This window comes from Cynocephalus volans, chromosome 14 (genome assembly GCF_027409185.1).
Source record: "Cynocephalus volans isolate mCynVol1 chromosome 14, mCynVol1.pri, whole genome shotgun sequence".
NCBI classification, from domain to species: domain Eukaryota; kingdom Metazoa; phylum Chordata; class Mammalia; order Dermoptera; family Cynocephalidae; genus Cynocephalus; species Cynocephalus volans.
The window spans coordinates 91,671,729-91,743,817 of NC_084473.1; the positions used below are offsets into that span (position 1 = coordinate 91,671,729).

Sequence of the window (72,089 nt, forward strand, 5' to 3'; positions counted from 1 at the left end):
TGTAAATTTCCTCCTTCATATCCTCCATTTTCCCCTCATTTCATTATGTTGTCTAACCGAGTCTTCTCACATCTTAAGATTATTGTTCAGAATCCTTTTTCAGTCATTTCAAGGGTTTCCTGCTCTATAAGGTCTGGTATTTGAGAATTACTGTATTTCTTTGGTAATGTCATATTTTCTTAAATTGTCATATTCTAGTATCTCTATGTTGATGTCTGGTAATCTGGTAGAGCAGTTGCTCCTTCTTTTACTATGGAGTGGGTTTTGAGGAGAGAGATATCCTCTTCTTTTTCCAGTCTCCACTGGTGACTCTCCTTGTATCAATGCAGTTGAGTGTCTTGTGGGCTGCCTGCATGGTGACTGTGGCTATTACTGTGGGGTCAAGCTGCTTTTGCAGCAGTCATGGCTGTGGCAGTGGCTGTGGTGGGCCACCTGCATGGAAGTGGTGTTTTCAGCATGCTCCTCGCCTGCTCCTGGGTGGGGAATGCTGCCCTCGCCTCCTGCCTATGACCCCGAGAGGAGGCTGCTCCTTTTAGGTCCCCAGGTGTGTTCCTTGCCTGCTTCCAGGTGGAGGGGGCTGCCCTCGGCACCTGCCTAGGAACCCGGGTAGCAAAAAAAATGTGTGTTTTCCTGTTGGTGGGTGGAATGTTCTATTATTGTCAAGTAGATCTAGAAAAACACCAATTAAGTGGTGATGTTCAGGTTTTCTGTATCCTTGCTAAATTTTTGTTCAACAGTTTTATCAATACCTACCTGAGAGAAGAATATTGAAGTCTCCAACGACAATTGTGAATTTGTCTATTTCTCCTTTCAGTTAAGTCAGTTTTCTCTTCATGTATTTTGAAGCACTGTTGTTAGGTGCATGCACAGTTAAGATTCTTATGTCTTCTTGGCAAATATATTCTTTTATCACAATGTGATATTCATCTTTTCCCCTGGTAACTTTCTTTTCTCTGAAGTCTACTTTAACTGGTGTTAGTATAAGCACTCCAGCTTTCTTTTAATTAATATTTATATATTTATATCTAACCCTTTACTTTTAACCTACCTATGTCATTATATCTGAAGTGTGTTTATTGTAAAGGGATATCTACAATAAAAATAAAGTTGAGTCATTTTAAAAACTCAGATTAATAATCTCTGTCTTTTAATTATTTTGTTTAGACATTTTACATTTAATATAACTCTTAATATGTTTGGATTTATGTCTGCCATTTTATTATTTGATATCTATTTACTTCCTGTTTTTTTGTTCCCCTGTTTTTCTTTTCCCTTCTTTTGGGTTATTTAAACATTTTTTATTATTCCTTTTTTAAAAAAATGTTTTATTGTAATAAGAACACTTAACAAGAGATCTATCCTCTTAACAAATTTTAAGTATAAAATACATTATTCTTGATTATAGGTACAATGCTGTTTGGCAGAGCTTATTCATCTTAAATGATACCATATCTCTGTTGATTAATAACTCCCAATTTTCCCTGTCTTCCAGCCTATTCCTGTACCATCATTCCAGTCTTGATTTTATGAATTTGACTATTTTAGATACCTCACATGAGTGAATCATGTAGTATTTGTTTTTCTGTTTCTGGCTTATTTCACTTAGCATAATGTCCTCAAGGTACATCCATGTTGTGGCATATTGCAGAAATTCCTTCTTTTATAGGCTGAATGGCATTCCATTGTCTATTATATTTTAACAATATTTGTGGTTTTTTTAAAAAGATGACCGGTAAGGGGATCTTAACCCTTGACTTGGTGTTGTCAGCATCACACTCTCTCAAGTGACCTAACTGGCCATCCCTATATAGGGATCTGAACCCATGGCCTTGGTGTTATCAGCACCACACTCTCCCAAGTGAGTCACGGGCTGGCCTTTGTGTTTTTTTATTTGTTTGTTTTAGTGGTTGCCCAATAGATTAAAATATAACATACTCTTACTGTATTTTCGCATTTTATTTAGAATGAATATTTTACCACTTCAACTGGTATGTAGATACCTTAACACCATATAGATTCTCCTACCCTCTTTCCTTTATGTTGTAGTTAACTTACATATTACATCTACCTACATTGAAAATTCTACCAGAAAGTGTCATAACTTTTGCTTTCAACAGATTGTGTTCTGAATTTTTATTTATTTATTTATTTATTTTTTTACACACATATACAGAATTATTATATTTAAATTCATATAGAATATTTACATTTTTAAGTTATACTTTTGAAATAAGAAGTACAGCTTAGGTTTTACAACGAAGAAAAGAATAATATACAAGATAAGAATAGAGTTAACAGTAAAATTACAGCTATCTGTTCTCAATATCTCATGTGGAGACTTTGTCAGAAAGCTACATCTTCTTAATCTGATTGTCCAAATCATTAAAATATGGATGATTCAGTGCCATTTTGCCTGAAATTCGTTTGGCAGGATCATAGACTAACATTTTCGAGAGCAGATCCAAGCCATTTTCATCCAAGTTTTGGACATGGGATGCTAAGCTTCCTGGTTTCCACTTGGGAAATGTATTCTTATAGTCCTGTAAAGATTCCACTTCTGGCCACACTTCATTATGAGGAGTGCCTAAAGCTCTGAAAATCCTGAAGAGCTGATCAATTTCTGAATCCCCATGAAAAAGTGGTTTCTTAGTCGCTAATTCTGCAAATATGGTTCCTATACTCCAAATGTCAACTGGGGTTGAGTAACGAGCTGACCCCAGCAATACTTCTGGAGATCTGTACCACAGTGTTACTACCTCATGTGTATATACTCTTATAGGTATTCCAAAAGCTCTGGCAAGGCCAAAATCAGCCAGTTTAATTATTCCTTTGTCATCAATCAATAAATTTTGAGGTTTTAAGTCTCTGTGAAGAACCCTTCTAGAGTGACAAAACACAATCCCCTGTAGAATTTGGTACAAATAACTCTTAACAAGTGAAGAATCCATGAACTGACCGGGAGGTATAGAATCCAAGTATTTCTTGAGATCCATGGAAAGGAATTCAAAGATGAGATATAACCTGGAATCCTGCATAAGCACATCTTGAAGACTGACTATATTTGGATGACGAAGTTCTTTTAATAGAGAAATTTCCCGAATTGCAGTACGAGGAACCCCTTCCTCCTCACTTTCCAGTCTGATTTTCTTCATGGCTACCACTTGACCTGTAGTTTTGTGTCTACCTTTATACACAACTCCATAAGTACCTTCTCCAATTTTCTCTATTTTGGTATAATCTTCCATAGTTAATCAATAGGTATAGTAGATCCCAGCTTATGAGCCCGCGGCGGCCGCAGTGGCAGCTACCATGTCCGCGCCGCTTCTTCCCTCAACGTCCCAGAGAAGCCCTGCAACTAAGTGCGTGTTCTGAATTTTTAAATATTTTATTATGCAACCCTGAGTCTTATTGAAAGACCCATTCTATGAAGAATGTTATTTTTATTTTAGCAGGCAATTGAACCACTTGGATTAAGGCCCTAAACTTTAACCAGCCTTATGGTTTCAATGTCAGTTCTGTTTCACTGCCTTTCAGTAGTTATATTTGGACTTACCCCATATATACACCTTCTGATGGCCTGTCTGGGAATCAGGAAATGGTCTGTCTTATAGCTCAATTCTCAAGGTTTATGGTATTCTATTAGGGGTCAGATTCAGACATGCACAACTTGGGGACGAGTCCAGGAATATATAAACAACTTTATGGGTTTGCTTTCCTGAGCTCCTTTCTGTCTTCAGTCTCCAAGGTATTTTCTCCTCCTCTTTGCAGTTCCCTAGTTAGAGTTTTGGGACTTTATTTACCCCAGTCTGCAGTGCACTTTCCACAACTGTTTCCACCTCTGCAGGTAAGTGATAAGAGGACATAGAGAGAGAAAAAAATTGATAGAAGTTTGCTTCACCTCTTGGGACCACAGCTCCCTATACCAAAGTGGACAATCCCTCTTCCTTGGAGACGTAGGCTCTTGAGGGCCCCTTCTGTCATGGCATTTGTTGGTGCTACTGCTTCCACCACAAGAGTGCCTAGGGGCTGGGCAGTGAAAGAATATAGAAGGAAAAAAATGTGGGAGTGGCAGGAAGCCCCTTTCCTAGTCTTCAGGCCTGCACCAGCGGCCTTCCTCTGGACTCTTTCTGTATCACTGCTGTCCACTTGTGGGTTTCAGACTGTACTGCGTCTACCTCAGGGGATATTGAGGAAAAAAATCATGCAACTTTAATTCCTATCCTCTCCAATCTGCCTGCTTCTATTTACTTTTCAGAATTCTCGCATTGATTTTCTATGTGTTTTATTCAGTTTGTATAGCTGCAAAAAGAGGGAGAGACAGGGTGGTGTGTGTTTAGTTCATCTTACCTAGAATTACCACATGGAAATAATATAGATGTAAAGTATAGGTTTAAAACCCAAAAGAGACCAGAAAAGCTGTGGAAACTTCCTGAGATGTCATACAGAGTAAGTGAGGATTACTGTACCATATGTGTTAAATGTAGGGTGACCATCATCTACACCAGGACACTTTTTCAGAGTGAGAGAGAAAACTATGAAAATTATACTTGGGAAACAGGTGTAAACTAAGAACATACGGCCACCTCATTTAGAAGGTGTGGTGGGAAAATAATACTCTTTTCTGATCGTATTCCACTGAGTCCAATTGATCACAATCAATCTCCTATACTTAGAAATTCTGTTTTGATTGATTTACATGTAAAAAGTATAAACAAATCTTTGTTCTGAATGCTAATTTGTCATCTTCAGTATACCTACTATCCCTGAAAGAGTGTATTCTGTAACTATTAAAGTTAGATCTCTCTCTTTTTGTGTGTGTACAGACCTGAAGATTGGAGGATCTTTCTGGAAAGCTAAGGACAAAACTCTGGACCTCTGGATAGCTCATTTCTAGAAGTATCTATCCTAGAATAAAACAAACTGAAGGAGGTTTCTGAGTCTTAGATCTCAGAGAGTGACTGAGAGGCAAACCCGGGGATCCTGGCCATCACCAGAGCACAATGGGACAACGACAGGGTGGGTTCCTCCCTGCTGAGACCCTGCAATGCTCCTTCCCACAAGAAACTTCCTCAGGAATAATTTATGCCCTTTAACTCATCTTTAACTTTATTACTGAAATTTTCAAAAAGGATGTTGTTTGGTGCCAATGCCACATTGGTTTTTATGATGTGGGTGATTCTGTGAAGAAAGAGCAGGATAGCATTTCACACAGGCACCAAGGGTGGCCAGATGACAATGACTTTCAGCTTGGATCACGTTCAGGCCAGTGGATGTGACACAGAACATGTGAACAAGTCCACAAGTTGCTTTCCTGTATTGCTCAAATGACGCATTATTCCATTTCTTCAGGGAAGACAGAGCATGAAAATTTACATCTGTATACAACTAGAACATTATTTCAACTGCAGGTTGAACTCTCATGGAGAACAAACTCCTGAGGATGCAATCAGCCTTGCCTGTCAGGAACAGCTACTTGGGCCTCCAGTACATCACCCCGTTACTCAGGAGGACTTGCAGGAGACCACTAGGTCAGCAAGCACACAGGAGTGCCAGCCTCAACAGGCAAATGGCTCAGACTACAGCCTGTTCAAGCTTCATTCTTGCTGCCTTTTAACAAGTGCACGCACTTATTTCCCAGACGCTTAGCTTGACTGCTGACTCTTGTCCCTACCTTTCTACTTTGTACATAACTGCAAGTCTGTTCTTTGTATTCTTGTTGGCCTAATAATTTTGGCCCTGTTGGTCCCTTTCCAGTGGCCCAGGGTAAGGTTGTATAATTTATGACCTGCACAAAGAGCTCTGGCCAAAGGGACAAGGGGGAACTGAAATTAACCCCACTCTTCTCCCCAAGCCTATGTCCCGGCACAGGCTACGTCAGCCCAAAGGAAGGAGCACTTCCCATAAGGACACGGTCCAGACTAACCATAGCCCTGTGCACTCTGTGTCCCACTACCTTGTATACTTACTGTCTGTGCTCCAGAGTTGATGGGTCAACACGGAGTAAGAGCTGTCTTCCTTATAGAAAAGCTTTAAGCAAAGTATAATCACTTGTTTCTAATAAAATAATATTTATTTGATTAAAAATACACATAAAGTCACATGTACAATACATAGTGGACACGGCAGTCCATAACCACAAAGTAGAGGTAGCTGTGTCTGCTGATTTTGCCCAGACCACTAGGAAAATCTCAGGGATGTTGTGTGCTGAATGTGCTCTATGGTTTGGAGAATCCACTCTCCCTCTGTCCAGTCCAGGAAATCAAAGGCTCTAAACCACAGCCTCAGTCTCATTCCAGTGCCTGTCGAGCTGCTCGGGCTGGCAGAAGCATTCATGCTGTGTGTTCTGTCCATCGACACCTCTATCTCAGGGACTGGAGGGGAGGTGGCTCCAGGACCCGTTTCACCAGTCCCTCGGCTGGGAGCTCCTTCCAGTGGTTTCTGTTTTACAGAGTCCTTTTCAGTGAAGAAAAACTTGGGAAAATTCTGAGTTGGTTCCACGTGAATCCTTTAGAGTTTTTCACAGGCATGTGGTAGCGCATTTGGGTCCAGAACCTGGAATCGGGAGGAACTGATTTTAAGCCTCTCCACGTGACTGTGGGCAAAACTCTGAGAGCTTTTTTTCACAGGATAAGTTAGAGACTCTGGCTCTTGGAAGGAACAGTACTGAATTAAAATGAGTTTCAGTGTTTGATCATTCAAGGCAAGATTCACTGCTGCTTGTAGTTCAAAGACACTGGATCCATTGACATAGTTGGGGCTCAAGATAAATATTCCTCTTCTACTTTTCTTAATAATGTTCACAATGTCTTCTGCATACATTGGAAATAAAGGATTTAATTGTAATTGATACTGTTAAACCTTGAATCACAATAACCTTGAATCTCTGAGATCTACTCCAAGGTTCCTTGCAATGGATACTCTACATAAGGAGGAAAGGAGACATGGTTTACTCTATCACTTTAACCATGTCAACTCTACCAACAGTTGAAGATACACTCTAGTGTCTAGTCACTCTCAATTTTACATTCCTTCCTTTGTGTTGTCTCCTCAAATTGTCAATTCCTCTAGGAGCAAAGCTCATTGAAACTAGGTAGGCTGGGATAACAGGGGTTATGGGATGTCCCAGGCTCCATGGTGGGAGTATCCAAGGCAGAGAATGTCAGCAGGACATATGAGGTCTGGAAGTCTCATAGATGGCCAGGGATGGGCCCAGGCCTGAGGAACCTGCTCGACCCAGGGCAGAGGCTTGTGAAGGACAGAGTCCCAGAAAGCAGGGAGGCCACCTGTTTATAATGACAGAGAAAACCTCCTGACACAGAGCCAGGGAAGACATCTTTGTTCTGGAAGGCCTACGTAAGGCCTGATATTATTTTTTTTGAAGATTGATTTTTGCAATGACAAAGCATGTCTCTGAAACACATGTTTTTCTCTGTTGTTGCCCAAGATGTTCTATGCTCATGAAACCTCCACAAGATGTATATCCATCCCCTAACAGAAAGAATGGCAGAAAAGACTCAGAGAGAGCTTGCATGTACCTGCCCTCTGTGCTCCATAGTTTTTCTTGGCATACAAAACTTACCTCTTCCTGGGGCCACATCTCTTTCAAGCAAACACAAGGTATATCTATATTTATTTTCCAAAACTTCAGGAAACAGATTCAGGGCCAAGTGTTCCTTGCTCAGAGATGAAGTGGCCTCATTCTCAAAAGAGCTCCATTTTGCATAGGATATGAAAGCATCAAATTCCTTTTTATCTGAGGAAGAGGAACAATGAAAAAAGTAAGCCATTTGTGTATATTTTTTACGATCATGGTACACATGCATGTGCTTAAAACATGTAGTAAATGCATAAGAAATAAGATTCAGGAGCCTTTCAAAATTGACTTAAAAGACAAAAAGCAGTGGCCACCTCCATTTTAAAGTTACACTGAGTGGCACTGATGATCTGCCCCAAATCGAATTCTAGTTTATGAAACACTCTTGCATTTGCACTGGGGTTAGATCAAACCACTGGGTCTTGGGTGATTAAATCGCAGTCACCAGGAGTTCCTGGAGCTTTCTGTGCATCTGCAGTGTTTGTCTCATTAGCTACACATCAAAGAGGAGTCTGCTCCATCAGAGCATGACACCATCCAGCGAGCAAAGGACTGCTAAGACCCAGCACCTGTGTCCATAGGAGAAAAAATACTCCCTTAGAGAGCTGACAGCCCATATACCTATATTTGAATCCCCACATGAAAAAGGAAGACAACAACTTTCCAGCAGGCTGTTTTAAGGATTGCATGAGATAATGTACGTGTCTGGCTCGTAGCAGGCACAAGATAAATATCCTTTCCCCTCCCTTCTGAGTAGGAAGCTATATTTGTAGACCTTATTTTAGAATATTTTAAAGATCTCATCTACCTCCATTGACTATATTGTTACAAATGCACATTGACTACTGGAACATGCTAAAGAACTAACTGCAACAAATAGAAAATCCCAAAAGTTAACTCACAGGCTTTGAAATGGGACACACCCTCCCCAGCATGTCCCACAATCCCTGTCAAATAGAATTGTCACACAATAGTAAGCAGTCGTGCCGATTGCTGAGGCTATTTGATGCTCTTTACTGTTGCTCAGCGTGGATCTAAAAACAGGCCTCAGTGGAAGGAAGTGCGAGCAACAAAAGGGGAAGGTCCAAGAAGCAATGGAGGAGAAAACCAAAGAGCCAGGGCCCAAGGGGGGCTGATCTCTGAAGCACGCATTGCCCAGGTGGGAAGGAGCGGGCTCCTGGGTGCGCGGCAGGTGAGCGCTGCTGTGCCCTGAAAACTGCAACACACCTTAGCAGCCTCCCTTCCTTTCACACCCATGAGAACCCCCAGCCAACTAGGATCTTTCTATGGTCTGGAAACCGAATTTCTTTTGTAATAAGAGTGAAGTATTAGGTGATTTAGGTCCTCCCACAATTCTAACATTCTAGGTCTTTCTAAAATTTTGAATATTCAGCATTAACTTCAGAGTGATTTTGCTGACAAACATCAGGTTGGCCAGCAGAGGACACTGCATCACCGCGCTTGAAAACTGGTTCTGCCTCTCAGATCTGATTACTACAGTGATTAGATAATTCGCTCCATTCAAAAAAGCTAATATTTAAAAAAAAAAAAAATCTTAAAACCACTCTTGGCGTAAGGATTTCTAGTGATGAAATCTCTAGATGATGAGCCTAAAGACAGGTGTGACTGATGGATTTCTTCACTCGTCCTTTCCCCAGTGATCTGACACCTCTGCATCGAATTCCCGGTGCAGGAAAAGCACTAGAATTTGGAGAGGCCTCCCAGTGGATTCTGCTCTTTCCAAGCAACAAAATCATTCACTAAAACTGCAAACATTCTAACCTTAGAGAATTCCAGGATTAGGAAAAAACAGAAGCAGCTCTTCTAAAGAAGCAGAATCAATGAACATTATTATCCTGTCTCGTGGGAAAATTGACAGGCATTACATTAATAGTAACAGTGCTTACATTTTACAGAACTTCCCATTTTTGGGGACATTTCCATCATTTTAAAGCCCCTCGTTTTACAGATAAGGCTAACGGGATCTCTTAAACCAGACAATTTGTGTCCAAATCCCCAGCTCTAACACCTTCTGGTGGTTCAATTTTTGACACATGACATCATATCAGCCTGGCTCATAGGTTCACTGTGACAGTTAAAGGAGTGACCATGCATGACAGGCACACACTGCAGTCCTTAGGAAGCAGTGACAGCTGGCACGTGCTGAGCGCTTACTATGTGTGAGCACCGTTCTAAATGCTCAGTATGTCTTAACTCAGAGTGCCCACACAGCATCTTTTGGGACTGGGGCTCTTACAATCCCATTTTATAGATGAGGAAACGAAGGCACAGAGATGCTATGTCATTTGTCATAGTGCTCTAGGTTGTTTAACAGAGAGATTGTTTTCAAGTCCAACATGCCCCACGACAATATTGTCTACAAGATTTCTGGTAAGTGTCATGAAAAAAAAAATTATTTCTCCAGCCTTCTCTGGCGTGAGGCCACCAGACCTGGAGGAAGGCCTCGACACCTGCAGGTACCACGATGTTGTCCATTTTCCGAGCTCTTCCCTCATGCTCTGCACTGGCTGGCAGCAGGAATCTGAAATTCTTTCCTCAAATAACTCTGAGGAAACAATGTTGATGGCCAGTGATGGCATTTTCTATTGTCCTGTATTATCACTGTCTATGTCAGTTCTGAGAGGAAGTATCAGCGGGTAGCGTGTTGGGGTGACCTTACCCCCCAGCGTCTCGTCCTTGCTCTGGTAGGTTTGGTACAGCAGCACTATTTCGATCCAGTGCCTGTACAGGAGGGCACCCGCCACCAGCACACCCACCAGGGCCATGATGGTGCCAAGCAGGATGTACACAACAGCACTGGGAAGACATGGCAGCCATGAGCAAACACAGAAGCCGCAATCCTGGACCGGGACCACATGGCACCAGCACCACGAGCCTACCCTGTGCCTTTTCCTGCCCTATTATCTCATCGAAATCACTGCTGCATTTCTTCTGAATCTGGGAACATCTTGAAATCATGTCTTGAGGGAACTATCTTACAGTAACTCTGGAGAACTTGGGGGAACGGGCAGTTCCTGATCAGGGTAGCCTGGAAAACTTATCATAGACATTTTATTTATTTTCCCCCCATAAACTTCCACATAATCCACTTGCATTCCTCTCATTGTATATCGTAAATTATTTGCATGTATTATTGTCCTTACTAAAGTTTCAACTTCTCAGACCAGGAGCCACATCTGGTTTACCCTTGCACCTACCACAAAGGTAGCTAACGTAGGGGTCTCCTACAGACCTGTGCTGAGGGAAGTCACCGTACAGGGCACCCACTGCAGACCAGGAACAAACTTTGTCTTATTTAAGCCTCACACACATTCGAACCTGCTCGTGCTACCATCATCTATTAATTAAATAAATGAATGAATGAATCATAGCAACTTCATCTCCGGGCACCTTCTTTAAGAAATTACCTATAATTTCTAGTTCAGCTTTAAAACAGGTCTGATCTGTGACACACGCATATCATTCTGAACACTGAGCAAGATTACGCATCCTTTCTCCAGCCTTCAGACATGAATGCATTATGTGCTCTGGATTCGGAAGCCAGGAAAGGGAGCTGACTCTTGGCACAGTGTCTGCACATTGGGCACGCCCTGTAGGTATCTGTAGAATGAATGAACGAGCGAGTGAACGAGTGACAGGCTTTGCCAGCACGGCCCCACGCGGGAGTCTCAGTAAGAGGATCAGCTCTGCAGCACTGATGCGCAGCTGCTCGAACACTGCACGGGTTACCATGACCACAGTGCCTAGAACAGCGCCTGTCACCTAGAAAAGGTTAGAGGCTGTCATCGCTGTTACTCTTCTTCAGGAAAATTCCTCCCCTCGCGAGTAAAGGCAGCTGCGAACTTTCAGGGCAGGTTCCGGGCTCACCTCCCTTCTCGGGCCTCAGCTGGACGGACTGGGTGGTGTTCCCGATGGAGTTCTGGGCAAAGCAGACGAACTTCCAGCGCAGATCACTCTGAGTAACCTCTGCCAGCTCTAGGACCCGCTCGATGATTTCATCCTTTAAGGTGGACTTTCCTCTCCTAGGAAAGAGGAGAAATGCCACACCCACTCGGTCACGTGCAGTAACACCTACTGGTGGATCTGGAACTTGTGTGAGCCGCCAGCCGCCGGGTTCTCAGAAAAGCTGTGGACCAGCAGCACAGGAAGACGCAGAAGAGTGTAAACTGCTTAGAGAGGCCTCGTTCTTCGTTAAATCATTGACTCTGCTAAGCATTTACACTAAGATATAATTTACTCGTGGCCTTCATCTGACTTTCTTTACTCTGAAAATTCCCCTTGAGAACAGATAATAATAAATAATAATATAGAAAATGATTAAGTCCTGAGGAGGGCATCTGTGTACCAGGCATGCTGCTGAGCACTGAAAATGTGCTCTCAGATGCCCTCCACTCTGTACCCCACAGGAGCCCCACAAAGTAATGATGCAAACATCCTGACTTGGCCACAACCGGACGAGGTACAGAGCGGGTGGGCAGCTCCAGGTCACTCCGCAGGGAGGTGGCTGCCGGGGTCCTGGGCCTAGGCCATTCTGCCCCATCCAGGAAGGTCTGAGTCTCAGTGTTTACTCATGATCTACATTCTCTAAAGTTGCCGATCTACAAACTGTCTTCACGTTAAGAACTCTTATTTATGGGGGTGATGTGTTAGACTGTGTTGCTGTAAGCCTGCAGCACAGGCTCTTCCTCACTGAGTGCCTCCCACCTGCCACACAGGGTGACCTTGCAAAGTGCACGTGATTATCCATAGACAGCAGATGCATGATGGAGGTGCATGGGGTTAAGGTCACATTTCCACTGGATAGAAAATGGAGATTCAGACCCGAGGGCAGGTGACGTCAAAGCACACTCTTTGCCACACTCCTCTACTTTGACCTTTAATGCAATGTCAGCTTAAAAGGGGATCTAGTAACTTCCCTGAGCTTAGAAATTCTTGCCAGATCTTATTGTTGTACCCAAATCTGTCCTTTATTTTTTGTAATAAAGCATACTTTTCAAAATGACATTACATTTGTTCATTGCAATATTTTGAAAATCAGAACAAAGTACTTAATGCATACATCGACACTTCCTCTGAGCCACATCTTGGAGAAAAGAGCGAATGTGTCCTTTAAGGTGATGTCTGATTGCACATGATCGCATCCGAGCCTTTTGACCCTTCCAGATACTGGACACCAGCTTTTCAAGGTATTGGATAGCTCTGAATCTCTAGAGTTACACTTTCTATTAGCCAAGATCTCTCACCAGTACTCTCTGTCCACTGATCTGGGTTCTGTGCCCCAGAGAGCAACACACTAAGTCTAACTTCTCATAAAACATAGTAGCTCTGAAGAGTCTCCTTTTCCAGGTTAAGTTGTTGCAACTCTCCCTCACTTCACATATTTTTTTTTGTCAGACTCCTTATTATGGCACCATTTTCTCTGGATACTTTCCAGACTGTTAATGACTCTGAAAGTTTGGATCCCTGAACTAACCGCATACTCTGAACGGGTGACCCTCGTGGAAACGGGGTGGGGAGGCAGCATCATCTCCTCGATATTGGACGTGATACATGATATTTCTACTCAAAGAGCCTGCATCCATCTGTCTGCTTGATAGCCTGATTTTTAAAGCAGCTGCATCAAACTGTTGCTACCAATTGAGCTTTAAAACAACTTAAACATTTCATTTTATAGCCCTTTCAGGAACTGCACGCAGCCCCCATGTTTAAAATGATCAGATACTTGCATTTCTGTAATTTTAATTTTCACCACTAGCTGGTGCTAGTGGCTACACCATCAACTTAGCGTGTGTATTTTATATTTTAGAGGTTTCTAAAGGTGAAAGCATCTAGTTTGGGTTGCAAAGAATAGAGTCTGCTAGTTTTCTTCTTACCTTTTCCTCTCAGGTGTTGTGGCTTCCCACTACTGGTCAGAATCTTTGATGTACCATATTTTATCACAGGTTTAAAGTCCCTTTAGAAGCCAAATCGTGCTTTGCATTTTAGAGTTAAAGGCTTTCCTGAAAGTGAAGAGGCCGGAGCAAACAGGAAGGAAGTGCGTAAGAAATCTTTGTCCTCTGTGGGGGAGGAAGACCTGACCAGAAGACAGTTGCTTGATACAGTCAGGTTTGCAGGTAAAACAGGTGTGTCAGAAATAACCAAATGTCTGCAAATCTCTCATTCAGAAACACATAAAACCAGGTATGTTTGTCTCTAACAGTCAATACTCATATCTCAAACATTTAACTCTGTGTTCTTAAAATGAAGATTAGCATAATCGTATCACTAAGGGTGCCAGTGTGGTTTGAGGGAGACGCCAGAAAAATGAGGAATTTCGGCGACCAGCCTGGTCTTCAACATCACAACATACATCAATAAAGAACATTTTTCTAACCAATATTTGCATATTAAATGAAAATCATGAGGTTACTATAGCATGTAGTTTAACAGAGAAATTAGTTAGATATTCAGCTGTTTTTCTGAATAATACACTACGGATGAGCATGCATGTTATTAACTACCCTCTACCTGCTTTCTTCATAATGGATATCCAGATATGCTCTACCTCAGACTTAATATTCAACCATGAAATGATTAGGGACTCCATTTGAAAACTCATCTTTGCTCCTTAATATTTTTCCACCAGTAATAACTTAGAATTCATTAAATATCATAAGTAACTTAACATTTGAGCTAATTGATTTTTTCCACCATTTTTCCTCCTTTCTTCCATTCTGTGATGTCGCCCAACTGCTATTGCTATTTCTATAATCAGGATATGCTGCTACTGCCACCTGGTGATCATAATGTCTACCTTTGTGTTTCTTTCCACAATAATAAATCTCTGATTAGTATTTAAAAGAGCACTTATTTTATTAACACAACCAGAATTTAGTCTTAAACACAGTAATGTTCATTTGGCTGTGTGGAAAGACATAGATTAAAATTAACAAAATGAAAGGAGACCACAAGGAAGTCAATTTCCTTTCTACCCAAAAAAGACACGACTTTGGAATACAAATTGTTTGAGCTGAGGTTGTATTATTCTTTTAAAGGCCTGACCAAACATCATATTTATAAGGTTAATGCTACTCAAGTTGGTAAATTTTTAGCCATAACCGATGGACCTAACCAGTATACATAACCATCTGTTCCTGGTGGGAGTTATGAAGAATCTAAAATCTATTGCTGGTGTCCAATGCACCAGCCACTTAACATACATTGTCCCGTTATTTCTCAGTGCGATCTTGTGAGGTCAGTTTTATGATACCTATTTACAGATTTAAAGGCTGAGGCTTACATGGATTAAGTAACTTGCAAGGCCACAAAACTGGTCAGTGACTGAGTCAAGATTGACACCTGTTCTGTCTGACATGAAAACTCAACGCACTTTTCTTTTTATCCCACTTACACCTGCTCCCAGAAGCACAACGTCATTTTAGGGAGATAATACAGCTCAGCTTACCAAGTTTTACTTCCACTGTGTCCTTGATGGGATCCAGAATATCTGGTTTGAGATTAGTGCCATCCACTAAAAGATGAAAACAGAAAACGATCATTTGTGTTGGGAAATCTGAAGGCCTGCTTGCTGAAGATTTGGGTGCATGGCCACACTTTGATCTAAATGTTTTGGAGCTCCCTCTTCAAATTTTACCCATAATCCGTAAATCTAGGAACTCAGGTTTGCGTGTGAAAAGCTTCCTCTCCAAAATAACTGTGGCATCAGGTTGGTGGTGCTCACAAAACATTAGTCCTTGATTCATCCCTACCTGCCAGTGTGCATTTTCTTCCACACCAGTCCTGCTTGCTCACTGTGGACTGGAGCCCCCATCCCTGTCTCTCCCAAAAGATTTCTGTTTGCTGCCATCTGAATGAGTAACCCAATGGGGGAAAAACCCACCCACAAAACTGTACAAGTCAAGGAGATCTGAGTTCACCCTTTCATCCTTAAAATCATGGTTTGTTTCAAAAGGAAGGAGAATGCAATCCTTAATTAATCATTTTATCCTTCAGCCTCCTGCCGCAAACTTTCAAATATGCCTCCACTGTCACCCTGTCCCATCTCCTGATATAGGGAGATTCACGGCCTTCGCTCTCAGGGCCGTGCACACTTACTTCCCAGCGACCACCTGCCTTCACGGACGCCAATGCCCTCCTGCCTCCTCAGTCTCTCTCAATCTCTCTCTCTCTCTCTCTCTCTCGGCTTCTTCCACTAGCATTTATTCATGCTCAGTCTCTCCATCTTAAAAGAGAGGGAAAAAACCCTCCACCTAACACCCCTGCCTCACTCACTCCCCCTCCTTCCCAGCGGCATTCTTGGAAGAGTTCCATGTGCTCATTCCCTCCATCCACTCACTTCCCGTGGAGTCTGGTTTCTGCCCCCATTGCTCCTCTGAGACTGCTGTGGCCACAGTCACCAGTGACACCCTTGCACCTAAACCCATTGGGCATGGAATTTTCAACCTACTTTACCTCTGGGGCCACCCCTCTTTGAAACCCTGTCTTCCTTTGCTTCTAAGTTCCTGTACTCTCTGCTCACCGTCAACCTCCGCATTTACTTCTCTGTGTCCTTGTGGGAGCCCCTTCCTCTGCGCTGCTCTTGACCATCCGTCCCCTTCCCAGTTCTCTCCTAGTGTCCTTCCACCCCATCTGCTCTCCCTGGGTAGCACAGTTCACTCTGTAGGCCCTTCCCTATGAAAGGACTCAGACCTCAAGCTATCTCTCTCCTCCATCGTCAGCTTCACCTCCTCTGCTGCTCCCCTGTCCACCCTTCCACAGATGCCCACGCTTCCACGGATGCCCATGCTTCCACGGATGCCCACGTTTCCACAGATGCCCACGCTTCCACGGATGCCCACATGTCCACGGATGCCCACGCTTCCACGGGTGCCCACGCTTCCATGGATGCCCACTTGCCGATGTGAGTTCTCACACTCCGGCTCCATCTTCTCTGGGCATCTTCCTCTTGGTCTGCACCTCCTCAAGTGCAGGAATACTCCGGGGCTCAGTTCTGGGCTCTCCTCCCTATGGACCCACCCCTAGGTGGTATCACTCAGTTCCTTGGCTTTAGATGTCATGCAAAGTTGATCATCCTCAGGTTCACACCTCCAGCCCTAACTTCTCCAGGCTGCTTCATCTAAATGCCTACTTGTCCTCATGACTTGGATGAATAAAAGTCCTTTCAAGCCTCATACTTAATTTCCTCCTCAGACCTTGTTCTTCTTTGGTCTTTCCAGCCCCATTAAGTGGTGCTGCCATTTACCAACGAATCCGAACAGAAAACAAGAACATCTTTGATTTCTCTCTTTCTTCTGTCCTCTACCTGAAATCCATCATCGTGTTCTGTTGAGTCACAAATCCAGCTACTTGTCACCACCTGTGCTAAGTCTATGCACGGAGCAACCAGAAGCCCAACCAGACCCTGCTGCCCCCCCTGACAAACTCTGTCGCACATGACGCAAGCCACCTACGTGCCAGCTCCACACCTGGCCCTCACACCTGGCTCCCCCTTGTCCTCTTCCCCATTCCCAGTCACCAAGTCCTTTCAGTCCACCCACGTCTCTCCACCCCCTCTGCCACTCCCTAGTTCGGGTCCCCATGAGCAATCGCCTGCTTGACCTCAGCAGCCTCCTAACTCTTGTCTCTGCTTCTGTTCTTACTCTCCAAAATTCATTTTCTACACAGTAGACAGAGCTGTCTATCTCTAATGCAAATCCAGTCATGACACTGTCCCACTGAAAACCCTCAACAGCTCCCCATTGTTTCGTGAATAAAGCTCCAGACTGTTCTATTCAAACTGAAGAGAACACACCGTCCAAACGATGTCAGCTCGGCTTCCAGACCCTCACCCTCAAGCGACCCTTTTCTTCCTAGAATGCAGTGAGCTCCCTTCCCTCCCTGGGCATCCGCTGTGCTGCGCCCTCTGCTGGAATGGTACCTGCCCCACCTGCCCCACGTGCCCTGGGCTCGTTTGTCCTGTTGCCTCGTTCTCACCTGGACTCGGCTTCCTGGGGTTTGGATCTGCTGTGCTTCCCACACGCCCACTGCTCCTTCTTGCTTCCTATGTCTGCCACGTAAGATGCTAAGTTCTCAGAGCCCAGATAAACAGTCTAGGTCCTCATTCTTACACCCTTAGCTCCAAGCCTGCCACATCTTAGACGCTCAGTACGTATTTGTGTGAGGAAGAATAAAGGCAAGAATGAATGAGCAAGTGAGAAAGATGGGGATAAAGAAAAAGAAGGCTCGAGTTAAACTGCTGCAGGAGATGCTGTAAGGTGTCCCCTGGGCGAGAGAAAAGCAGATCGTGACACTGAGAGTTTGCGTTACTTGGAGGGGAAGGTGGTGCAAGTGGAGCTGTCACCACCCTCAGTGGACAGTATAGCATAAATGGAGCACTGAGAGCTGCACAGGCAGGAGCATTCAACTTGCTCTTAGGGTGCTCCGTGTGGTTTGCATCTTGCAATAAAAGAACAGGAGGTAAAATCGATTAATACCTTTACCAAGAGCTAAGTCAACCACTCGAGCTCTTCAATACAGAGCACGAATGACTGGCTCTGCTCTGTTTTGACTCCACAGGCCACGCTTAAATCAATTACCTCGTACAGTTTATTCATGCTGATACTTGCAGATCTTGTAAGAATGACCCAAGGGAGAGGATGGGACAAAAATAGACAAGTCACAGAAGAAGAAATCCAGAGGGCCAGTAAACAGATGACAAGACGGTCAACCTCATGGGTCATCAGAGGACTGTAAATTGGCAGGAAGCAAAAAAAGAAACCCCACTTGACAACAATCAACAAGTCTGATAACAGCTAATATTATTTGGGAATAAAGGAGTCTGTTCATGGTTGATGGGGCGTATATCGGCAAAACAATACTTTAGCATAAAACCAGGTGTTGATGGCACAAAACACATTTTATGGCACAAAACACATTTTATAACACAAAATAATATTCTATTTGATTAATGGATACACACATATGTAGAAAAGCATTAAAAACATAAACAGAAAGGATATAAACTATAATACTGTAACGACACTGGAGCAGAAAGGGCTTGAGACGAGATGGGGGCATAGACCTTAAGTTGCACCTGCCATGTTTTGTTTTTTTAAAGGAAAAACAAGATTTTAAGCATGTGGAAAAACGTTAACACTTGTTAAAGCTGGTGATAGGTACATGGATGTCACTTAATATTTCTGTGTGTGAAAGATTTAATAATTTAAAATTTTATAATAAAAGCACACCAGGGGCAGTGCACGGACAACCCAACTTGTGACAACTTGAACATGCCAGAGCTTAAACCTCCCTTGGTGGGGGACCTGGGCTAATGGGGAAATAGATGTTTGCCCACATTCAAGATTCATATGACTATCCTTTTTTTTTAATCCCTGAAAAGAAAAGGTTACTAAGCCAAAGGAAGCTAATTTTAATTGGCCAATTGGGGTTCAGATCTCAAACCCTGAGACAAAAATCTCACTTACCAATGGTTTTCATTTGAACAACAGCTCTGACTGTCCATGAACTCACTCTGTCCAACTGCGTGTAATCACATATGTGTGTGCCCTGGTGATAGTCATAGACTTCACCCGCTAGGATTCGGTTGCTCCTTTTCTTAGAGAGGGGTTTTCCATTCTATGCAAAAGATAAGAAAATTAAATAACTTTCCTTAATGACAGAATTTTTATTAAAATTAATCACACCTATAGAAAAATTTCGTGAAATTGAACTGAGGAGGAGGAAGGCCACTCTGAGATAAGGGCATCCCACAAGCTATGAGGACATTGTTTTCAAAAATTAAATTGTAAGATTCTTATTCAATACAAGAGGCATTTTCTAATACAATTACATTATGTGTGGAGATGAGGGAACCTGATCAGCCCACAAAGAGCTATTTAACCTAGTGTTTCCCAGACAGTGATTCAGGCCTTCAAGGGTATTCTAGAAAACTCATAGTGTTTTAAGGGCTGATACCTAAGTTAGTTTTTAAAAATACACATATATGTGTGTATACACATGCACACACATAAATATACATATGTATATATACTTGTGTTTATATATGTATGTGTATATATATATATGTACATATTTCTGAAATTGACAGATTTCCTATGCATACGTGAGGGTAATATATAATGTTATTAAATAATAAATATACAGGTATTCATAAATATTACAAAGAATGACTGAAGACTGAAAAACAATTGTTTAACTCATAGTGAACCCGGAGTCAAATAAGAGCTAAAGTGCAATTATCTACCTGTCTCTCCCTTACTTAGAATCTACTGGTGACTCCCTTTGTCTTTAGGATAAAGTCTAAAATTCTTCACAGTCTGATCTCAGTCTCACTTCCTGCTGCTGCCCCTAAATAACCATGTTCTTTCCTGGCACCTGCATTTGCAGGCGTCTCACCCCTGCACAGGCTCCTGCTCAACCTCCAACTCCGACTCAGGAGGTGGCTCCTGTAGAGACAGTCATCACACGCTCCCCAGCAGACCCGGCCCCTCCATGCATTTCATGCATGATTGTGCATAGCTTGTTTGTAGTAATGATATGTTTAGGTATCTCTAGTTCTTGAGAGCAGCCTTTGTGCCAGGACATTTATCTGGTCCTGGACACACTGAGAGCAATGAACATGGATCCCCTTCCTTCACTCCAGGAAGGCAGGCCCTGAGTAGGAAGCCATTCTAGAGCACCATTCACAGAGTGCCAGGGAGCACTCTGGCGGCCCTGCCCTGCTCGCACGGTGCAGGGATGCTCCCTCAAGTCTAATCAGAGCCTTGGAGGATATGTAGAAATCAGTCAATTGAAGGCAAGTGCCACTTTAGGAACATTTGAAGTCAAGTGTGTACATAGAAAACAAGGCCGAGGAGAAAGGCTGATGAACACAGATGTGTTTGAATTTTATGTCTCCTGTACACAGCAAGTGGGACAGCGATAGGAGGCTCTTTGAAAAGGATGTGTGAATAAATGGACGTACAACCATTTTTCTTGAATAAAATGGATGTACCTTTTTTCTTGAAAAAAGGTTTTCAAGAAGGAGAATCACATGATCAGACACTTTTTGAAAAATGACTGGCAGTTAGGTATGGAAGCTCATGTGAGTTTAAGCAAAGACTGTCATAATCCCCTTTGCATCACCAGGGTCTGGGGCATTGCAGGGACTCAAGAAATGTTCGTTGAATGATTATCACTGCTCCAATAACCCTGTAGCCCCTAGCCTCCATGTATAACACTGTTTCTATGGCACATGGCCTTCCAGTTTCCAACTGAGAGTACCAGGAGCAAATCTCTTACCATTGTAATTGAAAGAAAAGAGATAAACAGCAAAAATAATAAAATGATAAGAATCTGTTGTTGATATAGATTACAAAATTCTTTCTCCTGTATTATCACATATAATAATCCAAAGGATTATCTGACTTTGGGTAGACGATGGAGTTTGGATGTGCTGTCCCCTCCAAAACTCATGTGGAAATTTGATCCCCAATGTGACAGTGTTGGAAACTGATTGAGTCATGGGGGTGGATCCCTCACGAATGGATTAATGCTCTCCCTGGGGGAGGGGGGATTAGTGAGTGAGTTCTTGCTCTATTAGTTCCTGTGAGAGGTCTTTTAAAAAAGACCCTGGCACCTTCTCTCTCTCTCTCTCTCTCTCTCTTGCTTCCTCTTGCCATGTGATCTCCTTGTACCCACTGGCTGCCCTGCCACTTTCCGCCATGAGTAGAAGCAGCCTGAGGCCCATGCCAGATGCAGCTGTCCCAGAATCGTAAGTCTAGTAAACTTCTTTCCTTTATAAATTACCCAGTCTCAGGTATTTCTGTTATAGCAACACAAAACGGACTCAAACAGTAGATTTAACTTCTTCTGTTTTATAAATGAGAAAACAGAGGTCTGGAGTTAAGGTAAGTTGAGAGGACTGAGAATCCACCTAAATTTTTCTGACTCTGAGTTTCACGCTCTGACTGAGGAATTTCCCTTCCACTTTGCCTGCTGACTGGTAGAAGCAGAGAGTCCCCCCCTCCAAGTCTCTGGTGGGGTCCCTGTGGTCCGAGAAGGAATTTCCAGCAGGTTAGCAAGGAGTATAAGAGGAGGGCCAGACTGGTCAGAGTGGCAGCTGCAGGTGGGAAGTAAACAAGACAAAGTGGTGGGACAGACAGGTGACCTGAAAATATCAGGTGATCTCAAAGATTAGAAACCTTTCAAAAGGAAGTTTAAGAGCATGGGGGAGATTCAGAGATAAAACATTAGAGAACACAGTAATATCATATAGAGATCAAAATTTAGAGCAGAGCTCTGTAGTAAATCACATCAGAGAAATGGAGAGAAAATGAAGAGTTGTCACAAAGATCTCAGCTGAGCCACTGGGGAGAGTGTGTGTGTGGGGTAACACCAAAGTAGACCTGATTTATTTTTTCACGAAAAGATAACTATGGCTTAGTACATGATGGAGTTTGGATGTATTGTCCTCCCAGAACTCATGTGGAAATTTGATCCCCAATGTGGCAGTGTTGGAAACTGACTGAATCATGGGGGTGGATCCCTTGTGAATGGATTAATGCTCTCCCTAGGTGGGGGGATTAATGAGTGAGATTTTGCTCTATTAGTTCCAATGAGAGCTGGTTGTTTAAAAGACCCTGGCACCTCCCCTCCCTCCCTCTCTCTTGCTTCCTCTCGCCATGTGACCTGCTTGTCCCCACCGGCTGCCTGCCACTTTCTGCCACAAGTAGAAGCAGCCTGAGGCCTGTGCCAGATGCAGCTGTCGCAGAATCATAAGCCAAATAAACCTCTGTTCTTTATAAATTACCCACTCTCAGGTATTTCTGTTATAGCAACACAAAATGGACGTATACAGTATGTATCATTAAGGCTCTGTGAGATGGAACTCAAAGGAAACATCTAAGAAAAGAAATTAGGGAGAAACAATTTATGCCAAGGATGATGGGAAACTAATACAATTACAAATGATTCCAGAAGGAAAGAGAGAAGCTAATGTAGCTGCACAGGGAACTCTTTGTTTTGCTCAGATGTGAAACAGTCACGAACAAAATATGGAAGGGAGAACACCCACCAATGTGAGTCTGTATGAATAGTGTCAGTAAGTCCTAAAAGGAATGCAAGCATGCAAAAAAAAAAAACCCCTGAAGACACTGAAAGGTACCTTGAAAAGTATGTATGAAGCAAGGAGAAGAACAAAGTTATTCTTCCCACTTGGGCCAGTTGTATTATACCGTATCATCAAACTCTTGTACTACCAGACGGTATAGCTATTCCTGAAAGCAGCACGCACATTGCATTATTCTATGGGAACCCTGCTCCCTGAGCTTGGGCAACACAGTGGGGCTCCTGTGCCTAGTCTGGCACCAGACTCCCACTGCCTAGTCTAGGAGAACGAACTAATACGATGTACGTTTCTATTCCTGTCCTCCCCGATGGACTTCGGGTTCTCATGTCCATTTTAATGTTCCCTACCTTGGTTTCAGACGTGTATACATCACCTCTCTTCCATCCCTAATCAAATTAACTTCTACTTCCTCCAACTTGGTAAATGCTGTGAGTATATTTTGAGCCAGAGACACCCAAAATATTATAGTCATCTCTTGAACACTTCTCAAAGTATTTAATTTTTTTATTACATAAAAAGATCACTGTCCCACCATGCTGAGCTGCTCACCCTTCACTGAATATCTCCTTTGTTTTTCCATTTCTGTTGCCAATTTTCTGTTGCTCTTTGTGATAAATATAGCTGCACAATCTTTTGCCCCAGTCATCAACTAACAACATTCTACTTGTATATAAATTCTGTACTAATATTAATCTTTTAATGGGAAAAGAGCACATTATGGAAACTACTGATGATACGCTTGATGTCAATCCTTAGCTAAATTCTTGAGTGGATTATTAAACAGATGGAAGTGATGGTTTACCACTTCCTTAGAAAAGGAAGTGATCATTAAGAGCAGCCAGGTTGCATTCACAGATGACAATTACATCAAAGTCTTCTCATTTTCCTCTGTGATTGAATGGTTAGTTCAGAGGCTGAGAAGTAAAGCAAGCACATTGCGTCTTCACTCTAGTAAGTAATTGCAAAATACTTTCACAATCTCCCTGTTAAGCAAAAGATACATGTGGGCTGAATGATAGGGCATTTGGGTGCTTCTGTAGTTAATTGAGCAGCAGTACGCCCAAGTGGTAAATTAATGGGCCATACGTGACTAGAAGGATCACTCTGGAGTCCACAGCTGAGAACTCTGTCCTTGGTGCCATCCTGTTTAGTATTTTTACTAGGAACTTCAGTGAGCACATATCACGTATGCTTATCTCATCTACAAGCCTGACAAATCTGGAAGAGATGGCTAATACGTTGTATTTCAAAATCAGAATTCCAATTTCTTGACACATAAGCTAAAACCCACAAATTATAGTTTAACAGGAATAAATATAAAATCATTACAATTTCTAACACAAAACAGAGAGAGAGAGAGTGCTCATAGAACTGTCTGATTGCAGTTCTTGTGAAAAAGACCTGCCTGCCAACTCAGAATGAATCAGCCATACAATGGGACATCCCAAAGCTAAAACAATTGCATGCTGAATCAATATTTTGTTCACAACAGGAAGGAAATAGTTCCACTGTTATCAGCATTCGTTAGACAGCATGTAGATTACTGTATTGAACAGGTGTTAGGAAGCTGTCCAGGATTATGGGAGGTCTGAGATATTCACAGTGACAACAATGGAATGGGCCAGTGTATTGACCTTGGAAACAGTTTTCAAAAACATAATCTAATTTGTCCTTACTTCTTTCCTAGTTAGAAACATATTAACCTTTGAGTATAGCCACCCTCTCCATGTTCACCAGTTCTCTATGGCACTTGGCTCCCAGAATGCCAACAGGTGCCAGTTGCTACAAGAACTAGAACAAAAGGAAATGAGAAGTGGTGTCAGGTCTCTGTGCAAAAATTCCATGGAACACGGGGCTCAGAAATGACCCAGCAGCCACATCAGCATTGTGGCAAGCAAATGTGGCATATGAATTGTCTGAAACCACTGGTGGAAATGTTATTCATGGCACAATTCCTACTGATAGGAGGTCAAAGCAGTGTCACTGAAATCCATATCTTGATGCCCTAGGTCATTCCAGAAGAGACTCTTCCACTGCCATTTGTTATAATTTTGCCTTGTGTCAAAGATTTCCTTAGCTGAAGATCATAAAAATGCTGTCTTTTAAAATGTAATTGTCATTTATTTAAGATGAAGTCTGTTTATATACAGAAAATGTTCTTGGAATAAATAACAAATAAATCATTTTAATTTTTATTTCTCAGTCATTAAATATTTTAATTAAGAGTCTCCAAGCACAATGGCCCAGCCAGGCCCTGATGCTCTTCTTGACCCTTCTTCAGGCCAGAGGCAAGTGCAGGACAGTGATTATCTGTAGAGAGAACAGCTGGCCCCTCCCAACCCCAGTGGCTGAGCATTGACCCAACAAAGCCTCAGTGCTATGATAAATGCTATCCTAGGCTGGGAGGCAAGCTCAAGTTCACACAGATCTGTGGAGCACAGCCTCTGGCCCTGACTACCCTGAGTGGCTGAGCAGCAACCCCAGAGACCTCACCTAGCCTCAGAGCCCAGCACAGGTGGCTCTACCCAACTATGGATTACAAACAACAGTACTGCATGGCCAGAGCAGACAACCTGCAACCCTGCCCAATCAGAGGCAATCATAGAGACCAGCCAGCAGCTTCACCTGATTGCAGAGTCCAGCTAGTAGTCTCAGACCATGGAGCACATCCAGTAATTCCAGTCAACCTCAGAGCACAGGCTGCAGCCCAGCCCAACTAGAAAGCCCAGTACCAAGGTCTGCTTGTCTAGGGTTGCTACCAACTTACCCATCTAGAATTCCAAGCCGGATTAAGTAGTGAAGGTCTATCCCTGCCAAAGAACACCTGCAAGGACCAGAAGAGGTGGTCCTTTCCTCAAATGCACAGTCATCAATGCAAAGACATAAGGATTATGAAAAATTAGGGAAATATGATACCATCAAAATAAACTAATAAAGCTTTGATAATAAACTCTGAAGAAATAAAGATCTTTGAAATGACTTACAAAAAATTCAGAACAATTCTCTTAAAAGAAGTTCAGGGAGCTACAAGAAAATATGAATAGAAAATTAAAGAAAATTTTAAAAACAATTCATGAACAAAATTAGAAGTTTGAAAAAATAGAAATGATAAAAAAATAGGTAGTTAGAGGTAAAGAATATAATGGAATTAAAAATTTCAATGGAAAGCTTCAACAGCAGACTTGGTCAAGCAGAAAAATCAGTGAGCTGAGTAGGACATTTGAAATTATGCAGAAAGAGGAACAAAACAGCAACTACAACAACAAAAGGATGAAAAGAATGCCTACTGGAATTAGGTGACATCATTAAGAGAAGTAACATTTGCATAACAGGAGCTTTGGAAGTAGAAGAAATAGAAAAAGGCCCAGAAAGCATATTAAGGAAATAATGGCTGAAATTCTCCCTATCTGAAGAAAGATAACATTTAGGTACAGAAAACTTAGAAATCTCCAATTAAATTCAACCCAAAGAGTTCATCAAGACACATCATAATCAAGTTATCAAAAATCAAAGACAAAGAAAGAATACTGAAAGTATCAAAAGATAAAAACATCACATTAAAGGGAGTCCTAATATGGTTACCACTGGATTTATCAGCAGAAATCCTGCAATCCAGGAGACAGTGAAATGATATGTTCAAATTGCTGAAGGGAAAAAAAGTTGCCAAGCAAGAATACAGTGCTCAACAAAGCTGTTTTTCAGAAACAAGATAAAAATTAAAACTTTCTCGAACAAACAAAAGCCAAGAAAGTTTGGGCTGGCCCGTGGCTCACTCGGGAGAGTGCGGTGCTGATAACACCAAGGCCCTGGGTTCGGATCCCATATAGGGATGGCCGGTTAGCTCATTGGGTGAGCATGGTGCTGACAACACCAAGTCAGGGGTTAAGATCTCCTTACCGGTCATCTTTAAAAAAAAAAAAAAAAAAAGCCAAGAAAGTTTATCACCACTAGGCCTACTTTCAGGAATTGCTAAAAGGATTTCTTTAAGTTAAAACAGACGTGTTAATTAATAACAAAGAAAAAATCTCTAAGGTATAAGTAAAACTTAATCATGTTCAGAATTCTCTAATATTATTAAGGTGGTGTGTAAAGCAGTTTTATCACTACTATGAGGGTTAAAAGACAAAACCATTTAAAACAACTGTAGCTACAATAAATTAAGGGATACAAATTGCAAAAAATGTAAATAAATTTTAACATTAAAATCAAAAAGGTGGAGGAGAGGGAGTGAAAGTGCAGAAAAAAGGTGTACAGAAAGAAAGGTACAAAAAATACCACCACAGAAAACCATCAAAACACAAAGGCAGACAGCGAAAGAGATAGAAAGAAACAAAAACCTACAAAACCACTAAAAAAAGTACAAAATAGCATTGGCAGGTCCATATCTATCAATAATTACTTTGAATGCAAATGGATTTAATTCTCCAATCAAAAGACATAGAGTTGCTAAATAGATATAAAAACAAGATCCAACCATATGCAGCCAACAAGACACTCACTTTATTAGTAAGAACATATACAGACTGAAAGTAAAGGGATGAAAAAAGATATTCCATGCAAAAGGAAACCCAAAGAGAGTAAGGACAGATATACTCATATCAGACGGAATAGCCTTTAAGTCAAAAACTGTTAAAAGATACAAAAAAAAGGTCATTTTATAATGATAAATGGGTAAATTTGCCAAGAGTAAATAACAATTGTAACAATATATGCACTCAACATTGTAGCACCTAAGTATATAAAGCAATTATTAAATGATCTAAAAGGAGAGATAGACTGCAATACAATAGTAGGGGACCTCAATAGCCCATGCTCAACAGAACAGATCATATAGACAGAAAATAAATAAAAAAATATTGGACTTGAATTATACTTTAGAGCAAATGGGCCTAACAGACACATACAGAACATTGCATCCAACAGCAGCAGAATACACAATCTTCTCAAGCACACATGGAACACTCTCCAGGACAGACCATGTTAGGCCACAAAACAAGTTTTAACAAATTTAAGAAGAGCGAAATCATATCAAGTATCTTTTCAGATCACAATGGCATAAAAATAGACATCAACAACAGAAGAAATCCTGGAAAACACTCAAATATGTGCAAATTAAATAACATGTTCCTAAACAACCAATGAGTCACAAAATTTTTTTTAAAAAAATCAGAAAATACCTTGAGTCAAATGAAAATGAAAACACAACATACCAAAACACAAGCAAAAGCAATCCTAAGAGGGAGATTTATAACAATAAATGCCTATATCAAAAAAGAGGAAAGATCTCAAATAAACAATCAAATATTACACCTCAAGGAACTAGAAAAGAAATAACAAACTAAGCCCAAAGTAAGCATAAGGAAGGAAATAAGAAAGATCAGAGCAGAAATAAATAAAATAGAGTCAAAAAGATAGAAACAATTAGTAAAACTAACAGCTGGGTTTTTTAAAAAAAGATAAAATTGACAAATCTTTAGCTAGACTAACAGTAGAAAAAGAAGTTTCAAATAAATAAAACCAGAAATAAAAGAGAAGACATTACAACTGATACCACAGAAATACAAAGGACCATAAAAAACAGCTCTGAAAAATTATATACCAACAAAATGGATTATCTAGAGGAAATGGATAAATTCCTAGATACATACAATCTACGAAGACTGAATCATAAAGAAGTAGAAAAACTGAACAGACCAGTAATGAGTAAGGAGATTGAATCAACAATAAAAAGTCTCCCATAAAAGAAAAGTCCAGGACCAGATGGCTTCACTGCTGACTTCTACAAAAAATTCCAAGAAAAACTAACACCAATTCTTCTCAAATTCTCCCCCAAAAAATCAAAGTTGGGGGGAAGTCTTCCAAACCCATTTATGAGGTCAGCACTACCCTTGATGCCAAAGCTGGACAAAGACACTATACAAGAAAAGAAAATTACTGGTCAATATCCCTGATGAATATAGATGGAAAAATCTTTAACAAAATATTAGCAAACTGAATTCAACAACACATTAAAAGAATCATTCACTGTGATCAAGTGGGATTTATCCCTGGGATGGAAGATCTACAGATTCAATGCAATCCCTATCAAAATTCCAATGTCACTTTTAACAGAGATAGCAAAAACTTAAATTTCTTAAATTTGTATGGAAACACACAAGATCCCCCAAAAGCCACAACAATCTTGAGCCAAAAGAACAAAGCTAGAGGCATCATACTCCCTGATTTCAAAATATATTTTAAAGTGATTATAATCAAAATAGTGTGGTACTAGCATAAAAGCAGACATATAGGCCAATGGAACAGGATAGAATCCCAGAAATAAGCCTATGCATTTACAGTCAATTGGTTTTCAACAATAGTGCCAAGAAACCTACACATTTACAGTCAACTGATTGTCAGTAAAAGTGCCAAAAACACACAAGGACAGTCCTCTCAATAAATGGTGGTGGAAAAACTGGTTATCCACATGCAGAAGAATGAAATTGTATCCTTATCTTACACCATATACAAAAAATCAACCAAAATGTACTAAAGACTTGAATATAAGACAAGAAACTTTAAAGCTACAGGGAGAAAACATAAGGGGAAAGCTCTACAACATGGATCTGGGCAAAGATTTTTTTTTTTTTGGATATGAACGTGAAAATACAGGCAACAAAACCAAAAATAGACAGTGAGATTGCATCGAACTGAAAAGCTTCTGCACAGTAAAGGAAATAATTAACCAAGTGAAGAGACGGCCCATAGAACGGGAGAAAATATTTGCAAACCATACATCTGATTAGGGGTTAATATCCAAAATATATAAGGAACTCAAGCAACTCAATAGCAAGAAAACAAATAAATAAGTTTAAAAATGGGCAAAGGACCTGAACAGACATTTTTCAAAAGAAGACATATAAACGGCCAACAGGTACATGAAAAAATGCTCAGCGTCACTAATCATTGGAGAAATGCAAATCAAAACCACATTGAGGGGCCGGCCCCGTGGCTCACTAGGGAGAGTGTGGTGCTGGTAGCACCAAGGCCACGGGTTCGGATCCTATAGGGATAGCCGTGCGCTCACTAGTTGAGCGTGGTGCAAAAAACCCAAAAAAACAAAACAAAAGAAAAAAAAAAAAAAACCACACTGAGGTATCACTTCACATCTATTAGAATGGCTTTTATTAAAAAGATGAAAGATAAGTGTTGGCATGGATGCAGAGAAAAGGGAACTCTTGTACATTGTTGGTGGGAACGTAAATTAGTATAGCCATTATGGGAAACAGTGTGAAGTTTCCTCAAAAAATCAAAAATAGAACTACCATACAATTCAGCAATCCTGTTCTGGAAATAAATCCAAAGAATCTGAAATCAGTGTATCAAAGGGATAGCTGCACTCCCATGTTCATTGCAGCACTGTTCACAAAAGCCAAGATGTACAAATATGCAATCAACCCATGTTCAATGACAGATGAACGGATAAATAAAATGTGATACACGCACACACACAGACACGTACACGATGTAATACTATTCAGTCTTAATAAAGAGGGAAATACTGTCATTTACAACAACACAGAGGAACCTGGAGAACATAATGCAAAGTGAAATAAGCCAAGCATAGAAAGACAAATACCACATGATTTCACTTATATGTGGAATCTGAAAAGGTTACACTCATAGAAGCAGGGAGTAGAATGATGGTTACCAGAGGCTGGGGAGCGGGGAATGGGGTGGTGAGAAGGAATTAGAGAGTTATTGGTCAAAGGGTACAAAGTTTCATTTAGACAGAAAGAATAAATTTTGAGATCTACTGCACGGTAGGGTCAATAATAATATATTGTATATTTCAAAATAATGAAGAGAATAAATTTCAAATGTCTTTCCACAAAAAATGATAAATGAGGTGATGAGTATTGTAATTAGCTTGATTTAATCATTCCACACCGTATACATATATCAGAACATCACATTGTGCCCCATAAATGCATATAATTATGATTTGTCAACCAAAAATAATTTTAAAATTAAAAAATAAAATAAAATGTTGAAAAAAAGAATCTCCAAGCCTACATTTTTTGATGTGTTTATTGAAAATATTTTGGAACCCTCCAGAGACTCTAAGCCCGTGGATTTATTTCTGTTGGATACTCTGTGCATCTGGTGGGTGTATCTCTGGTCAGCAGTTTCATTTGAATTCAATAAAGCCATGTTTTCATCATCTCAAGCCAATGTCAGCTTCATCTTGAATCTGTCTTAAGTGTGACCCACCCACCACTTGAGAACCTGGGGTTTAGCATGAAGAAAAGGGCGTCAGTTATAGTGATATACTACTGCCACGAGGTTCGTGACTTCCATGTTACTGTGTGCATGCACATGTGTGCAATTCATGAGACATAACCTGAGCTGGGACCTGTCCAAATCTGTGTCAGAAGGTACAATTTTAATAACAGCCATTGTTCCCCTACCTTTAGGACAGTCGCCTGCCTGTTCACCATTAAACACATGCTGATGTTTGCAGTCAAAGCCCCAGAGAAGTGAAACAAAGCTTCCTTTTGTGAATGTCATATAGCTTTAGGGTTTGGCTTATAGAAGCAATATACAGGAACTACTACGTGGCTTCTGCTCAACTGCAAGTGAAAATAGCTTTCATTTCAGGTATACAGTCATTGAAGATTCAAACGCATTTCCATCTGAAATAACTGGGGCCAGGCTGCTTTACTGGCCTAGGAACAGCCCACCTAGACAGCAAGGTGTCTGTCATCCCAGATTACACATACTTTGAATCAAGAGAAGTATTGTTCTTGAGAGAGAACTGAAAATAATGAACAGAACTATTGGTTTTTCTTACTAACCTCATTTTAGAGTTTATATAATTAAGATGTTTCTTAAATTAGGATTTTATTGAGGCTACCATTCTTTTAACGTTATTTTAAAATACAGATGTGGGACCACAAGCCACGTCATTCACCCTGTCTGTCTAACATTGCAGAGTCTTGAGAATCAAGTGAGGGAATATCTTCTCATTCCATGGTCACTGTACCACCTGCAGTTTCTCATTGTTGAGTTTTGGAGTGCATAAAACCACCAGAAAAACATGGTATACCTTCCTGACTTTAATGAGAGACAATTTAAAATGAAATATTTATATTAACAGACACATATATTATGAAGTTGAATTTTAAATTGTGCAGGATTTTTAAGGCAAAGTACCGGACTTCAAACAGTTAATGTGATTGTAGGAGACAACTTAGATTCTATTCCCTGATTCTACCACCCAGACATCAAGTGCCATGGGCTCTGCTGGAGGAGATGCTGAAGTAGCATTTATACTTCTACGTTTGCCAGCACTTGGAAAAACTATAACCATGATGAAATATGAAGTGTTTTTGTTATGAAAGTCCACTTACATGTGCTTCATAATTCAACATTTGAATTATGTTTGTTCTTGCCTTTGTTTTCTTTTTCTCTTAGCACTGTATTCCCTCCTCACCATCTCACCTGTGCAAGACACCTGTCACCCAGGGCCACCTTGTGTTTGTCCTAATTGTCTCCCAGATGTGTCCTCTTTGGAAAGTATTCCAGTCTCCTAGTTCTTTCACAAGGCTTTCAAGACTTACTCTTTGGGTTCTCCCTTCCCCTTAGCAATGCCCAATGCATTCCAAATGCAGTAAAAATGAACCAACCTGTCCTTCTGCACTAGCAGATGTTACTATGTTTACGTCTTACCTCATGTGTCATATACTTGACTATTAGAAATATTTCTGGCATTGGTAAAAAGAAAGGTTCTACTAATTAGAATACTAGGCTCTGTAGCTACCCAAGAGACAAGACCATTTTAGAAAATCAGGTCTCCATGGACACAGGTCCAGCCTTTGTAAAGCTCTAGACCTCAGATTCTCAAACACACATTTCTGTAAAGTGCATATAGAGATATACCATAAAAATAATGCTGTTATACTAGTTACAGAGAAAACCATTCTTACCTGGTACCATGTCACCTCTGGACATTGTGCATTGCTTTGGCATCTGAGACTGGGGCAGTAAATGACGTGCGTGCTACCAAGAAGTATGTATTGCGTATGGGATAAAGAGTTATCGCAGGATGCGTTCATCTGGGGTTTAACTTCTAAGACCATCTTGACACAACAGGCCACATTCTGGGTGCTCCTAGAAGATCAACAAGGTTCTGTGAATATAAATATTTTATCAAGATGATAGTGGATTGGGGAATGTTTTCAGATAAGAATGCATTTGAGATGTACCTAATCCTGGGACCACAAATATATGACCCAGCACTATTCACTGGGGTCAAAAAAAGGAGATTGCTCTTGTCCTGAATGATGTGAGAATAGCTTTTAGTAATTTCCCTTAATGGATCTCCATTCTGAGGTTGTAGGTACCACTGAACATCAGGTAGGTCCTTGCTGCCTCTGCAGGGCAGGCGTTCAGGTGAGAGTTGACTTCTGTGATAGAAGTGGGATTGCTGTGGCTCTGGCAAGTCACAAAATAACACAAACTCCTCCTCACTCCCTGCAGAATACGTCCAAAGGAGTTTTTTGGTGGAACAATCTGAAAATCACAATAAACAAAGCAACATAGAAACACGTTAGAAAATGGAATTCTAATATATTTACAAACAGGATTTGATTTAACAAGGGATTAAGCTTCCTTGTGTGTCCTTCACTCTTCCCATTTTGTAGGGGAAAAGAAGTTCACGCTCTGTGTGAAGTCTACGTGTCCCAGGAGACTCCAGCATCACCAGAGCAGCCGGGTTTCCTGTGAAAGACGGTGGAACCATTGTTCAGTCCTATCCAGCTGCTCCTCCTGAACCCCAGCTACCGTCTCTGGGTTCCCATCCGTGCGTGGCATCAGCTGAAAGCTGTTAACCCCAATAATTCTTCTCCTACTCCCTTCTTGACAGTAGGAAGGAAATACTGTGTATTAATGTCACACTTCTGATATATCATATTATCTGTCACTTTAAACTTTGACCACAAGACTCACAGTGTTATCATGAAAAGTGAAAACCCCTAACTAAAATATTAAATCCTTTAATCCTGTCTTCTGCAACAAGCCAAAGAAACATCAAACCCAAATAAAGCATTGTTCTCCCTTGTTCCTGTCATCACTGCAATGACCTTGCTCTGTTGCCAGAGCGGAGTATGTTGAGCTCAGAGCTCTGCCCTGAGGATCCTCTTCATTTCTGTAAATCAAGAAGTGGGAAATGGAGAAATCGGAACCAGTGGCCAAAATGCAAGTCACACAGGAAGCTTTGAAAGGACAGGTCCTACCCAGAGGGCCTTCACATGCACATGGTTCATGTGGGTGTTTCCAGCGGTGTGTAGCAAGCTTTTCGCCCGTGTCATTTCCTACACGTCTAAAGGAGGGAAAGCATCTCAAGCAAGCTCATGACGTCCTATGCACCATTCACTGTGTTCTCTTAATGCCGTTTTTTCATTTGTGGAACTTTTTTTTAATGTTCTCACCTAGTATGTATATGTTCATGGATAACTTGGAAAGAATTATGTTTAAGTTTTCCTGAAAAGATCCATACTGAATCAAAATGCCAGATTCTCCACAGTTATGGAAGCTAGAGACATAGCTCCTATGTATAAAATTTGAGAATGTCTGCACATGACTAGTTTGTAATAACTGCTAAAGAATAAAGGAAGCCTGCCTCTCCCTGCCCCGAATAAGAAGGGAAAAGTTGTCACTGGATGGCATCTCTATCAAAACTTTCAAATGCAAAAGGGAGAGCAGGTCACCTTGAGAGAGAATCACAGCTGGGCTGCATCCATGCTACCTTGTTGATATGGTGGTCATGGGAACTTTTAAACCACTTACAAGAGATGAGAGATAAGAATACTGGGTAGGGAATACTTGATTATTACTTAATTTTGTTTTTAGCAGAAAATATAAATATTTTGCTATAGAACAGTTTTGTCTGTGACCCTTAGAGCTCTGAACTATTATCATTAACATAAAAATAACCTATGTGTAACTCTTGGGGTTGCAGGAATGAGGTCAGTTCTCCCTGAACTTTGGCTAAAAAGTCCCCAAACACTCCCCAACTGTATTAGGCACTTTAAGGGATAGTGGTGGGGGCAAAATAAGTAATACAGTAATGCAGTCCTTGTCCTCAAGGCCTATCAGTGTGCAGAACGTGTTTAAAGAAAGATTATTCTGACACTTGCTGTAAAATGGTAAGAAAGACTGTAATTAAGACTATTGCAATAAAGGTATTGCAATAGGGGAGAGAGACCAAGCTCAGTTCCCAACACAACAAAGACAAGTGGGAATTTGTAGTCAGGGAGCAGAGTGGGGGGTTAGTGGATGGAAAATTACTCAGAAAAGAAATCAATGAGCAGGGATCCTTGATAAGCTGACTCAACAGGATGCTTGCTAAGGGCAGGTCAAGGACTTAGATATCAAGGGTGCAGGGTGAGGACCTTGATCACATATCAAGAGTGGAGAAGTAACTTTGCAGGATTCTTTGCTAACACTGGGATGGGCAGGCTAAAGATAGAGGGTGTCAAAGCGGAGGCCTAGCCAAGCACAGGGCTCAGAGAACCCTGACTAACAGCTGGTCAAGGAGAGAATCTTTGTTGACATAAACTTGGAAATAAACAATGAGGCTGCAGCTGGGGGGTCACATCCTTGTGAGGTGGCGGAGAGAGTATTAGGCCTCATGGCTAGCTTAATATCAGCACAGCCAGGTTAAGCAAATTTCCCCCTTCTCCCCCTCCCCTTTCCCTTTTCTGCTCCAGGAACTCAGGTTCCTCTCCTGGGAAGGGGTAAACAGGACTGTTATCATCAGGGGAATGTCTTGTGGGCTGCATCTAGCAGGCTTCGGACTGGAATGCTTCATACTGAGATAGCGGCTTATCAAGAGCCTATAACTTAACATACCAGATGTCATCAGACCACAAGGGCTGTGTCACCTTGCATACCACTGATTTTGAAATTGCCCATTACTCTGTCTGAACCCTCCCTAAAAGTCTCATAACACCCCCTGCTTTCCTTAGTTCACAGGAACTGATCTGGTTCAATCTCCCCTCCACATTAGTGGAATAAACCTTTTGGCTGAAATGGCTCATGACTTGGGTCTCTCTCTCTCTTTTCTCCATCTCACCAAACCTTACAGAGAGGACATGGGCCCCTTTCTCCCAGGAGGCCAGAAGAGAAGGGGACCCTGATGCCACTGAGAGATTGTCTTTGCACAGGAGGCAGGCAGTGCCATGCAGGGTGAGAAGGTCTGTACAGACTGCCCCGCCCTGGTGGGAGCCACCACCTGGCCCTGTCCTTGGCTGCTGACCAGGCATCTGCAGAGAGCAAGGGCATGCTCTGGGACAAGGGGCTTCTAGAGGAGTCTGGCAGCATGCCAGGGATGCAGACTAGGGCCACTGCATTCTTTATCCCCAGTGGGGACACCTGATGCTCTTTTTGCAAGGACTGCAGACGAGGAATGAGGCAGAATGAGCAACTGCTTATAAGATGAGGTCTCCTCCCTGCCTTCCTTGCCTGCACCCACAAAGACCCTGAAAGAACAATCTTCCCTAGCTCCAGCCACAAGAGGCACCTTCCTAAAAAGCCAGCCCGAGCATAACATTTCTGAGCTGAAAACTTCACCCGCTCATCACCCGGGGTATAAAGAACTGATTCCAAAGCAGCCTGTATAAAGCCCTGGAGGATTTGGCTCGCTCCTGTCTTCTCTCTGGTTTCTTCCTCAGAGAGACCTTCTGTCACTACCCGAACAGAAAACCCCTCCCACCCTCCTCACCACCTCTCCAGCCAGGAACTGAGTCTGGCTTTCCAGTCCGGTGTTCTCTCTGCAGGGACAGTGTCTAGCCAATAACAGGAGCTTGGTGACCACCTGTTCAGACATAACAACTGTCATTTCATATGTTGCTTTGTATACCTAGTTCTCCCATGAGATTGAGAGCTCCTTAAGAGCAGGGCTCCTGTTTCACAAAACACATCTCCTAACCCTAGGACAATGCTTAATGCATGAATACTAATCAATTCTGTTGTCCAAATAAATGAACAACACTTCAAGAGGAGTCAGAACAAATGCATATCAATCCATTATGACAATCCACTTGCTGTGTGACTTCATTTAGTCACTTACACTCTCTCAGGACTTCAGTTTTCTTATACGCAAAATAAATTATTTAGACAGTATGAGTAGTTCCTCCACCTTAGAGCTAGTGGGTCAGAATTTCTAGGGATGGGTTTAAACCGGGAAATCTATATGTATATATGTATATATGTGTGTGTGTGTGTGTGTGTGTGTGTGTGTGTGTGTGTGTGTGTATACATATATATTTAAAAGCCCCCTGATGTGTGAGCCATGGGACTAGATGTTTACTAAGATCATCCCAGCTCTACCATTCTGTGATTCTATGTCTCAATGTCCAAGTCTGTAGCAAATTGGTTACCATGACACCCAACAGCATCCAGCCCTCAGGAACTCCCATCCCAATCTCGAGATGACAGACACTGCCTCCAGTGATGCACCCACCTGCTGGCCTCGCACCTCAGGCAGCCTGGGTCTGTTTCCAGGCTGCAGCTTTGCCTCTGGGACAATATTTCCCAAATTATCTTGACTATAGGAATCACCTGAAACACTCATTGCAAATGCAGATTTTGGGGCTCCACAGGGACTTATTAAATCAGACTCCAAAAGAGAAGAACAATGGAACCTACATAATGAACAAGTGTAGGACAATCTCTTTGGGAAGCCCTGCTCAGGGACAAGAATAGAGCCTGGGGAGGTGGGCCAGTGCCGAGTTATAGCAGCTGTTGTCAGCACTGTTGGCAACTGAACAACACAAGGACAAGCCCATTCCAGAAACCTCTTTTATGTGTGATAGCATACCATGTGTCTTCTTTGTCAATTGTACCTTTCTAAGCCCATTTAATGTCTGAGTGATGCCTTTCACTCCACCCTCACCCAGTGCTTCAGTGAAACATAAGGAATCATGCACGTGCAGAGTGTATGTATCATTATTGAGAATTGGGCAACTTAAGCCAACCTGGGCTGCAGACTCTGCTCAGGGGAGTAAAATGACAGGTGGCACTGAATGTAGCACTCACTCACTTTTTGGTAACACTCAGGAAAATGGGTGTTGTCCTTATTTTACAGATGGACAACCAAGGCTCACACTGCTTGGAATAGTGGTCCCTATTATTGACAATAATCACATACCTGGTAAGCAGAGGGATTCATCTCCAAATGCAGAGGGTCTCAGAACTTCTGATTTTCCCATCACCACATGCTGTCCCCCACAAAAGGAGATGAGAACCCAACAGTGACTTTGGGAATGTGCAAGATCCCTTCCCCAAAGCATCTGCCAGATGTGTTTTGAGAGTCATATTTCTGTTTTCAGAGGATGAGGATTTCTCCTTCAGTTAGTCAAGGCTATGAAAGAAAGTGAGCTGAAACGCTGGGTACCAATCAAGCTTTACTAAAGGAAAAGAATCTGCCGGGCTGCGCTCAAAATGGAGAGCAGCAGCCGGCAGGGGGTGGGAGGGCGCACATAGGCTGCAGGGAAGGCTGAGTAATCAGGGAGGGGTCTGGTGCTGGCCTGGAGGAGTTTCTATTTCTCAGAAACCACGAGGTTTCTCATAAGGGAAAGGTTGGCCGCCATTTTGTGCTGAGTGTGTGTAAAATGGCACCAGTCACGTCCAAGATGACACTGGTCATGTCCAAGATCCATCATTCCCACCTTTTAAGTATAGGGAGAAGGGAAAAGGGGCAAAGCTCTCATTCTTCTGAAGCTCCTTCCTGCTGGAGGTGGGTGAAGATATGAAAAAATGAAACAATGAGGTGACGGGGTGTTGGTTTCGTGTGGGGAGGCCGTATTCTTCTGGGGAAGGGTCGACGGTTCTCAGGGGCTGATATCCTCCTCCCAGGAACAATTTGACGACCTTTTGGTTGGTGAAGGCCTGCACATGTTCCTGTAAGAAATTAGAGAAACACAGAAAGAGGCAGGGACCAAGAAGGACAAGTCCCATCACAGTCAGGGGTCTGATGTGTTTTGTCCTGAAGTCCCCCCATCGCTGTAGCCCAGGTGAGAGGTTTGGGTGAAGCAGAAATGTTTTGTCAGGTGTGGGGGGTGGCACTGGGCTCCAGCAGAGTCCCCTTTGGAAAGGGCTATCCAGTAGATTTTACCCCCATAAGAACAGGATGTGGCAGTTGTCTGGTCATAGCATGTTGTGGGAGCATATGTCAGGGATGTGAATGTGTCCTGTAGGGTTTGCCCCGAAGATTCTGGGTGGCAGACCCGGGAGGTTGGAAAGTGTCCTTCCACCCACCAAGACCTCCGTTGTACATTGTGAACAGGGTGTGGCATCTGTCTCTGTTAGGAAGAGAAGCAGGAGGAAGAGAAAAGGCAAGTGTTCAGGGGCTGAGAGGTTGAGAGGTGCATAGTGGGAAAAAGGAGTAGAAGGTACCTCGTCGGGGGTGTAATCGCAGAGGGCGCCCTGCCAGGCTAATTCAGGTACCCACTCAAGGATGTCTTCAACACTGGAGGTGGTGGGTCAGGACCAGTCTGGGAGCAGCTCCTGTGTGAAGGACGTGAAGCTGGGCCTGCAAGAGTGAGAGGATAATCGCTGGGGGAAAGGTCATCCTTCTGGGATTGAGGGAAGAGTGGAGGTCCTGGAGATTTTCAATTTTGTGGGTCCTAAAATGAACAAAGTGTAAGGAGATGTTGGGTTGGGGGTTGAGCAGAGGGACCCCTCTGTCTTGGCATTAACAGATTCTTTGGGTAAAGTCTCAGGTGCTCGTTTTACCAAGGGGCCTTTCCTAGTACCTTTACTGCCGTGGGGGTGGTGAGAAGTGCTGTGTAAGGCCCTTCCCAACGTGGTGAGAGGGGCTTTGGGGTTCTGGTTTTAATATGCACTTGCTGTCCCAGGCTCAGTTTAAAGTCTGAGGGGGTGGTGGGGAAAGGATGAGGTAATAGAAGGTTGCCTGTTCCTGAAGATCCCTAATGAGCCAAAGAGTAGGGAGATACTGGCCTAAAGGCGATGAGCTGGAAGGGAGAGGTGTGACATACATAAGCTTGAAGGGGCTGAGGCCAGTGGGTTTGTGGCGGCAGCTCGCGAGCGAGTGAGTGCTAGAGGAAGAAGTTGGGTCCAAGGGAGGTGAAGTTCCACGGACAGCTTGGTGAGGTGTGTTTTTATGAGATGATTGGCTTTTTCTACTTTGCCTGATGACTGAGGCCAATATGATATATGTAAGCCCCATTTGACATGTAAGGCCTGTGCTGTGAGTTGTATAATCTGGGAAATGAATGCTGGGCCATTATCAGACTGGAGGCTGGTGGGTGAGCCAAAATGAGGGATGATTTCTGAGGTGAGAGCATGCGTTACTGCTGTAGCATCCTCTGAAGTGCAGGGAAAAGCCTCACCCCAACCTGAAAAGGTATCTACTAAGGTTAGAAGATAGCGTGTCCTTTTGTGGGGAGGCATGTGAGTAAAGCCAATTTGCCAATCCTGGTCAGGAGTGTAGCCTCTGGCCTGGTGGGTGGGAAAGGACCAAACTTGGAGGCCACCTTTGCGGGGGCGTGCCTAGGGTCCTCCCGCAGACCCAGAAGGAGAAGGATCCGACAGGATCACCCCCTTGTGTTGGGACCGAGGGATCTCGGGGAAAAGTGAGCCTGCTGCCCGCCAACCCAGCCCTGTGAAAGAGACACTCAGACATGGCAGGGCTTCTGTCAGGGCAGTTCCACTTTATTGCCATTACACTGCAATTTATATAAGCAAGCAAGTAGGGGCTTTCCATGAACTAACCAATCAATTAAAGGATCACGCCGGCATGCATTTTGTACTAACATGTTGAGCATGGAGATCACGCAAGGTTCACGAGTGCGGAAATACTGGAGGACCAATAAAAACCTTTTGGAACTATCTTGGGTTATGCCTCCCCTACTTCCTGTGGGTGCTATCTTCATCCTCCAACCCATAGGCACCATGTGGCTCACAGATAATGTTTGCTTCTAAAAATGGGCCCAACACACCTTGGCTGGAGGGATAAGTGCACAAAGGATAGTTTTGAGTGATTTGTTTAAGTAACTTGGCCATGTGGGGAGAATAATATAAGTGCTGAAGAAGGTGTAGTAGGGGTTCATAGCTATATGAACTGAATTATGGAAATCTAAAAGGACTTGCATGGTAGGGAGGACATAGTGACCAGAGAGAGTATACCAGCTGTCCTTCCTCTGTGCTCCCAACTGTTGGAAGTGTTGTGTTTCTTGAGGTGTGTATTGGGGTAAGGGCATAGGGGCCATGAGAAGGACCTGAGTGGGAGAGGAAGAGTGGGGGGCTGGTGATTGAGCAGCCTGTTTTGCAGTTAGATCCGCCAGTTTGTTTCCCTGGGCTATGGGGTCATTGGAGGTTTGGTGTCTTCTGCAGTGTATAACCCCAACCTCCTTTGGGAGTTGTGCAGCCTCAAGAAGTATCTTGATAAGATGTCCACTTTTTGTGGGCCCTCCCTGAGTGGTCCTGTATCCTCTCTCCTTCCATATGGCTGCACAGGAGCATAGGATGTGGTGAGCATACTTAGAGTCAGTGTATGTTTTGACTCATTTGTTACTTGCCAGGGTGAGAGCACAGGTGAGGGCAATGAGTTCTGCCTGTTGGGAAGTGGTGTTAGTGGGGAGGGGGGCAGTCTCAATAGTTTGTGTTATATTTACTGTGGCATAACCCACCCAGGGGGCCGGCATGGAGGTGGCACTCCCATCTATGAACCATGTATGTTGGGGCCATGTAATGGTATGCAGCGAGATGTGTGGAAAAGGATTGAGAAGGAGGTCTAAAGCCTCCATGCAATTATGTTCTAAGGGTTGTGAGTGTTCTGGGATGAGAGTGGCTGGATTTAAGGGAGGGCAAGGTTTAAAGGAGGACTGGAAATTTTTAATGAAGGTAAGGTGGATAAGTTGTAGGCAGGAAGGGGACAGAATTGACATGACCTTATGGCTGAGAAGGTCTTGAAGATGATGGGGGGAACAAATGACTGTTGTCCAAAAGTTAGTTTAGAGCTTTCTTGTGTTTAAAGGATGGCTGCTGCCAAGGCCCGTAAACAGGGAGCCCATCATTGAGCTGTGGTGTCCAGTTGTTTGGAAAGGTATATGTTGCACTCTCTTTATCCTCACATGGATTTGCCACCTCTCTCCCCTGGGTGACAGAGATGCAAAAGATTACTCAAAGCCCATTTTCTCTGAGCAGTGAGACACCCCAAAGGGCTTAACTTCCTGGAACCCTCAAGAGAGAGGAATTCCTCCTTTGGGAAATTAACACTGAACTGGGATTTTGTCTCAGTATTTATTCTCCAAATCAGAAAGTTACACAAAAGCAACACAGGTGGAGTTATGGCTAAATATAGTTTAACAATAGAGGCTGGTAACATCAGTGAGATAGCAAAGTGACATTCCATAATGCAATTTGCAAAAGGTTAAGTTGATCCACCAACAAAAGCTTGTTCTTAGCAAATACTGTGTTTTCCTACACCACTTTCCTCAGTACATTTACATAACAAAAGTAACTTTCTTAACATATCAATTAGTAGGTTAACCTGCTCTCAAGTGCATCTGTCCTTGAGAGCCAGCAACTTTGCTGTGTTACAATTCTTATCTTCAACAGAGACTTTAGCCTGGGGAAAGTTTCCTGTCTTTTGCAAGGTTAACATTTCTATATGTAATTTTAAGTAGTTAGGATAAACCTTAAACTGCAGGGCTTTGGAAACTAGGCCCTGTGAAATACATTTGCTTTATAAATGTTAGTGTACTCCACCAGTATGCAACAGGGGAGAACATATCTCCCACCTCTTGTCCTAAAACCATGACCACCAATCCTTGGGTTTCAGTGATGTATAGGATGAAAGGATGAGATAGTTTTGGGAGGGGTAGAGCTGGGGCTGTGAGGAGAGTGGCTTTTAATTGCTGGAAGGGAGAATGAATGGGCTTTGTGGGATCTAAGAGAATCACAGTATCCCCTTTGGCTGCCTCATAAAGTGATTTTGCTAGCACACCAAAGTTAGGAATCCATAGGTGAAGATACCCTGCAAGACCCAAGAAAGAAAGGATTTCACCCTTTGTGGTAGGAGTAGAGAGTTCAGAAATTAAACTCTTGTGATCCACCATTATTTCTCTGGTGTTGGGGGTGAAGTGGACTCCCAAATAGGTGACTGAAGGAGAAGAAATCTGGGCCTTGCTGGGGGACACTCGATATCCTCTGCAGGCCAGGAAATTAAGGACAGCAGCAGTGTGAACCTGTGAATCCTCATAGGAGGGGCTACAAAGGAGGAGATCATCCACATATTGTTATTAAAGTGCTAGAGGTTGGAGGAAGTTCAGATAAGTCTTGAACTAAGGCCTGGCCAAAGAAGTGGGGGCTATCCCAAAACCCCTGTGGTAATACTGTCCAGGTAAGCTGTTGGGAATGACATGTATCAGGACCAGTCCAAGTGAAGGTGAACAGGTTTTGACAGGAAGAGTGTAAGGGGATAGAAAAAAGGCATTTTTGAGGTCAAGTACAGAGAAGAAATGGGTTGTTGTTGGGATTGTGGATAGAAGAGTATAGGGGTTACAAACAATTGGGGTTATGGGTAAATGGCCTCATTAATGGCCCTGAGGTCTTGAGCTAAATGTTATGAGCCATTAGGCTTTATAACCAGAAGGATGGGTGCATTAAAAGGCAAGTGGATAGGCCGTGAGAGATGAGAAGAAAGGAATTTGTGTATGACAGGTTTTAAGCCTATTAGGTGTTTGTTAGTCATGGGGTACTGTGGGACATTAGGGAACAAGGAGGGGTTCTGCAACTTAACAAGGATAGGGGAATGGTGCATAGCGATCAAGGGAGAAGAAGTGTCCCATGCTATGGGATTAACCTTGTCCGAGGGGAAGGGGAAGGTGGAAGCCTCAGGGGTCAGGTCTGGGTACAGCCTGTAACAGGAGTATTATAGCTAGTGTTAAAGTGTTTAGGGTAAGAGTAGCTTTGAATTTGGAAAGGATGTCCCATCCCAGTAAGGGGGCTGGGCATTGAGGCATTATTAAAAATTTGTGTGTGAATTGGGTGTGATGTAAGGTGCAGGAAAGGGGTTGAGTGATCATGGGGTATTCTGATCCTGTGACCCCTACTATTGTGATAGAGGATGGGATTGTTGGTCCTGCATATTCAGTAAGGGTAGAGTAAGTGGCCCCTGTATCGATGACAAAAGAGATCAGCTTACCTGCTATGAGGAGAGTAACACTGGGCTCATAAGTGGCGATCTCCATAGGGGCCTTGGGCCCTGGGCATCATCAGTCCTCCTCTTGGGTGAATCCAAGAAGTTCTGGTAAGGATGGCTGTGAAGCCAAAGGCTGTGAGTTGGGGGCTGGGCCACTCCCTCTCTGGTGATTGGAACAGTCAACCCCCCAGTGACTTGGCTGTTTGCAGTGAGGACAGGGCCCAGGAGGGGGCCTGGGGTTACAACAGGCCTGTACCCAGTGGCCCAGTTGACTGCATTTGAAGCAGTTCCCAGGTAGCTTGCCCCTAGAGGCAGCCAGCTTTGGAGTATGTAAGCCTTAAATGGCATTAGCCAGGAGCTGGTATTTGGCCTGATCTCTTTTGTATCAATCCTCCTCCTCCTCCTCCTCTTTATTGTTAAAAACCTTGAAAGCTGCATTGATGAGGTCTCATTGGGTCATATTTGGACAACCTTCAAGTTTTTTTAGTTTTTTTTCAAATGTCAGGGGCTGATTGAATAATGAAATGAGAGTGTAAGAGGGCCATGCCTGCAGGGGAGTTTGGGTCTGTACGTGTGTATTTATGTAAAGCCTCCAAGAGGCAGCTTAGGAACTTATTGGGATTTTCAGTGGATCTCTGTGTGATTTCTCTAAGCTTGTCATAATTGAACAACTTGTGAGTAGCCTTTTGGAGGCCATAAATCAAGTGTGTTATCATATTATCACAGAGATCCTGGTCCCCATGGCTGGCCTGGTAGTCCCATTTTGGATCCATGTGAGGGATGGCAATGGCTCCCACAGATCACCTATTATTTTGGGCATGTACCTCATCTGCCTGTTGTTGGGCCATTATCCAGACCTGCTCCCTATCCTTGGGGGACAAGGTAGAAGTAAGAATCATGAAAACATCATGCCAGGTGAGATCATAAGACTGGGTGAGATATCTGAATTCCTTAGGATATGTGTCCAGGTCAGACTGGAAAGATCCCAGTCATTTTTCAATTTGGGAGAGATCAGAAAGAGAAAAGGGGATATGGACCCAGACAGTTCCCTCCATCCCAGCCACTTCAAGGAGGGGTATAAGGGAGCTGGAGGTGAGGCGGGGTTATCACCTGACAAAGGGGAAGACAGAGAGGGGTTGGGTGGCTGAGGATGAAGAGAGGGAAAAGGTGAAGGGGCTGGTGGAGGATCTGGAGCATAAGGAGGTGGTCGGGGAGCAGGGTGGTCTGATGAATCAAAAGATTGATCTGAGTCCAGAAGGGGAGATCAGGCATGAGCTAGGAGAATTTGAGACACAGGACAATTTTGACAGAGAGAAGGATGTGATCAGAGATAGAAGAAAGCTTGAACATAAGGAACCTCTCCAGCTTTGCTGCTTTTGTGACAAAAGTTGTCTAGGTCTCTGAGAGTATCCAAATTGAAAGTGCCATTTTCTGGCCATTGGAATCCATTGTATAGTTTGTATTTAGGACAAACCTGATTGCAGTAGAAAATGAGGCGTTTGGGTTTAATGTCTCCCTGGAGGCCAAGAGGTTGTAGAAAATGAGATGTTTAGGTTTAAATTGGCCAGGAGACAGCCTAAGGGCATAGAGCATGGAGGTTTGGATTGTGAGGATCCCATTTAGAGGGTGAGAAAGGAGGTGATCCATCCCAGTAGAAGAAGGGTAACACCAAGGAGCGTTGGTGTGCACCTTCTTTTTGAGAGAGAAGCCACCTACCAGCTAGAGGAGCATCTTCCAATAGCTAAGGGGCATGAGAGGGTTCCCTTGGCCAGGTGCCTGGTCTTCAGGAAGTAGACAGTAGTCGTAGAAAGTAGTCAGGGGAACCCATAGAAGACAGACCCGCTGACTCACCCTGAATTGAGGCTGATGTTGGATGTGTTGGACTGAAATGGCAAAAGGAGAGAGTCCCAGAGGTACCCAGTTTGGCAGGTCCGGGAAGGGCAGCTGGGGGGCCAATCAACCCAAGAGAGGGGATCATTGGAAGGTCCCAGCCAGGACCCTTCCTGGTTTTGGCACCAAAATGAAAGAAAGTGAGCCAAAATGCCAGGTACTTATCAAGCTTTACTAAAGGAAAAGAATCTGCCGGGCTGCACTCAAATGGAGAGCAGCACATGGCATTGGGGTGGGAGAGCTTATATAGACTGTAGGGAAGGCTGACATAATCAGGGAGCGGTTTGGGGCTGGTGTGGAGGAGTTTCTATTTCTCAGAAACCATGAGGTTTCTTGGACGGGAAAGGCTGGTAGCCATTTTGTGCTGAGTGTGTGTAAAATGGTGCCAGTCACGTCCAAGATGGTGCTGGTCACATCCAAGATCCATCAGGCTACACCTTCAACTATCTTTGGGAGGAATAATGAACTAAAATTTTCATAGACCAATTTTCATAGCTCTCTTGATGGGAGCTGGGGAAGAGAGAGAGGAAAATGCTAGAGAAGGCAGGAGTCAAGAGGGGGTCTGAGGCCCAGGAAGAGGAATCTTACTATTAAAGATAGACTTTACACAGAGTACTGCTTTACATAGAGAACACAAATACAAATAGAGATTTGGTCTGGTGGAAGAGCACCAGTTTTTAATTCAATTAATATTATTATGATTCTGACATTGTCCGTAGTAGCTTTATACCCCATTGTTTAGGTATACAAAAAATTATGCATGTAGTGTCTGCCCTCAAAAATCTTATGGTCAAGATGGGCATTCAAATTCAACAAACATTTTGGATCACTCTACTCTTAACCTTCCCACGAAATGCTAGAAGCACTATAGATAGATTTTGTTTATAACCACCAGTTTTTAATAAAGTCTACGTAGAGTATAATATAATAAAGTATATATATGGAGATGTAAATTTTGCTAGTTAGATAGCACATCTGTTATTCTAAAATATTTGAAAAGTAATTGTCTCTGCAATTTGTTTTGAATATTATGTAAGCTCTTTTTTCAACTCATATTTTCTGGTCAGGAAATCTCATGGAAAAAAAAAAAGGTACTGTTTTCTTACCTTTATTTCCTGTTCTTAAGACATAAAAAAAAGAGGAAGGAACTTCCAGTCCTTATTTCAGTCACTGCCAGCTTTTGTATCTGGTGAAAAACATGCAAGATTACCCATTTTCAAAGTCCTACTGTATTTCTTCCTAGCCAAAGGGAGATCTGGAGGAGACACAACAGCCATTTAACTCACACAAGTTTGGATACAATGAGTTCTGCCTGGAGAGAGAAAGAAATCCTTTGGTATTTTGTAAATGACCATTGACACTGTGAAATGCATGGTCATACAGAGGGAAATCAAATTATCTACTTCTACCAGTAGAAGAAAATGTCCTTAAGATGGAATATCTAAAACTCTTCTCTGAACAACTTCCTTGATTAGTTAAGGCTTGTGGTTGGGTTTAGTTGAAAGAGTGAGTAAGCCTGTTTCCTTTACAGGAATTTCCTGTAAAGAATATTAGCACTCAACTCAATGTCTTAACTGTTTTTTTAAAAAATTCTTGTAAAACAAACCCCCAAAGTGTTAAAGCCTTTCTTGTGATTAACTTTTCAATACTGAAAAAGAAAAAAAATATGTACTTCCAGCACCATTTATATGAATCAATAATTTATTGATACAGAGAGGGAAATAAATTTAAAGTCTAAAATCACTGAGGTTTTTTGTACCTATTTATTAAGAGAGGGTTTAAGAATATAGCATATAATTAAGAATTCCATTGTTCCTGTAGATAGAACAACTAAAGCCATTTAATACCTAGAACATTTTGAGGCCACACTGGTCATAAAGAGCTTTGTCCAGAAAGCATCTTGGTTAAGCCTAGATATCATCCTCCCTCAAGAGTCCAATATTCTAATAAAGAAGAGGCTGATGCAGTTGTGCACGTCAGAGCTCAAGGACCACTCCTACACTTGACTGAGGATAGCGTGAAATGCAAATGAAGACTAGGTTCACTTTGGAATGAAGGCAAAATAAGTGTTTACTGGAGGTGAGGGTGGGAGGATAGAAGAGGAATTAGCAACTATAGTCAGGAATGAGTCCAAAAAGTGTATCCACCACTGGTCTGGAATCTACCTAGGATTCCAAGAGGACGTGGGATTTTTTTTCCCCACGCTATTCCAAGAGTGGTAACAGGGAGCAATAGCAAAGACATTCCAAGCATGCGAAGCTCCAGGCTGACAGTGTCACGTGAGAACAGCACCAGGGGAAGAATAAAGGCAGCAGACCTAGGGCGTTTGGGAAAGGTATGGCTAGGATGGAAGGTGTTAAATTAGGAAGCTAAAAATAAGGTGTTGCTTTTGACAGGTGTTCAGTAACTGTTGAACTGAACTGGATTCAAGTGAATTGGGGCACGGGAGCTGTCCTTGTGAAGTTTCAGAGACCCTGATGCAGACTTCAGAGTTGAGTCTAAAGTTATTTAGAGAAGATCTCCTAAAGTAAATTTGATGACTTTAATAGAGCTTGAATAGGGCTTACAGGAGGTGAAATATCCTGGTACAGGCACTGTGGAGATAGTCTCCAAAAATAACAGCCATCAATTCTCCCCCACCCCACCCACTGACATGTGCTTTTGCTTCTCATAGCAAGGGGTAGAGTTTATTTTCCCTGTCCTTGAACCTATGCTGACTTTGTGACTTATTTTTGACCAACAGAACACAGTGGAGGTGACACTGTGACAGTTCTGAACCTGATTTTAAAAGATCTCCAGTTTCCACTCTCTCTCTCTTCTTTTGATCAACAGAACACAGTGGAAGTGACACCGTGACAGTTCTGAACCTAGTTTTTAAAAGATCTTCAGTTTCCACTTTCTCTCTCTTAGAAGCCAGATACCGTGTAAGAAGCCCAAATGTTCTGGGATCACCTTGCAGTAAGGAAGCCCAAACTAGTCAGATTGTGAGAACATGAGAGAGTGAGAGAGGTACCTGGCCAGTCCCCAGTTGTTCCAACCACACACAACAGCCTCAAACATGAAAGTGAGGAACATGTACTAGAGACTGCAGCTCCAGCAGACAGAATCACCCAGCAGAAAAATAGCCCAGCTGAGCCCAACTCAGATTGCAGAATTGTGAGAAATAACAAATTGCTATGTTTAAGACACTCAGTTTGGTGGTGATTTGTTACACAGCAATAAATAACAGGTCTTTTGAAACATATATACCATTGACCGAATAAATTCTGTTTTACTCAGGGTGAATTGCTGAGTGAAATGAGTCTATTTGGTGAGTTCATGCTTCCAATCATTTTATGTGTGCCCATTATTGTCTCAAAAGCATGATACAAGGATAAATAAAATGCTGTTTCTGCCCCCAAAGAGCTCATATTTTGGGGAGAGAGAAATAATTATAGTGTACAGTAAAAGTCCAGGACAACACACTTTCACTAACCATCTTCTGTACATGAGATCTTTTGCTGGCAACTGTCATTGTACAGACGAATATGAGGTGGTTCTTGCCATTCAGAAGTTAACAGTTTAGTTGGAGGAAGAGGGACCTCTGAAGATCATTTCTTACATGGTAAATGCCACCTAGAGGTATGCACAGCAGAGCATGGGAGAGGGACTCCTAGTCAAACTGGGGCTAAAGGAGGGCTCCTAGAGGGAATTCACTGAGTTTTCATTCATTTGTTTAACATCATGCATAGACAGGTACATTGATCACACTATTCCCTGGACTTTCTTTTACTTATCCTTCCACCACCCAGGTGGCTGCTATTTGACTCTCAGTACATAGTTTCTCTAACAGCCCACTTAGATGGAGGTTGTCTTCTCTCCCTCATACCACTGGTTTCTAGCCATTATACCCTCCTCCCTACAAACCCCCAGCTTCCGATATCTCGTCCTCACGCCGTAACACCCATTATCCCTCCTCATTGCAGTCGTCTGCAACCTGCCCCCCCACCCCATGTCATTCGACCTCATTCCCTGAAGAGTTCAGCTCCCACTCACTCTTACTCTAACCAGAACTCTTCCTGTTTTGATTCTTGGTACTTTTAGTATTCACAGAAATGATCCATTTAACAGCCTGGTCTCTCAGTGCTTTGACTTCTTCTCTTCCAAACATCTTGTCCTTCATCCCTACACCAGCCATTTTGCAGAAGATATGACTATATATCTGGGAAAAAAACAAAGAATCAATGAAATAATTGCTACAAACAATAAGGATTTAATAAAGTAGCAGATAATAAAATCAACACGAAAGCCAATAGCCTTTATGTACAGGTGCATAAACAAAAACCACTTACAAGATATAATAGAAAAAAAAAGACACCATTTTAATAGCGAAATAACATAAATATTCAAAATCTCTATGAGGGAAACTATAAAAAACTCCTGAAAGAACCAAATGCAGACTTGAACAGGTGGAAAGATATCCTATGTTTTAGGCTATGAAGACTAAACTTCAAAAAGAAATCAATCCTGCCTATATAAATTTAAAAAGTTAATGTGAACTCAGTAAAAGTGCCATCAGATTTTTTTCTGGAGTTAAACACGCTGTTTAATAAACTTCATTTGGAAGAAAAAAAAATGCAAAAACCCCAGTAAATTACTAAAATATAGGAACGTTGGGAAGGAGCAGGGAACATAACCACTACAAGATATTTAAACATATTACAAAATCTCTACAATTAAAACAGTGTGGTATTGTCACGTGAATAGAAAGTTGACCAATGGAACAGAATAGATAGTCCAGACTAAGCCTAACTGGATATGAAAACTTAATAGAAGTTAAAGAGGGTGTCCCAATTTAGTGGATAAAAGATGGCCTTTTTAAAAAGTAGTGTGGTAAATGGACAGTCATATGGAAAACAATGCAATGGATCTATTCCTTGCACTACACAACAGAATAAATTCCAGAATGACTGAATATTTAAAATAAAATATGACTCTATAAAAGTATTGGACTAATGGCTTAATTCCTTTTGTGATCTGGGAATGGGTAAGTATCAAAAGCAAAGTAAAAAGACAAATGACCAACTGCAAAGAAAAAATTGCAATTTATATTGCAAAGTTTTAATATCTCTCATCTGTAAAGGCCTTCCAACAGTAGTGATAAAAGACATCAACATCTCTACAGGAAAATATGGGGCAAAAGCAAAGGGATAAGCACACCTTTACATTGCATGGGAATGCAAAACGGTACAACACCCATGAACAGGGATTTGGCAATATTGAGCAAAATTACATATGCTTTACCCTCTGACTTAGCAATCCTACATTTAGGAATCTATCCTCAAAATAGTCTAGCAAAAAAAAAAAGTGAAAATAAGTATTTATAAGACTATGTTTTATAACATAATTTGTAAGAGCAAAAGACTGGAAACATTTGGGACTGTTTGAAAGAACCATGATACAGTGACACAATGGTGTACCATATATCTGTATAAAAGAATGAGAAATAGTTTCATATACAATTATGGAGTGATCTCTAGAATATATAATTGAGTGGGAAAATCAAGGTGGAAGAAATGTATATAATATCTACCATTTATCTGTGAATGGTGAGGGGTTATAAATATTCATGCATTTTTATTTATATTAAAATGTGGAAGGATAGACAAACATCATTTTATTTATTTTATTATTTTTTATTAAGTTTATTTTTTATTAATTGACACATAATAATTGTGTATACTTATGGAGTACATTGTGATATTTGGGTACATGTATACAATGTGCAGTAATTAAATCAGGATATCAGCATATCCATCACTACAAACATTTGTCATTTCTTTGTGATGGGAACATTCAAAATACTCTCTACTACTATGTGAAATCATACAATAAATTGTTAACTATAATCTGTATACAGAGCTATAGGACACGAGAACTTATTCTTTATAGTTAGCTGCAATTTTGTATCAAATGACCACCTTCCCCTCTTCCCTCTCCCACTTACCCTTTACTAGTCTCCAGTAACCACGATTCTATTCTCTACTTCTATGAGATCAACTTCTTTTTAGCTTCCACATATGAGTGAGAAGATGTGGTATTTTTCTTTCGGTGCCTGGCTTATTTCACTTAAGATGATTTTCTTCAAGCTCATCGATGATGCCACAAATGGCAGGATTTCATTTTTTTTTTAATGGTTGGATAGTTTATATTGTGTATATACACCACATTTTCTTTATCCAATCATCCGATGGACACTTAGGTTGGTTCCATATCTTGGCTATTGTGAATACAGCCACAATAAATAAGTGAATGCAGGTGTCCCTTGGACGTGTTTATTTCCTTTTCTGTGGGTATACCCAGTAGTGGGACTGCTGGATCGTACGGTAGTCCTATTTGTAGTTTTTGAAAAACCTCCATACATTTTTCCATAACGGCTGTACTAATTTACATTCCCATCAGCAATGTCTGAGTTCCCTTTTCTCTGCATCCTTGCCAGCATGTGTTATTTTGTGTCTTGTTGATAATGGCCAGTCTAATTGGAGTGAGATGACATCTCACTATGGTATCATTTGATTTGCATTTCCCTGATAATTAGTAATGTTGCACACTTATTCATAAAACTGTTTTTCATATACCTATCCAGGTCATTTTCCCATTTAAAAATCAGATTGTTTGTTTGCTATTGAGTTGTTTGAGTTCCTTGTACAAGTATATTCTAGGTATTAATCCCCTGATGGATAAATAGTTTTCAACTATTTTCTACCATCCTGCAGGTTGTCTCTTCACTCTGTTGCTTGTTTCCTTTGCTGTGCAGAAACTTTTTAGTTTGATATAGTCCCCTTTGTCTATTTTTGCTTTTGTTGCCTGTGCATTTAATGTCTTACTCATAAAATCTTTGCCCAATCTGATGCCCCAAACAATTTCCCCTGTGTTTTCTTACAGTAGTTTCATAGTTTTGGGTCTTAAATTTAAGCGTTTAATTAATTTTGAGTTGATTCTTGTATATGGTAAGAGATAGGGATCTACTTTCATTTTTCTGCATATGGATATCCAGTTTTCACAGCACTGTTTATTGAAGAGACTGTCATTTAAAAAATGTTTTATCTGTAGGGGAAGAAGCAAAAAAGTGGGGGGAAGAGGAATAGAAAGTGGGCTTTTCTGTATATGCCTTATTTTGTAGATTTGATCTTAAAAGAATGTAAAAATTTTAATAAATTCCTAAAAATCAAAATAAAACAAAGAAATGTAACTATATATTGAGTTGACAAAAGCATATCAAGAGGAATAATTTCTAATGACTTTAGATAACAACAACTGGACTTTATATTCTAATGAAATGTCTACAAGAGATCAAACAGTGCAAAAAAGTCTTGAACTATTTTTATTTTTTAATTTTTTTATGTGAAAATTATTTTATTGTTCTAAAGTGATCAACATTTGAATGTACATAATTTAAAAAAAAATTTTAGTTTCTTGGTATACATTGTAGTTGATTTTTGTGACCTTTTACCCATTCCTCTTTCCCCCCTCCTTGAACTATTTTTAGTAAACAAAATATTGGTAGATGTGTTTGTACTATAATTATTCTGAAGTTATTGTATATATTGGAGGATAAAGCAAATTAATAAATATGTTGATGTCATTGGGAGCTGGGATTTTCTGCATGGAAATTACACCAATGTAAAATTGACATGGTTAAGTAAAACTTGTAGTCTGGAATTTCAATTGGACTTTTCAGTATTGGTTCATAATTCATTTTGTATTTCCTTGTTCTATCTACTTAAAAAGCTTTGAAACATTGATGAATGCAGTAAGAAGGAACAATACTAAGATCTAGATTGTTGTCTCTAAATACAATTTCCAACTGAAAGGAACCATGGCTCCTTGGAGGACTGATGGCCTTGTATGAGACAAGAAAAATATAGGTTAAGTCTGGAGCATTTTCTCAGAACAGAAAACCACCACCACACCAACAACAAAAGGAAATGATCAAAAATACTACAGAACTGTCAAAAGGACTATAAGTGAACCTGAAAGTAACCAAGAGTGACAATTCGAGTGTTAGAAAATTGTTGTTAATTTTATTAAATATTGGCAATTGTACTGTGATTATTTGGATAAAGATCTATTTCTTGGAGATACATGCTGAAATATTTGAGAGTAATGTCACGATGCAAAAAAAATTATAGCAAAAAAAAAAAAAAATTCACTATAAAAATATACAGTGAGGTTGCCCTTACTCTGGGGAGAGAAGGTCGGTGGAGCGGTGCGCAAGTGCAGAGCGATGACGCCTCTAACTCGGAGAAGCGAAACCGTGCTCCAGGGAAGCATCAGCAGCATCACCACCAACGCCACCCTCAGCGGCGACAGCAGCCACCGCCGCCACCCATACCTGCAAGTGGGCAACAGGCCAGCAGCCGAAATGAAGGCTTGACTATTGACCTGAGAATCCTAGCAAACCAGGAGAGAAGACCTTCACCCAACGCAGCCGTCTCTTTGCGGACAGTCTCCTCCTGACGTCCCTGAGGAGGAAACGAGGAAACCAGCTGAGAAAGCGGGAAGGCAGGCCAAGTCTTCATGCAGAAGGACAGAGGCTTTGGCTTTGTCCGCTTGGAAACACGACCCTCAGTGGCGATGGCCGAGGTGGAGCTGGACAAACGCCACCCCGTGGACAGCAGCGGCGTGTGCGCTCTGCCTGCCGTCGTGCTTCTCGTGGTCCGGAACCTTCCTCGGCACGTGTCCCGCGGACTTGCTGCAAGAAGCCTTTTCCGTGCCTGGCCAGGTGGAGAGGGCTGTCGTCATGTGGATGACCGAGGAAGGCCCGCAGGAAAAGCCATCGCTGGCGTCTCGGGGGAGCCGGCGGCTCGGAAAGCTCTGGACAGACGCAGCGAAGGCTCCGTCCCGCGAAGCGCATTTCCTCGACCTGTGACAGAGGAGCCCGTGGAGCAGTCAGAGGACGAAGCGGGACTTGCAGAGAAGCTGGTCACACAGAACCAGCCCTTTCACAGGGATCGGAGCGGCCACGCAGGTCTGCACGGCCCGGCTCCTGTGCGTGGGGCTCGTGGGCCGTGGCGGGGGCCACTCGCCGAGATGCAGACGCAGCAGCAGGGCCACGTGCAGCCACCATCGCGGAGGCTCGTGCGGAGCTGGACACGCAGCACCGGCTCCCGCTAACGAGGCAGGACCTGATGAGGGCCAGAGCCGCACCGCCAAGAGGTGCAAAAGCGAAAGCAACCGGGGCTCAGGCAGGAGGAGCAGCGCAGGCGCCGTGACACCGGGAAGAAAGGGGGCGGCGACAGCAGGCGGGGTTCCCCGGAACGTTCCCTGATGAGAGAGAGCAGGAGGTACGGACGGGTCAGATGGCTTTGGGAGGTGCTGTGGCATAAACAGCAGCGGTGCCGTGCCCTGCTCCCGTGCCAGCTGGCACCCCAGCTCCCCCAGGGCCTGCCACTAGGATGCCGGACGGAACCTTGGGATTGACTCCACCGACTGAACGCTTTGGCCAGGCTGCCACGGTGGAAGGGACTGGGGCACTGGTGGGACCCCTCCTGCATTCGGCCGTGCAGCTCCTGCAGCTGGATGTGCTCCACAGAAAGGTCGCCGATGCTAATAAAGTTTCAGTGTCTGGGTTCCCAAAACCCTTAAAGGAAGGACCCTTTTTGAACTAACCGGAATTCTACCCTGGAAAAGTGTTAGGAATTCGTCCCGACAGCAAGGTCTTCCCTGCCTGTACTACCTAGGGAATATGCTGGAGGCAGACGTCAGGGGGGATGCTGTTTAACCAATCGGTTATGTGGTATGTTTTTAATCATTGTGTGGTGCATGCCTGAAGTCTCAAATGGGATTGTTGAGGGCCCCCGTGGCGAAACGGACCCAGTTAGAGCCCCATTAATCTTGGTCGTTCTGTTTTATCTGCTTTCTCACCCTACACCTTCCAGCCCTGGAGACTCTGCCACATGCACCACAAAAACCAAATATCCCCCGGTGATCTCAGCCCCACTGCTCTGTTCACTCCCAGGTGAGAATTCAGGCAAATGTCCGCAGAGGTCACAGGCAACATACCTAACGGCTCTGCTGTATCCCTTATATCACCCCTTCACGATCTAAAAAAGACATTTTCTCTTAGAGATGTTCATTTTAGTATATCTTTAAAAAACTTGTGTTAACTTGCCTCCAGCTTCTTCTTGGGTAAGGACAACCCGGGAACAGCCCTTCTGTGCTGTGTCCATGATGTCGCTGTTCACAGCTTTTCATGACAGGCCTGGTACAATCTTGGGAACAGGGTTGCTGTACGTGGAAGGTCTGACGGTGACTCTTGGCCTTGCCTATCTTAGGTGGTTAGGCTGTGCATTTTTTTAAAAAAAATTTAATTGGTGTACCATGTTTGATTTGTCCCTGATCCCTTAAATTTGGAGTTTTTCTGAGAAATGGAGCAGTAATGCAGCATCAACTTATTAAAATACATTTTAAGCCTTAAAAAATATATATATATATACAGTGAGAAATAGATTAAGTGTAGGAAAATGTTTACCATTTTTGAATCAGGATTGTAGATATATGGGTATTTGTTGTACATTTGCTTCTACTTCTCTGTATATTACAAATGTTTCATAGCAAACACTTAAAAAGTAAAGATAGAGCAGGCAAGTGCTCTCTTTTTGTCTCTTCATGTTAACATAAGCTCGAATTCCCTCTTGACCATATTTTTTTAAATTTCACAATTTGAATGTAATAACATTGAAAGCCAAAGAGAAACAACTTGAAAAGTTAATAACTAGCTTACAGCTAATTGCAGAAAACATGTAACTGTAATATCACACCTTGCCTTTTGTTTAAAAAGGATCAGTTTGATTACCAACATTACCCATCAGGCTTAACTCAAGTGATTTTGATGATTTCAAAAAATATCTAATCTACTAAAGAATGAAAACGTGAGGATATTGGCGATTATGTGCCTTAAGTTGTGAGTTTCTAAAGAAAAAAAAAAGTGGTTTGGCTTAAGAAAACCATTTTAGAAAGTGTGTGATCTGCTTAGGTGCTTACTTTGAAGAGGACAGCTCTCGTCTGGATGCTTAATTTCTTGTATATTTGTTAAAAATGCAACCCATTTATAGCTCTCATTTTCATAACATCATCTGTCATCGTTAAAATTCATTTTGCACATAGTGCAAATGGTCATACATATGTATACATACACATATAATGGAACAGAAACTTTTGGAGTTTTTAAAGTTAATTCTTCTGCCACACACATTTCTAAGCAAGCTATATATATTTATTCATATATTTTCAGAGGTTATTTCGGGTAAGCATTCTAAATTCACTTTCACTCTAGAGGACATTTGGGCGGGTGGGGTATGTTTTAGAGCTTATATTGGTCTGTACTAGTCTGGCTGTAAGTGACCTTAGTCTATTTTTTTCCAAGGTCACCCTATGACCAAGATGGCTTCTAGTCAGTTCCATGTGCAAGTAACCAGAGCCAAATGTCCTCTCTAGAGAAAGGTTTTAAGCCTGAAGGCACTGCACCGGCTCACTGGCCTCTGTGCTCTGCTGTTCCTTCATCTCTCCCATCTCAACAGTGGCCACCTGGAGAGCATCTAACGTGAAGGGCTTGGATAGGAAGGCGGTACTTTCCATGCCATCTCTGCGGGTGTGCTGTGGTTCGAATGACCCCCACAAACTCATGTTGGAACTGAAACCCCCAATATGTGGTGGAATGTGAGGCCTTTAAAAGGTGACTGGATCAGGAGGACTGTTCTCTTGTGAATGGACTGATCCATTCATGGAGTCATGGGTCGTCATAGGTGTGGATTGGTTCCTTTACAAGGAGAGCACATGAAAGAGCTCTTGCCATCCGCACCATGTGATACCCTGCATTGCCGCAGGACTCTGCACAGAGCACCCACCAAGAAGAGGACCCTCAAGAGATGTGTTCCCTAGACCTCAGACTTTCCAGCCTCCAAAACTGTAAGAAATAAATTTCATTTTTTATAAATTACCCATTTTTTTACCATTAATTTTATAAATTAAAAAATTACCATTAATTTTATAAATTAAAAGCAACAGAAAACGGACTACGACGTGGTGTTTGGATGGCAGTGTTCAGTCTGGTCTCCCGCTAAGACTGTCATTCAAAGCTCAAAGCTGCTGCTCCTGGTGGTCTTGGTCAGGTGCACGGAAGCAATTGGCTTTTTCAGCTCTCACCTCCACGTTTGGGGCTTTCGGTCAACTTAGACTGAAGGCTTTTTGTTCCTGGAGCTTCCAGATTGCACAGGTTTCTTGCTGGTTGTGGCAAGATTAGCAGCTCTTTTGGCAGCCCAGGTTTTTGTATGACTTCGGAAGACAGGAAGACATCCTTTGAAGATGACCCTAGAGTCTGATTCTTCATCTCTAAACAATTCTGTTACCATTCAAACTAGCAAAAGAGAATTATGTTCATTACATCTAAACCTTGATCTCTTTCAGAGGTATTTTATTTTGTTAAGTAAAATGTCATGTGAGTTCTCAGCATACAAAATGGACAAAAGCATATTGCTGTAGTTGCAGTATTTAGGGGTAAAGAGAGGGGAGGAGCCTGGAGCCCATGTCACTGGTCCCCCAATTTTCCATCCCGCCGTCCCAGCATGGTCCCTGAGGCACCTCTGGGGAACCCTAAGACTCTCGAAACACAATTGGAACTTTGTTCTTAATGAATGATTAATCACATGCATCAAGCTGGAGTGATTGTGTAAATAGGGTATGACGTCCGCTGAGTGTGTATGTGCCAGAAAAAGATAAAAGTTGGTTTTCACAAGCTTCACACAGAAATTGAGGTGTTGGCTCGAAGCACCCGGTAGGGACTGGGATCACTATCACTGTGGCACGCAGGTAGGACTGGAAGGGCCTGGGTCCTGCCCACAGCACACACACATGCCATTTCCTGTTAGGCTGTGGCTTGGCCACTCTTTAAAGAGATGTCCATTGCTAGAGGTCCTATGTCTCAGAGCAGCTTCTGCTCAGAAAGATGGCTTCCTCTGACCCTGGGTCCCCTCCCTCAGAGCTGCACTTCAGGCCAGGGTGACAGCTTCTTTCCTCTGAGCTTTTAAACCTATGTTTCAGCTTGGCTTTGGCACCAGTTTTGCTAATGCTCCCACTTCACACAGCCACGTCAGTAGCTGCATCCTTCCCACACCTCCTGAGAGTCCTGGTGAGCCCAAGTGGCCAGCCTGTCAGCATCAACCCAGGCTGAGCTGCCAGGACATTTGGGGGGTTCTAACTCCCTGTATTTCAGCAGCTGCAGAGTAGGTGTGCTGCAGTCAAGCACACGCTTCCATCCTGCACAGAACCCACGTGCGTATTTTTCCCTGCACCCTGAGCCTAATGGCTTAGAAGGAATCTGGAAGATCCCTCTTCCTCTCTCCTCCTCTGAGCCAGTCCCAAGCTGCATGCTTCCTTTCTACAGGACCTGCCGCAGGCCCTCTCAGTGTAAGCTGTTTCCTCACAAACGTGCCTGCAGCCTCCAAAATACTTACCTCCTGTCTCACTTTCCAACAGGCAATAAAGAGAGGAGACACTGCACCTCTCTGTCCCAGCCATGTCACATAGCTAAGTTGTGCAACTATGATCAAGTCCCTGAACTTACTGTGTCTCAGGTTCCTGGGTTTGGAATATGTGGGACATAAGGTTTCCCTCTACTTTGAGAGACTATAACTCTATTCTAGAAAATGCTTCTAGGACATGATAGACGTACATGAGGTATTTCTTTACACATCCTAAAGAGTTGGTTTTTCTGATTCTCTGAAATAAACTTTCCATTTTAAGGGCATCTGAAATCATGGAAGAGAAAGATGTTCGTATGCATAAAAAGTTATTATTGATCTTGGTTGGGAATATTTGAACCTAAACTTAAAAATATACACAGTAACTAACTGGCATGTTTAGACCTACCACGTGTAAGTCCCTATGTTTGGTATTGAGTGGCCTTGTGAGAGAGGGAAGGGAAATCTTCTTTTGCTCCTGAATGGAAGGTAAAAAAGAAGACAGGTATAAAGTATTTTTACATTAAAAAAATAAATATGTAGGAGTTCATTTTAAATGACTCATATCTTATCAAAGCAGGTGGGCATCTATGTTGAAAGTGAGGGATTAGAACATTAAATTAAGTTAAAAAGACATTTTTAAAATAAAGGCACTACACTAATGGTTCATTAATGTATTTCAATGTATTTTAAGTATTTTAAAGCACAAATTTAATGCATACACTTAACACATTTAATATGAAATACACTTAATACAAAATGTTTAATGTATATGAAAGCGTGCAAAATAGAAGAGGAAAGCAAAGCCATTCTATGTGTTAGAGACTATAATCACAGCAGTAAAATTTCTTTTGACTATACATTTTCACTAATATATTTCCACATATTAAACATAAGTTATTAAATTTTTTTACTCTTTTTAGCCAGCCCATTAGTGCACAAAATCATAAGCAATACAAAATTTAAATTAATTTCTTACACAGAAAATCTCATTCTTTGAATTTTATCAGTATCTACTACATGTTTTAAACAGTCTCTGCTTTAATCTCTTCTGGAACATTCTTTCTGTTCCCATATGTTCTAACCAGCCTTCCAAACTGACGGTTTCATACTTATCCGACTCTTTCTGTTCTCTTTAAGGCTGATAACTCATCACAGTGATTTTCATGGACAGCTATTACTTTTTAGGAATCAAGAAGGCCCACAGTGCTAGGCTCCCTTTATGGAGACAGACATATCTCTCCAGTGTCAAAAGAAGCAGACGTCCAATGGAGAAATGCCTTTTGCCCTCTCAATATATTTCCCCTATATGCAAATGTCCTCTCGTCAAAACTGCCTTTCTCTCTTGATCTGCTTCCACTTCCAGCTCAGTGGCCTCCATTTAGTCCACTGCTAAGTAACTGATCTGAGTAATAATAATGATAATAAAAACAATAATAGTAATAGCAACAGTTGCAGAGTGTTAAGTCTGTTGTTCTACGAACTGCTGTGTGTTACTTATATTTATTCATTTAGTGTACCCATGTGAGGTAGGTACAGTTATTATAAATTCTAATTTTATAGATGAGGCAATTGGGGCAGAGAGGTTAGATAAGATTCTAGAGGTCACAGAGTAAGCAGCAAGGTCAGGACTAGAGTTCAGGGTGGACTGCACAGCCCAGACCTGTCACCACCATGCTATGCCACCTCCACACTAGGGGCATTTTAAATATGTAATTTTTAGAAATCAAGCAAGTAATGTTTTTTCTTTCTGTTTAATGGCTACTATGATCTGGCACCCCTCCTGGATATAAAAATTTACATAAAATCAACAAATGTTTTAGACCATTAAAAACGAAAGACCCGGAGAATGATCTGAATTAAAATTTGTGTCTCACATGAAAGATAAAAAAAATGTTTGGGGTTCCCTTTGATGGATACACTAAATACCCTGATTGGATCATTATACAACATATATGTATTGAAACATCAACTTGTACCCTATAAATATGTACAATTGCAATGTGTTAATTAAAAAAAGAGGTTCCTCTTGTTGACATGTACCCCAAAAGACAGATAAAAGGGACTCACTGTGGTTGAGAGGGGATGTTCAAATTGTAAAACAGAACCAAATAGCCACAGGGAATACAAGGGCAGACACCTGTTTATTAGCTACTGTTATGAAGTTTTCTTTTCTGTAACTAAGCAAAGGCAACTTTCAGAAGACCAGACCAAATCGGTTGTAACTGGGAATTCTACACTTACCTTCAACAAGTCCACCTGGCTCCAGTCGCGGACCCCCTCCTCACTTTTGAGGGCCCCCTATGGCTCCAAGTAGACAGAAAACAAACTCTAAGGACATTCTCTCTCTTCTGGGATAAGAGAGGACACATCAAACCAGTCACAGCCAACCTATGCAGCCTGTGCAGTAATACACCTTGTGCATTATAATTACATATATGTTCACTCACTATGCATGCGTATGGTTTTGATATTGGCAGAGAAGGTCTGGAGAGGTCCAGCAGCCAGCCTCAACCCACCCTGTCCTCAGCAGGTTCTTGACACTGCCACAGGAAAGAATTCAAGAACAGAGTCACAGTATGAAGTGAAATCAGGTTTTTTTTTGTAACGGTTAAGTATAGGTTTCACAGAGAAAGTGCAGCCTAGCTCCATAGACTGAGCAGGGTCTGCACCAACTTTAATACAAAAGTAAGAAATGCACACTTAACATTTAGTATGAAGTGTAAAGTATACACACCTCTCCTGGTGAACTGTGGGCTGGCTGGAGAGTGAGCAGCAGCAGCCCTCCCTCCTACCAGGATTCAACTTTTATAGTTTCACTATCTAATGCATATTCATGCTATCATATGAATATTTAACTAAAGGGGGGGTTCCCAGTTATGTAACATAGTCTTGCACATGGTCAGCTGGTCTCTTTTCACAGCTCACTCATTGGTGAAATTCTAACACACCCACTGGAAAATACCTAAAATATTCAGTGCTCTCTAGTGCCTCTAGCAGAAGGTCATTTGGAGGATAAACTCCCCTCTACTGAGCATGCCCAGCCACTAGATTTGCATAAGTCAACACCCTGAGGTCTCAATTTCCCCATGCTGGTGCCCCGAATAGGTCCAACTTGCAACAGTAACTATTCTGTAGTGGAGAGCCCAGAGGAAGGGCCTGAGACCTTGGGGAATGGCTTAGAACCCACAGGCATGTCCTGAAACCCAAACCCATGGAAACTGAGCACCTCTTACCTCAGTTTCTCTGTAAATATTCATAGCATTCCCTTAAGCTCACTGGATATGCATGTGAACCTGTTACTGGAAAGCAAAAATACCAGCCTTCCTGCTTTGTCCAATGGAATGCTTATCTTTGGTTCTGCTGAGGTCTGTGCTCCCCAGTCTGTAGATTGTTTCTTTATGGAAAATAAAATCTCCCTTTTCTCTTTAGTGAATCCTGTGGTCCTCTTTTGTTAACACTATAAATCTTTCCAAACAAGTGAGCTGCATACAGTGCCTTACTGGAGTTCCAAGAACTATTGGCTGCTTACTGGAGTTCCAAGAATTATTGGCTTGCAGCCATGGCCGGGATGCATTAAAAGCAGCCTGCAGACAGCAGCTCCCTCCTCACCCCTCTGCTCTGCACGCAGCCCTTCCAGCTCTCACCTCCTGCATCCCACAAGCAGTTACTGTGTTTAGAGGGAGGTAGCTGTTGGGGAGGGAAGGCAGCATTCCAGTTACTCTGTCACCTACCGGTTCATAGAAAATGCCTCTCCATGCACTTAAATCCTCTAGTTCAAATTAATTGTCAGCATTAAATATTCTTAAAGATGGGCCCTTTCTGTAAGGCATAAGCTATTCTGCGTCATGCCCAGACTCCCACTTGCTGAACAGGGAATCAAATATGAGCAGCTGCATCCAGTTATGGAAGAAGAAAGAGGAGCTGCATTTCTTTTGCATTCCAGGGTCTTCCTGGAGCACGTGACCACAGCTCAACATTTAGTCTTATCCCTGCCAACTTCATGACACGTTTCATCTTCATACTGTGAATAGGATTTTCATAGACTAGAGTTAAATCTTTTGGATGACAGCCTTTGTCATGCACAGGCTCAGTCCCCAGAATCTCTAGAGGTCTTGCTGATGTTCCGCTTTGCTGAAGACCAAGACGCTGAAACAGCAGGCAGGACTTCTGATGCATCTCTACCTGGCTTGACTGTTTTTGCAGGCATCAAGTAAAGAAGATTTTTCCAGAACCTTGAGTTATAAGAAAGAGACTTATCAGCTTTCCACTTCAGAACTCTGTGAGATTTCAAAAGCTTTAGCGATTGGGGCAAAAACGTGAAGTCACTAACAGGTGTAAATTCAATTAAGATTATTTTAATTTTCCTTTCCACCAGCGCTTCATGGAGTCCACTTTCAAGTTCATATCTGACCTCACTGGACATATAACTTTCACTGAGGACAATGATTAATCTTCGGCTTTTCTCTATCAATGACTGGATTTCATCAACAACAGCTGAAAATGCAAGATATGTTGTATTAATTTAAGAGAACTGAAGGGTTGGCATGAGATAAAAATCATTTTGCATAGTCCTATCTTCTATCATTTAACTCTTAGCCTCACTAAGTTTTTCTTTAAGAACCATCTACTCTCAATTTTATGTCTATCACAATCACCTAGGTAACAATAATGTATACTTACTTAGCACTTGCTCTGTGCCACATTTTGTTTTAAATCTTTTATGTTTATTAACTTATTTAATCATCACAATGACCCTATGAAGAAGGTATGATTATTACCCCCATTTTGTAGACAAGGACGCCAAAGCACAGAGTGGTTAAGTAACTTGCCCAGAGTCACACAGCTAGGAAATGGCAGGACCAGAATCCGAACTCAGGTCGAGTACATTTTCCTAACGATTATACGATCCTGCCTCTCCACATGAGCATGCTAAAGTCAGAATTTAAAGATTAAAAAACAAAACAAAATAAAACCAGCCATTGTTTTAGACCAGAGATTGGCAATTTCTTTCGGTAAAGGGCCAGATAGTGAATATTTTAGGCTTTGCATTTCATATTGTCTTTGTCACAACTAATCAGCTCTGCTGCTGTAGCTCAAAGGCAGCCATCGACAACATGTGAACAAACGCCTGTGGCTGTGTTTCAATTAGGGCGGGTGGCCAGATTGCACCCACGGGTGGTCATTTGCCGATCCCTGTTCTAGACCTCTGAGCTTTCTCGAATAGAGGTTTCAGCCAAACCTAATTACAAATGAGTACACAAACATTCTTTACTTTCATTTAAGAGCTAAGAAGAAATCTATTTTCAAAGTGACTCCTAGAAAACTATGGAAATACAGTAAAATTGATGTAAAAACAAGCATAAGTGCTTTCTAAACAGCATGCCTCCTAGATACAAAGAATTGCCACAAAAAGGCCACAGTGTTGTATGCATCTGACAATTTGGCATTTCATTCCTTCTGAGAAGTTGTTTATTACTAAACAGTATAGTATATTTTGTCTTTCTAATGAATAATATTTTCCCTTTCTAATGTGTAATATAGGCGGGAAAACCACCACCATTTCTTATGTGCTGCTATATCTTCAGTGTCCAGCTCAGAACTTGACACAGGTATTGCATGCCATAGTGAATGAATCATGTTGATGATGAAGACATTGGCATTTTTTATTAGCATCGGTATCCAGAATAATTTGACACCAGACTTCAAATGTTTGCTCTTGAGGACTTCACAGAAAACATGGAAATATTCATAAATTTCTTTTATTTTAACTGTATTCACTGTAATTTTCTTCAATATATGTGTTATGGCCATTTGTATTCATATATTAATAAAAAATTGAACTTCATAACTATGATCTGATGGGAATCTCCTCTTATTTGTCCTTTTTTTTTTTTTTTTTTTTAACTTACTTTGGGTCATTTATAGATAAATGCCTCAGGGTAATGCCAACTCCAGACCTGGTTCCAAAAATGAAGTGCCCATTCCCTTTCCCCAAAGTTTCAGAGAACCATGAAGCCAAATGTATAGTCCAAGAGAAGAGATTATTGGAGCAGAGTAGTTAGTTCATTTTCTCACTATTGATTACATTAACTTACTTGGTTATTTTTAGTTTAAAGGACCATGTTCATTTGTTTGTTTTTAAGGAAAACGGGCTGATTCATTTTCTTTTAAAAACAATATCTCCGCTAGTTTTCTGTCTGGCATTCCCTTTCTTACCTCCTCCAGGCGCTACATCCCTTTCGAATATGCACAACTTATACCCAAAATGTTTCTCCAACACCCTGGGCAAGGTCTCCACAGCAAAGTTACGCTCCTCTCCGTTTTCGGGTCCACATTCTTTCAGGTAAGACACAAACGCGTCGTATGTTTTTCCATCTAGGAGTTAAGGTTGACTCTTTTAATTAGTGTGTAAATAAAAGTTTAAGTACAAATTTGAGTGAAAGTTATAAATAATGAGTGTAGAATCACTGAAGAACATAGCATTGCCAAAACTCATGCTAACCAGCAATCAGTCAAACATCTTCTTTAAGCATCTGCTTAAACACTCCCACTGTTTGACACCATAGAGGGATAGAGAGAAATACAAGCTATAAATCAGAGTATTAGAGGAATTTAAAGACAATAAAAGTCCAAAGAGCCCAAATATACCCTTATTCCAGTAGTGGAAGCAAATCTCCCCTTGGCTTACTTGTATCCCTTTCTACTCTCAAAATGACCCCCTAGAAACTGAAGATAGAAACAAAAGCTGCAAGTTTACACTGGGGAGAGGAAGAAATGATAGGCACTAAAATAATGTTACAGGAGGACCTGCTATGAGATTTTAAAGTCTTATAGGACATTAGATATAAAAAGGAAAACTTCTGACCCATTGAAAGGTTTTCACTGATCATAACATCTGCTCCTATTTAATTCCTGATAAGGAGGCAGAATTCAGATGGCTAATGGAATAAATTCGGGAGAAAATGTGTTACCTAAATAACAAGTACTATTTTCCTAACTGAGTAACGAAAAACGTATACAATTCTCTCTTCTAGCTTTATCCAATCTATTTGAAAAGACAAAGCAGGCAAATGCACCAACTTGAGAAAAGCTACAAGCAACACATTAGCAGATACAATTCACCACAACACAAACAAAACTAACAAAATAACCTGGCCAGAGAATAAGGAGTGATCCCCACAGACATGCTTTCTGAAAGAAGAAAATTGTGAGTCAGGTCCTAAATAATACAATTGACATTAACCGGGACTAGGAAGTGGTAGGGGAATGTTCTGTCATTATCCCATGATAATTGATTAGATGGGAGAGGAGTTAGATTTTCCTTGGGTATATTATCAGGACTAATAAATTTGCTACTGAGTTGAGGTCTACATGGTTATTACTGAATCCTTTATTAAAATCAAGGAGGACAAACTTTCCAGGTCCTCTGTGGTGCCACATGATTTATGCTCAACAGCCTAGTCCAATATCCTTAACAGCATTAAGGCTCACAAAACATTTTCTGTTTCTGGCAAAAGCTTCTTCAGTTCTACCTACAGCATTTTGGTTCAGTAGTTCAAGTCAGACCTATTGTTGATGTAAAGCAATTGCTTTGCAGAATTGCATGTATATGAAAGACAGGAAATGTTGGTAAACATTACAGAATTACATGCATATCAAAGGTAAGAAAAGTTGATAAAAATAAGCCAGTTATTAGTTTAATCATTAAGTAGGTCCCCTGGATAATTCTCTTTGATTGCTGTGAAATATAGCTAGTTTAGGTAAAAGCTAGTCCTTCCATTAGTATTGTCATTGTGTCGGTGACGAACACAGGCACCAAAATGTACAACAATATGAGCATACTTTAAAAAAAGGCACATTTTAGGCGACCTGGTTAGCTCAGTTGGTTAGAGAACAGCCTTATAACACCAGGGTCAGGGTTCAGATCCCCTTATAGGCCAGCCACCAAAAAAAAAAAAAAAAAAAAAAAAAAAGGCATAGAACACTAAAATAAAATAACACAATAAAATTATGAACATCTAAAAGATTTAAAAAATAAATAAAAATAAAAAGGCACATTTTTTCTTATAATTAGGATGTAACTGATTGCAGTAACCAGGAAGACAATTTGGTCAAATATGGGTTTATGTTACATGTGATATAGCTTTGCTCTTACCCATGAAAAATTATTTGTTTAACTATTAATTGCTTTCAAGTTCCTTATATCAAGCAATTCTCTTCTTGTAGTATAAATCTGCTAATTTATATTACAATTTATTTTAAATCCAGGTAATACAAGCTTTAGTGGCTTTGAGAATTGACAAAGCAAAGTACTCAAGATGAGGAATTTGAAAGCGAATGATAATATATATACATATATATTTAGTTCTGTATAAGTGAGACCATCATGTGAATGGATATTTGGGACAACAGGAGTCAGTTAAATCAATGCTTCTCAAACTATATGTGGTGAATGAACATGTTTTAATTTAAATTTTCTTTTTTTGAGTTAATTGGTTAGTTTCATTTCCAATCCTTTATTAACCAATACTGAACACACTCTGAGATTTTGCAGCAATAAAAGTTTTTATTTTTGTACTTATATATCCATTTCTGCCCTTTTTATTGTATCTTGTCATACCCAAACTAAAATTGGAGTCAAGGAGCCAGAAGCAAAAAGTACTCAAGGCTCATAGCACCTGCTCCAAGAAGAATTCTTTGCAAGTCCAGCTGCTCAAACTGCCTGTGGCAACCCTAAGACTAGCTTTATCTCGTAGCTGCTGAAACTACCTGCTGTGACTCTAAGACTAATTTTGCCTACTCACCCACCAATCAAAGCTTGCTAACTACAAAACTTTCCAGTTCCAATGAACTTCTCTCAAAGCAATAGATAGCATTTCTCTTTTTAATAAAAATCTCAACTCTTTATTTGTTCTTCAGGCATGTTGGAGACCACCCTGGTCTGTGTGTGTGCCCTGGAGTGCAATCTGTTTTTCCAAATAAAACATTTTTTTAAAAAACAGAGATCTGTCTCTCTCTCTCTCTTTTTTTTTAACTTTACAAGAATTAAGAAGTATGAATTGAAAATTATTTGTAAATCAGGTCAAACACAACTAGAGAAGGGAAAATTTTTTTTAGTTGAAAATGAAAAAGCGAGGAATTATTCAATGCCCGTTCTAAGATAAAAACACTGGTCTGTGCAAGCAGAGATCATTCAGAAAATATCAACAGAGACTTCCCAGTTTGCTGAAGCATTTCTCTCAAACCTCTCTTAAAGGTTGCAGCTTTTACCTTTAACTGGGTACCTGTGTGGATTCCTGGGGTGATGGGATACACATCCCAAGCTCAATGCTAAATTCATTAACTTTGCTAATTTTATGTTATTGAATTAAAAGCTGGAAATGTGGAAAATGAATCTATAAAAATCCCAAGGAAACTAATATGAAAATTCCTTTATAACTTGAGGTTAGGAGGGCTTTTGTACATATGACCCCCAAATCCAGAAATCATAAAAGATATATTTGAGTACATTAAAAATTCATCCACGTAGCACACCACTATAAGCAAAGACAAATTACAACTTGGGAATATATGCACTTTTATTATAGACAATAGGCTAACATTTCTAAAATGTAAATAGCTCTTAGAAATAAATAAAAGGGAAAAAAAAAAAAAAAGCCCATCAGCCTAGTGGAAGAACAGACAGAGGATATGAATGGAGACACTAAGAAAGGAAATACAACAGATTCTTAAATGAAAAGTAGCTTATGCTCTTGCACAGTAAGAGAAATGCAAATTAAAACTGCTCTGACATGCAACTTTCCCTATCAGTTTGGCAAAAATTTGAAAGGTTATGGGCAAAGCTATGGGAAAAAATTTACTCATGTCCTTTGAAGGCAGTAAGTACTATGGCAGTGTGGAGGGCAAATTGGCAACATCTATCAAAATAATAGCTGTATCTGCCCTTTGTATTTCCAGAAATTCCAATTTGGGCAATTTTCCCTTCAGCTATACTACATGCATATAAAACAATGAATGTATGAAGCTATCTATGACAGCATTTTTATAGTAATGAAAGATTAAACACAACCTAAATATCCATCAAAAGGAGACTAAATGAACAGTGGTACTTCCACAGAAATAAAATACTGTGCAACCCTAAAACATGAGGGACTTCCTTATAAAGCAATATGAAAGAATGTGTAAGGTAAAGAAAAGTTGAAAATAGCGTGCATAATAAGCCAAGATCTGTTTTTGAAAAAGGAGGCGTGGAATAAGAATGTATGTATACTTGGCTGGATGTTCTGTCAGTGAGGGGAGAGTGGGAATCACAGGCAGGTACAAGGCTGGGAGGCAGACTTCCCACTGTAGAGCTCCTTAGAAATTTTGTGAACTATGCAAAGGTTTTTTCTTACAAGCACACACACAAATGTACACATATGAAAACAAAAGCAAGTGCAATGGATTAAACTGATTTTTTTAAAATTCAGTAATTGTCTCAAAACTTGAGGATTTCTAATCACCTTTAAATATATGGAAACTGAGGCATTGAGCCACCAGGTAGACACAGTAGTAGATAAAAACTGACAGATCTAGGAAACTAGAATCCAGGTCATTTGGCTTCTAGTTCACAGTTTTTACAGGTACAGTATGCAGCCTCCTTCTCCAGGGTAAAGAAATAAACCGTAATATGGTTCAATTCAATTTAAGCAAACTTTACTGAGTGCATGCACTATATACGGTACCTAGGCGGTGTATGTACCAAGTCATCCAGACGTACAGTTCCTGGGCTCATGCATCTCATGGGGCATTTAGGAGGACACAACATAATACACATGAAACAGTTAGAGGACAATTTTTTGGCAATACACGAGTAAGCACAAGAAAAGGTGGCACACACAACATTCATGATGGACGGCCCATGCAGAGTGACCTTTCTCATGAGAAGTCTCTCCCATCAAATTAAGTCAATAATGTAACAAAAATTAGATGAAAATTAGTATTTCATTACATGGTTTCTTTATGAGAGCATAAGATAAGAAATACCAGCATTCTGGTATTTGTTACCTGTTAATGTTTCATCTCTTCCCATTAAATGTCTATAAAACAAAACCAAGTCAACTCTATAAGTGACACACACAATAACTAGGCACACTCCTGCCACTGAGATCAAAATGGCTATGATCATTCCTCTAGTGAAGACATGGCCTGGGATATCAGCCTTGTCTGCTAGAAAAGAAGGAGAAAATACAACAATTAATTAAAGAAATTTGATCAGGGTCTCCCACGATCACATTGGGGTTGCAGCTTTTACCTTTAACTGTGTACCTGTGCGGATTCCTGGGGTGATGGGATATAAGGGTGAAATACAGAGGGACTCAGTCTCAGCCAGTGGGTTGGGAATGTAAATATGTGTAGATGTGCATGGTTTGAGAAAGAGCTGGATAGAGGTGGTCTAGGTTTGTGGCCTGGCTCCACTGATTATTTTGTATCATAGGGAACATCATGGAGGCCCCTACGCCTTAGTGTCTTCAGCTGTAACATGAAGATAACAACAGTTCCTGCTTCATTTACAGGGTTGCTGTTTGGGGAAGGTTAGATATTACACATAACGCAGTTAATGTAGTGCCTGGCATATAGCTGTCACAATTTTAGCAATTTTTTTTTGTATAAAAGTGCCCTTTGAGAAGAAGATACATTTTCCAGACTGATTTAGTTTATGTTCATACTGGACAATATTAGATAATTCAAAGGAATATAAGGAATAAAGTAATTTTCAACTATCTCACAATGTGGTGATGCCCGTGCTAACGTAATAGTATGTTTCCTTCTGGGTTTTCTTTTTGTCCCTGAAAGTTTGTACTTAATTGAGATCCTATGGTAATAACTCCTTATTTCTTAATATTATATGATAAACAATTCACTAGGTTATTAAAATTATACTTTATAATATCTCAATATTTAGATTGATTGTAATTTTGTATAAGGACACCGACTGCTTCAATGAACATGTGCATGTACACTTAGCCATATTTCTGATTATTTTCTTTGAACAGATTCTAACGGTGGGGGGGGTTCTAGGTCAAAGATTATAAACATGCTTAAACCTTTTGCCATCTTAGATTGCCCAATTTTTAGGGATGATCTTTCCAGTAAAATTAATTATTAGGGTGCAAGTGAGCAACAGTGGTTGCTTACTAAGTAGGCTCTGAATAAAGCCAGGTCCTGGAGGGCCTGTATCTTTGAAAGGTGCCGCACACACATGCACACACACACACACACATACACACACATATACATACACACGCACATGTGCACACACACGCACACTGGCATGCACACTCTCCAGGGGGAATGGTGGATTGGGAGACCCCTATCCCCCAGCCTACATGTGTGAGAACAGCAGCAAGAGAAATGGTCAGGGCAGAAGCCTCTAGGGCAGGGCGAGGACAGTCCTGCCCTGACCTATGAGGGGAATGGTGGCTGGTGGCAAGCAGTCACCACAAAATCCAGTCAAGGCCCATAGATCCAACTAAAATAACTGATTTGGAAGGCCCTCCCTCAAACGTGCACAGACCAGGGCACAGGCATCACCGGGGGTGGGGGGTCACCTGCAACAGTTCCTGTACAAGGTAAGAGCATGGATTCTAGAGTTAATCAGGTCTGTTTCAATACCTTTACCTGCTGTGGGACCCTGCGTGAGTTCCTTCCCCCATTAAAGCCTGTTGTTAAGAGTGAATGAAATCAGAAAAAGACCTTAGCACAGGCCCCGTCATACAATAAGAA

The 72,089-nt window shown here is 41.6% G+C and overlaps 2 protein-coding genes and 2 pseudogenes across 3 annotated transcripts in view; 1 reads left to right on the forward strand and 3 right to left on the reverse strand.

Annotated features, from left to right (window-relative positions):
* Positions 1-2,351: 2,351 nt before the first annotated feature.
* LOC134363303 (cyclin-dependent kinase 1-like) lies at positions 2,352-3,245 on the reverse strand. Its single transcript, XM_063078894.1, has 2 exons — positions 2,927-3,245; positions 2,352-2,770 (listed from the first exon to the last, which is right to left on the reverse strand). Exons 1-2 carry the CDS (start codon positions 3,243-3,245, stop codon positions 2,352-2,354), a joined length of 738 nt encoding a protein of 245 aa, XP_062934964.1.
* Positions 3,246-6,400: 3,155 nt separating this feature from the next.
* Positions 6,401-33,810, reverse strand: LOC134363421 (interleukin-18 receptor accessory protein-like; annotated as a pseudogene).
* Positions 33,811-50,844: 17,034 nt separating this feature from the next.
* Positions 50,845-55,414, forward strand: LOC134362643 (non-POU domain-containing octamer-binding protein-like; annotated as a pseudogene).
* A 14,909-nt stretch (positions 55,415-70,323) lies between these two features.
* The window catches only part of LOC134363219 (interleukin-18 receptor 1-like), a 20,582-nt gene continuing 18,816 nt past the window's right edge, over positions 70,324-72,089 (reverse strand). The window contains exon 8 of one of the 2 annotated variants that reach the window (XM_063078783.1): positions 70,324-70,529. In XM_063078783.1, the coding sequence (XP_062934853.1) occupies positions 70,324-70,529 (206 nt within the window). Of the gene's footprint in view, positions 70,533-72,089 lie in introns of both variants that reach the window. The other variant, XM_063078782.1, reaches the window with a different exon arrangement.

Bases quoted from the DNA above. Each gene is read 5' to 3' on its own strand.
- LOC134363303 (XM_063078894.1), bottom strand. From the start codon at position 3,245: ATGGAAGATTATACCAAAATAGAGAAAATTGGAGAAGGTACTTATGGA. The intron at 2,771-2,926 runs GTTATTTGTACC...TACCTATAAGAG, and splicing joins GGATTCTTCACTTGTTAAGA to TATATACACATGAGGTAGTA.